At 40.4% G+C, this 71,336-nt stretch overlaps 5 protein-coding genes and 1 long non-coding RNA gene across 10 annotated transcripts in view; 2 read left to right on the top strand and 4 right to left on the bottom strand.

Moving 5' to 3' along the window:
- The window catches only part of sypa (synaptophysin a), a 16,382-nt gene extending 856 nt beyond the window's left edge, over positions 1–15,526 (top strand). Inside the window, exons 2-7 of the mRNA XM_063207611.1 lie at positions 1,098–1,163; positions 5,042–5,169; positions 5,336–5,531; positions 9,190–9,384; positions 14,016–14,354; positions 15,434–15,526. Of these exons, the coding sequence (XP_063063681.1) occupies positions 1,098–1,163; positions 5,042–5,169; positions 5,336–5,531; positions 9,190–9,384; positions 14,016–14,309 (879 nt within the window). The 3' untranslated portion in view covers positions 14,310–14,354; positions 15,434–15,526. The remainder of the gene's footprint in view (positions 1–1,097; positions 1,164–5,041; positions 5,170–5,335; positions 5,532–9,189; positions 9,385–14,015; positions 14,355–15,433) is intronic.
- LOC134456223 (uncharacterized) lies at positions 7,889–8,546 on the bottom strand. The gene is made up of 3 exons (XR_010036265.1): positions 8,347–8,546; positions 8,177–8,257; positions 7,889–8,088 (listed from the first exon to the last, which is right to left on the bottom strand). It is a non-coding gene; the product is annotated as an uncharacterized LOC134456223 (long non-coding RNA).
- An 18,751-nt stretch (positions 15,527–34,277) lies between the features above and the next one.
- Positions 34,278–38,465, bottom strand: LOC134456220 (uncharacterized). 4 transcript variants are annotated; one of them, XM_063207607.1, is made up of 8 exons: positions 38,368–38,465; positions 37,777–37,824; positions 37,651–37,668; positions 36,545–36,571; positions 36,368–36,412; positions 35,932–36,204; positions 35,400–35,522; positions 34,278–35,307 (listed from the first exon to the last, which is right to left on the bottom strand). In XM_063207607.1, the coding sequence occupies exons 1-8, from the start codon at positions 38,426–38,428 to the stop codon at positions 35,255–35,257; spliced, it is 648 nt and encodes a 215-aa protein (XP_063063677.1). In that variant the 5' UTR covers positions 38,429–38,465; the 3' UTR covers positions 34,278–35,254. The 4 variants fall into 4 exon arrangements, with proteins under 4 accessions (XP_063063677.1, XP_063063678.1, XP_063063679.1 ...); XM_063207608.1 differs by having other exon boundaries at positions 34,278–35,304; XM_063207609.1 differs by having other exon boundaries at positions 36,557–36,571.
- Positions 38,466–42,544: 4,079 nt separating this feature from the next.
- On the top strand, positions 42,545–45,036 carry LOC134456219 (proteolipid protein 2-like). Its single transcript, XM_063207606.1, has 4 exons — positions 42,545–42,819; positions 43,353–43,505; positions 44,251–44,343; positions 44,628–45,036. Exons 1-4 carry the CDS (start codon positions 42,745–42,747, stop codon positions 44,736–44,738), a joined length of 432 nt encoding a protein of 143 aa, XP_063063676.1. The 5' UTR covers positions 42,545–42,744; the 3' UTR covers positions 44,739–45,036.
- Positions 45,037–47,787: 2,751 nt separating this feature from the next.
- On the bottom strand, positions 47,788–52,594 carry LOC134456218 (proteolipid protein 2-like). Its single transcript, XM_063207605.1, has 5 exons — positions 52,440–52,594; positions 51,348–51,506; positions 49,235–49,336; positions 48,188–48,291; positions 47,788–48,030 (listed from the first exon to the last, which is right to left on the bottom strand). Exons 1-4 carry the CDS (start codon positions 52,551–52,553, stop codon positions 48,205–48,207), a joined length of 462 nt encoding a protein of 153 aa, XP_063063675.1. The 5' UTR covers positions 52,554–52,594; the 3' UTR covers positions 47,788–48,030; positions 48,188–48,204.
- Positions 52,595–53,768: 1,174 nt separating this feature from the next.
- On the bottom strand, positions 53,769–62,688 carry LOC134456216 (proteolipid protein 2-like). 2 transcript variants are annotated; one of them, XM_063207604.1, is made up of 6 exons: positions 62,644–62,688; positions 61,082–61,221; positions 59,989–60,147; positions 57,719–57,820; positions 56,604–56,707; positions 53,769–54,318 (listed from the first exon to the last, which is right to left on the bottom strand). In XM_063207604.1, the coding sequence occupies exons 2-5, from the start codon at positions 61,193–61,195 to the stop codon at positions 56,621–56,623; spliced, it is 462 nt and encodes a 153-aa protein (XP_063063674.1). In that variant the 5' UTR covers positions 61,196–61,221; positions 62,644–62,688; the 3' UTR covers positions 53,769–54,318; positions 56,604–56,620. The 2 variants fall into 2 exon arrangements, with proteins under 2 accessions (XP_063063674.1, XP_063063673.1); XM_063207603.1 differs by having other exon boundaries at positions 62,640–62,685.
- Between the last annotated feature and the right edge of the window lie 8,648 nt (positions 62,689–71,336).

The raw sequence follows: 71,336 nt of genomic DNA, 5'->3' as shown, positions 1-71,336 counted from the left end.
CCCGTGCTTCCTATCCTTTGTTGTTATTTGGGCTGTATTGGTGCGTTTCCATTTTAATTACGCGGATGCTCAAAATCACACAGACCTACCTCCAGAGCAGAGTAAAAGCTAGTGTCGTGTTAAACCGCACCTTGCTACGTCACACTCCGTGAACGCATAGGGTACCATATTTTAATGTCGGCGCATCTCATCACATAGAGCTTTCTCCTGAAGAGGATGCTGCGAAATAACTGTCGTTTTATCGACTGCATGATGATACTGACTGTCACCCTGTGCAGCAATTTTGTCCCCCATCCTTGTGGCATATTTTTGTTATCTTCCTGCAGGGCCAAATGTAGGGCCTATTAGCTGGATATGGCGGAGCAATTTGGAAACAGCATCAAATGGTCGTGCATTCTAATTGATTTGAAAATAAATGGTAAAAAGCGTCCGTCGACTGTGGGTTCACTTGCTCAAATTATCTTCTTCCAAAGCACATGCCATGTTCCATTAAAAAAGCATAGACCTATGATATGTCATGGAAGACAGGTTAATGTTACACCCTTATCTCCGACGTTATCCTATAGAACTAGCCTAGAGGGAATGACATGAACACTTTAGGTGTACAGTACCTGTCCACAGGTGCATATAACAAGGAGTGTCTTCATAGAGAATATAAGCATCAGAGGCCTGTTTTCCTAATAGCCTTAGTGGGACATAGCCTATCTTACTTTAGCATATATTACAGCTTTATCAGAGGCTTTTATCCAAAGTGACTTTTAATCAGGCAAACTGTGCTCAAGGGCATTGGTTGAAGTCCCTGGAATAGTGTGTTACTAGATTAGGATGTAGAGTAGGGAAGACCCCCGTGTTACCCCTGCTGATACCAGTATTCGAACCCGCAACCTTCCGATTCTAAGACTAACTCTCTGCCACTGCTGATGAGGCTACAACATAGCTTTAACATACCAATAGAGCAATCACCCCAGTTGCCCTAACAGTGATAGTTGTGTATCCAATAAAAATGTGAACGTTTCTGTGGGGTTTCCTTTACGTGTATATTTTGTGGGATGCAGTCTCTTTTGCTGATTTGCTTCATAAAACTTTTCTCCTAACAGTTGGTTGCCAACGGGCAGTTCAGAGTTCTCAAAGTACCCCTGGGATTCATCAAAGCCCTAGAATGGGTAAGTCAATTCATTCAGAAACCATTTTACTCAGGTCAGTCCATAGCCCTTTCATTCAGATGCATTCACTATTTGCAGAAAAAGCTTTTTAACGTTATACCCTAACAGCATTCCCACAACATTCCCAAGCGTCTTCATTAAGACATGGTCATTACCTTTTCTTTTTTTTTCGATAAGGTTATAACTGAGCCTCTGCATGAAAGGGTTACAGGTAATGTGTGTTGCTGCCTGTGAAGATTCTCATTTGTGTTCATGTATTCACTTTGCATTTCGCAGTGTGTTAATTCTCACAGTGAGAAAATGTGTCGTTTCTATACTAAATTGGGTTGGACATGTTCAAAATAGGCTTCTTGTCCTTGCTAAAAAACTGTTTCATTACAGAACTCCCAAGAGATATTCTGGGGCAAGTTGATACATTTATCTTATGTGCAATTCGCCTACAACTTTCAACATCTTTCATTGAGTAATTGACTTTTCAATTATTTTCAGAGGGACCACAGTGTACTAAGGAGGTTTTGCAAGAGAGCCTATCTCACATCTCTGCATCGTACAAAGAGCCAACTAACAATCAGTCTTGTCCCCATTTTAATTTATAGTCTTTGACAGTCAGTTGGCAGTCAGTCATTCCAATAGTCTTTTCTGCTGGCTAGTTAAACTGTGTTGGCGGGGTGTGTCCTTCATGTTATGGGAAATGAAGGAAGCATCATATTTTACTGTAAAAGAACAAGAATAAGCAGAGTGACTCTGCACAAACAAAAGTAGCATCCTCACCATAGAGGAGTCGATTTGATACACAAGCGTACACTCACTCAATGGAGTTATTTATTACCATAATAATTCTCTATAGATCGGCATACTGCAATTTAGTGCATTTATGGGGCCTGAGAAAGAGTGAGATGATCAATCCTGTGAGTGCATCTCTCTGACTGTGTGTGTGTGTGTGTGTGTGTGTGTGTGTGTGTGTGTGTGTGTGTGTGTGTGTGTGTGTGTGTGTGTGTGTGTGTGTGTGTGTGTGTGTGTGTGTGTGTGTGTGTGTGTTCGCGCGCAAGTGAGTGTGTGTCTTTGCATATCTGTGTCTGTTTCTGTGTAAGAGAGGCTGTCTTCATTTATACAATGCTACTCATATTCCATTTACTCAGCCTGTGAAACCTAAACCGAATGGAGAATTCTATTATACGTCAGTTTTATAGATCCGGTGCACAACCCAAAGTAAACTGTAGGCCATTAGGATGTACCCTGGGGGTATCCCCCGGTCATGCCCTTGCTATGCAATTCATCACTCATCCTGGCTTACCTGTAGGCCCTCAGAGGTCGCATAGTATTGAAAGTACTGCAAAGACGATCAAATCAGTCGCTGAAACAGACAGTGACCTCGTGTGGTGAAAAGATAACATTACAACAGGTGATGCTAAATTGACCCCTCATGTTGCCAATGTGTCACATTAAATCAAATCTGGCTGCGGCTATTTTTACTCGGAGCGCGCTACATACAAACACAGTTCAGCTGTGAACACGTGAATGGGGATGCTACAATAGAACGTTTTTTTTCTCTCTCTCTCTTTTGAGGTCATGAGTAGTGTATTATGTAATCATGGTAATAGAGGATTCCATTTTAACACAGTGGAAATGTAGCTCTCTGTTTTCATAGCACACTTCAGTCGTTTATAAACATAACGTGAATCAGTCTTGAGTAAACTTTTCTCTGTGTCTGTCTTAAATACTACCATTCCCCAAAGAGAGGGACAGACAGAGAGAGAGAGAGAGAGAGAGAGAGAGAGAGAGAGAGAGAGAGAGAGAGAGAGAGAGAGAGAGAGAGAGAGAGAGAGTAATCACTGAAACACAGGCACATGCAAATTCCCTCTAACATGTGCAGGCATCCACATCAAACACAATAATTGGTGTCTAATTGTAGTCCTCACACTTAGACATGCTCAGCCCTCCTGGTTGGTATGCATTGGCTCTACCATTCTCTCTCTCTTTATCTCTCTCTCTCTCTCTCTCTCTCTCTCTCTCTCTCTCTCTCTCTCTCTCTCTCTCTCTCTCTCTCTCTCTCTCTCTCTCTCTCTTTCTGCTTCCCGTCACGTGAGGGCATTCCTGTCTCCACTCCAAGCAGCCCCAGCACGACAGATGGCCCGGCCATCTCTGTGAAAATTAATAGCGAGATTCGCCATTCAATCCCATCTAGGCAGTAGGCGAGCTCTAATCTGCGCGAGGGCGACCAGATTTAAACCACTGGCGGAGAGAGAGAGAGAGAGAGAGAGAGAGAGAGATAGAGAGAGAAAGAGAGAATATAGCCTACTAAGCGCTGAAACGCTCTGTTTGTGCTGCTTGACAGTGTTTTGATGTGCGGTAGCTGCTGTTGTTGTGTCGGTACACAGCAGGGCATTTGAATCTCTCCACAACGTCGCCACTACACAGGGCCATATGGGGATGGGATGCTGGTAGTATTTGCTCTGCCCTCAGTAGTGGCCTGGCCTCCACTGCCAATAGGGATCTGGCAGATGGGCTCCCCCTGCTGTGCTGGGTAGTAGTGGACGCTTCTGATGCTTCCTGTAGGATTCTTATGCTTTTCCCTTTTACTATTTGGCCATCATTAGAGTACTGTAGCCTCTTTGTGCAGATGGGACAGGCGGTGGCCCTGTACAGTCTTTGTGGGAAAGACTGCTTCATAAAAACCATTGCTGTGACATTACTGAAAGCTTTAAGGGTGCACTGTGTAGGATGGTGGCCAGAGAAGGTATTGCCACTATGCTGCTCATTGAAACTGTGCTGCCTACTGCCAAAATCTTCTCATGAATATTTACTGAATAATAAGATCATATTTTCTGGAAATTGGCAGAAATGGAATTAATGAATATTTAGAATTTGATGGTGATGGTAAGTATTCGGTACAAGTATAACATTTGTAAAGGAGCAGCATAAATTCTGTGAAGAAACTGCTAAAAATATTATACAGTGCATCTTTAAGTTTAATTAAATAAACGATTTTGGTGACAAAAAGGTTATATCATCGGCTCTGCACAAAGGGGTTAACATTGCAGCCATGAATAACTAACATTGTGCAGGTTAACACAATCAAATTATCGTCGGTGCATGTGACTAGAAAAAGGCATATTGATGGAAGGGTGCCTGGGGAGCATCTTTTTATTGAGGATCAGGCTACCTTCCCTCCTCCCATGAAGGGCACCTGCCACACATGGCTTGAGACCCATGGCAGTGGTCTCTAATGCCTTCAACAATCAAATTGTGTTTGAAATAAAATAATGCTATTGTACTATTGGACTTAACTATTACTGTTGGTGTTACAGTAATAGGCCATTCTATTCTTATTCCTATCATTATTCAATAGCACTTTATGCTGGGGTCCACATGGTAGCCAGTCACTAATACTTACTTACTTTGTCTGTGTAAGTGACTTATTTGACTTGTTAAAGGTGCACTGTGTAATATTTTTCTTAGTTTATTTTCAAAATGCATGCTGCCCATTCACAAATGTTACCTTTTTCACCAATACCTGCCACCATCAAATTCTAAGTAGGCTTATTCATTATGACCAGGAAAATTGCACTTTTCCTACATTAAAGGGATCATCTCCATGTCTGCATTTTTTCAGCAAATCTTCCTGTACTTTAGTCATACCAAGCAAAATAAATCAGCTCCTTTCATCATCATTTGATATGGGTGTATTCATCATATTGTTGTTCTTTCATTATTGATATACGGTAATCATAGTAAAGACTCGATTGATTTTGCGTAGGTGTTACATATAGTTAGGCATGTATTAGTGACTAACATCTGAACCCTGCAATAAACTATAACACGTTATTTTGATTTTATTCCTATTTTATCACTAAATATTTGTCTTGTTCTCTCTTAAGGTGTTTGCTATTTTTGCTTTCTCGACGTGTGGGAGCTACGACGGCTCATTCAGGATGAGTGTCTCGTGCAAAGAGAACGTAGAAGAAAGTGACTTAAAAATAGACGTCGATTTTGAATACCCATTCAGGTTTGTATAATTTGCTTAACCCCCCACTAATCAAAGTTTCGTATTTGTCATTTGAGACTTAAATTGAATATATTTAACTAACTTCATGTCAAGCTTCCACAATGCTGTGGAGAGAGAGTCAAAAACAGTGCCAGTTATGAACTGATCTGCATTCCTCTCACCACAGGCTTCACCAAGTATACTTCGATGCCCCGTCCTGCAAAGGGAGGACTGAGAGGTTCTTCCTAATTGGTGACTACTCTTCCTCTGCCGAGTTCTTTGTGACCATCGCTGTCTTCGCGTTCCTCTACTCCATGGCCGCCCTCAGCATCTACATATTCGCCTTTGAGAAGTACCGCGAGAACAACAAGGGCCCGCTGATTGTGAGTTGGTTGTTGATTGTGTTGAGACAGGATAGCCTAGCTCAGAGTCCCCCGTGCATCAATCAGAGAGAGAGAGAGAGAGAGAGAGACAGAGAGAGAGAGAGAGAGAGAGATGGAAACAGGCTTACAGGATAGAATCTTTTGTAGTGGCAGTGCAAAGAAAGGGTGCTTCAAATAGGCCTACTCTTTTAATGTCTGTTCAGGACTCCATTTCACTCAGCATTCACACAAGGATGTTTAGAGACTGTCCTTGGATTCTAGATAGAAATGTTAAAATAGTCATATACAACATTTATGATCCAATGCCTCATGTATTTAACAAAAAGTAATGGCTATAGGTTTAAGGTGTTAGAATTGTATATGCAGTCAGAGATAAATGAGAACAAAGCTCATGTTGTTAGTCAGTCTTTTACACTCCGACTATAAATACAGCAGCATGAGTGTTCCAGCTAGGTCTTATTGGCAAGAGCAGAAGTTGTGCACTTTATAGAAAGTGCTTTTCACGGCAGTGGGAGGAATGAGACTGTTGGCAGGATGCAAGCGGCCAGATGGATTGGACTGGAAGAGAACGATCCCTATCTAGTATCTTTAGAATGGTTTTTAGGATGGATTTCCATGCAGTTTGTGAAATTTGTATTCTGCTTTTTAAACAGCAAAGCATGTATATTTGGTTATAGGTGGTGGTGGGAAAATAGATGTGATAAAAGTCCAACATTTGCAAAAAAGAGCTTTTTAACCATATTGTAAGGGACACTTAAGTATACATGCAGTTTGTACAAATTGTTAATTTTGCTTTTTAAACAGCAAAGATGTATATGGTTATTGGTTGTGACGGAAAAATAGATGAGATAAGAAGAGTCCAACAGTTCCAAAAAAGAGCGTTTCAGCTGCACACGCCCATGTATCTTTAAGAATGTGAATAGTTTGTACAATTTGCATTTTGCTATTTAAACAGTGAAGCTGTTTAAGTTAGTTATGGCATTACAAATGAGCTAAGAGTCGCTACAATTGCAAAATTAGCGTTTTACCCACAAGCCAGTATGTCAAGACTGGTCCCCATGTCCTGCCAGCCCTCCAAGACACTGGCACAGCCCCAGGTGAATCTGAAAATAACATGGCCTAGTTATGGCTGAACAGTATACACCATGACTCATTTCCATGGAGCCAACATTTCATACAATCAGGGTTGCCAGATGAGGCTGTTTTCCAGACCAAAAAATGCTCAACACCCGCCTAGAAGTACAAAATCCCCCCCAATTCTAATGATTTCTGTGGCAAAAATTGGGCAGGTTTTTCTGCTAAATGCCAATTTTACCCGTACACAGCCATCCTAAGCAGCCCAATTGGGCAGGAAACAGCCCAATCTGGCAACATTTCATACAATGGCTATTAATGGAACGGGAACATGGCATCATGGCAGTGTGCAGTAATCATGGTGTAGAAAAATACATGTGAGGTTATTGTTCTTTCTTTCATGATTTAATTTTTTTTTTTTTTTTAAAGCATGTTAATATTCTGTTCACTGTAGTTTTCGGACTATAAGATGCACTTGAAAGTCTTACATTTTTCAAAAAAAATGTCACTGCGCATCATAGTGTGAAAAATTCAGTATTTATCGATGTCAGTAGTGACATATAAAATGCCATAATAATAATAACACTACAAATACTAATACTACTTGTAGTAGTCAACCCAATAACTGTTAATATGGTTTTATGATGATAATTTGTTATAATTTCTGGGTGGCCTTTGTGCCTTATGTCAGTGTAGCATGACCAGGTGAACTGACAAAAATATTATTGAATCAATGAACCGACTACGCCACCAGAGGGCGCTAAAGTCCCTCTGGAAATTGAATTACACACTAGTGCATCAAAGCACACAGGTTCGTAAGGAACGACAGAGACAGGATTACAGGGAACAATTACTTTCTCTTTTTAATAAGTCAAGAGGTATAAAATACAATGTTATGTAGGACCACAAAATAAACAAAACGTACATTGGCGCGGGACAGGCAAGCACACAATGAGTTGGCTTAGGTTTCCCCTATTAAGTAGCTTCAGAACAAGTTAACACGATGTACCACACAATTAGCACAGCAAGCACATCTAGTTGAATAAGCATGCATGGAAATAAATCATTAACACAGCACACGAAGTTACACTCGGCATAAGGCCTGAGCACTGCACGTGAGAAACTACTGTAGGGTGGTCCTACTGACCAGTTAGGCCTACAGGTGTGTGGTGTACCCGACACGGCCAACACACAATACCTCAACAATAAGAAACAAAACAGAAATCAAACGTAAATTAATCAAACAAAAGAAAGAGCTTAGTCCCACACATCACATTCACACACACACACACACTCCACTGAGTGTCAGCGCGCAACCACGCGCGTCACCAAACACTCTCTCCACACGAGAGTTCCAAGCGCGCACCGCGCGTCACTTAACACACTCTTCACACGCACGCACTCGTCCACAATATTTGTCAGGAGAACAAAAACAGCAGCGCGTCAAGGGCCGTCGGCCCTACATATGTTGATCCCAGGCTACCTGCAGACAAAAGGCATCGGGGGGAAGTATGACTAGGCAGCCTACATATTTAATAATTTGAAGGCAAATGGTGGAGAGTGTAACATACCCGATGGGCGAGGCACATCGCCTACGCCGACAGCAGCAAGGGCAACAGCAGTAAAACGGACAGGCTAGGTACAGCAGTTGCCTGGAACAAGATGAGGGCATGCAGCGAGTGAGAGGAATGTTTACAATTAAAATATAATCAGTGGTAGGGACTACGGGGGCATAGCCTACCGGGAGAAGTTGAGAGAATGCCCACGCCAGCACTTCAGCAGAAACTCAAACGGTTACGCTCTTGGTCAGAAGACGCACCGCAGGACCAAACAACCCCACGAGGGCTTCCACATCCCCGGGGAATACATATGCCTACGGGTGCGGGCTCTCCCAGTGACAACAGAACCCAGAGCCAAATGATGATCGACCAGCCGCCCCCCAAATGAAGCAGGTGTAGCGCTTTTAAAAGAAACTAAAATCTTAGCAATTGGTGCTCCTCACTCACATGACACACCGCGCCACAGCCAATTGCCGCTGTGGCTTAAAGGCACAAGCACCAATATGCTACACAGTATTACGGTGCTTACACATCGCAAGCGTGAGACCACTTAACGTGTCCGGTATCAGTCCGAAACGGTTAGAATACATGAAAACAGACACACAGGAGCGCGGTGTAAGCGTGGCGCATGTCCGGCCCCGCAAGCGGCAGGCCGGACATGTCCGCAATGCTCCTTGGAAATAGAACTCGAGTCTATTTTCCTGCGTGGATGTCCTGCGTGGATGTCCGCGTGCAAATTCCATTGAAAATGAATGGCTGCTGCTCGCGGAATCGCGGATAGAACGTGGACGCTGACTGTGCAGTGTGAAAGGCAGCCCTCAAACCTGTCGAACGTGCGATGCTCCCGGACACGTTAAGCGAACGCGAATATCTCGTTGTGTATCCACCGTTACTGGGTGACCTCTGTGTTTTTGTTTGTGCAGCCTTGACAGTACGGCTGGTTGACCTGCATGTTTTTGTTTGTGTTATCTTTCAGGACTTTGGGGTGACCTGACCTGTGTGTTTTTGTTTGTGTTATCTTTCAGGACTTTGGGGTGACCTGTGTGTTTGCGTTCATGTGGCTGGTGAGCTCATGCGCCTGGGCTAAGGGCCTGTCCGACGTGAAGACAGCCACGGACCCAGACAAGGTTCTAGAACAGGTCCCTGCCTGCGACGAGGATGCTGGCAACAAGTGCAAGGAGGTGTACGACCCTAGAATGTCTGGCCTCAACACATCTGTGGTGAGTGTGTGTCCAGAAAGCTGACTGAATTGAGGGCTTACCAGATAGGCTACTGTGAGCATTTTTGTAAAGTGACCAAATGACTTGTGGGACAGCTTTGAGAACCAGATTCAAACTTTGCATATCGTCTCTTCGAAGACCCATTATTCTGATCTCTCAATTTTACGATGATTTCCCATTGGCAAGCCAATTCACCTCTATTCTAGGCCCTATTCTAAGGATGAAGCAGGGGCCGAGACTACACAAAGCATTCCAGCTAGTGTGACGGAGGCTAACTAGCAGAGTTGGCGTGGAACGTTGGTAAAAACCTCCCTCCCAAAGCCTCATACTGTGTCGATGCCGTTGGGCTGGGGGACTGGTCCTTTAGTCCAGCGGTATCGTACTGTGCCTGCCATTGCTGAACCAATGTAGTTGACGAAGTCGCACGTTCGCACCCCGAGGGGGACGAACAGGTGCAAGATTTCCTCCGTCACACTAACAAATATCATGAGAATATTATGGTGCAAATCACACATCATTTGTAGCAATAAAATATCCACATTTTTTTTAGCAAAACAATGCAGAAATGTGCAGTCCCCGGTTCAAACCTCCAACATCCTTCGGACATGGACATCTGTAGGAAGGTTTCGATCAAATGCTTTAACGTGTTAGCAGGCATTCATCACATGCACCCTCTTCTCACTCCATTAAACCTCACTACCATTTCTAGGCGATGGCATCACTGCTAACAGGTTGCCTGATTTTCATAGACTTCAGATCACGTACCGCGATTCTGGTCTGACCAGGACTATAACGATTAGTGTTTCCAAATGGCCTGGTTAACCCGCCTCCCTCGGCTTGCTACTGGTTGAGGGCTGTGCCGAAGTTTAAACCAAACATTTCTTAGTCCCAATAGAACGTCTCTGCTTAAACCACGTCACTGCCTTGAACATGCCTCTACCCAGGACGGTTGGGAATGCTCAGTTGATTGGTTCCAGACAAAGTGGGTGGAGTCAGAGAGAGTAGAGAGATATACTTAAAGAATCTCTGGTGGAGTTTCCCACTGTGGAGGGAACGGAATCCTCATACACAAGCTCCTGGCCCTAGTGTGTGTAGCTGAGCCAAAGGTGTTGCGTCACCGCTAGGGCGGAGCCCGGGTAGTTAACAGAGCATTTCTGACTCAGAATGAAGTTCATGACTTCATAGCAACTCTAATTTGTGGAGATAGGCATGCTACCCATTGAGCTAAAAGCTAGTCTATCAGTCAGCAGTGGTCAGTAATGCATTATTTTGAAGTGTCAGTAAAGAGGTATCTGACATCCCTTACATAAAGTGTACAGTAGGCTTGTCCACAAAATTAATTAGATGCATTCAGATGAAACATTTATATTACACAACACATCTATACTACCTTGTTTACACTGAGAGTTGGATGGATTTCAATGGCATTGTCAGTTTAGAGCAGGGGTACTCAATTAAAAGTCCCCGAGGGCCAGTTTTTCAAAATTCCTCCCAATAAAGGGCCGGGCCGGGCTGACACGACACGACCCCCACCAAAAAAAAATATTAAAAAAAAAAAAAAAAATGATAAGGCCTTTTTAATCACAAAACACACGCACTCACACCCACAGCAGATATTTAGTTTCCAGTGACAGGATGGGAGAACATTTCTCTCATAAAGGGCCTGCATTTTTCTGGAGCACTGTGGGGTGAGGTGCCTGCCTTGCTGTCATTGCCACCCACCCTTCAGTATTTTTTTTTAAATGACATAAGATTATCTTTTTTAAATGACATAAGATTAGCCTATATTTGCAGACTACATTCATAAACATTTATTTCTTAGTGAGAAAACCAATAAGCCTGAAAATAACACTTTTCAAACAAATGTTGCTTATTATGACTTTGTTTATGCAGCTCTCACATGCATAATGAGAATCAGATGCAATAATGGACCCAACAAAGAGGACACATAGATAGGAGGACACCAGGTTTTGCCAACAAGAAAATGGCACATTGATGCAATGTTGATTAAATGCAACAGCCAATAATAAATCATCAAGTTGCTCATAACTTTGTTTGAAATCTTATGAGGGGCTTAGCTTTCCAAACAAACTATTTGGGGACTGTTTAAAAGTGTGAAAAGTTTATCAAGCAATTCGTTTTTAAGTAGGCTACCCCTAGTTAGCTGCCAGCAGAGCTCAAACACAATTTGCCTTCATTTGTGTTAGCAACTAGCTACAGCTAGTGCTAAACCAATTCGAAGTCCTAACACACTGTATGCAATGAAATGTGGACCATTACTTTCAAAAACGAGGCAAAGAGAACTTTGTAAATAATTGATTTACAAGTTCTACCGTACTTCCCTTCAGTAGTCTACCTCACAACAGCCTCTGCCACCCTCATAGTCACTTCTGTTTGGAGCCTGCAGGGAGAAACTGATTGAGGGGGCGGAGACACGGCACGCATCTTCCTAGCGTCTGTGGCGCGATTTCAAAATAAGAGCCAGCAGCGCGATCGGACCAAAAAAAAATAAAAAAAATAAAAATTTTTTTTTTTAAATTTTTCAAAATTATTCGAGGGCCACAAATAGATGCCCCGCGGGCCACAAGTGGCCCGCGGGCCGCTATTTGAGTATGGGGGGTTTAGAGTGACAGGGAGGCAGGGAGTTTTCTATCCTGCCCTATACCAGAGAGAGTGAGGCTGAATCTACTCTATTCTATTCTATTCAATTCTACTCTGTGCAATGCCACTCTACTCTATTCTGCTGCTATTCTCAAGTCAAGTCAAGTCAAGTCAAGTAGGTTTTATTGTCAATTTCTTTACATGCACTGGTCATACAAAGAATTTGAAATTACATTTCTTGCTTTCCCATACAGACATAGACTAATCTAGGTAAGGACATAGACAGTATAGACATAGACAGTACTTATACATGGACTTAAGACAGTATGGACATAGACAGTGCTCATACAGACATTTAAAGTGCAAGACTGGACAACAGAAGACTTGTAGAGGACATACATTAAGAGGTATTTGTTGTGCTTTTGTGCTTTTCCCTAAAAAAGAGTCCTTTATAGCGTTCTGACATGGTAATAGTAGCATTTTGAAGAAAATAAATATTAAAAAAGGTCTGTCAAGTACACCAGCAGCAGTGTGTGTGTGTGTGTGTGTGTGTGTGTGTGTGTGTGTGTGTGTGTGTATGTGTGTGTATGTGTTTAGTGCAGGTAGAAGGTGCGGTGTGCGTCTTGTGTGTGTGTTCGTGTGTGTGTGTGTGTGTGTGTGTGTGTGTGTGTGTGTGTCAGTGTGTGTATGTTTGGGTATAGTGCAGAAAGTGCAGTGTGCTTGTGTGTGTGTGTGTGTGTGTGTGTGTGTGTGTGTGTGTGTGTGTGTGTGTGTGTGTGTGTGTGTGTGTGTGTGTGTGTGTGTGTGTGTGTGTGTGTGTGTGTGTGTGTGTGTGTGTGCATGTTTTGAGTTAGTGCAGGTTGAAAGTTCAGTCACAAGTATAGTAGTGCAGGTGGAATGTTCAGTCGCAGATATGGTGGTGGGGGATGGGGGGGGGGGTTGTCAGTGGCCTTGCTGGCTAGAGGCTGACAGTCGAGGGAGAGTGGGTTGAGTGTTCAGCATCTTGATCGCTTGGTGCATTGTGCTGCTCGCCAGCCTGGTGGTACGGGAACGGAGGCGCCTGTACCTCTTTCCAGAGGGCAGGAGGCTGAACAGTTTGTGTGCAGGGTGGCTTGTGTCTTTGATGATCATCAGTGCTTTCCGGGTGAGGCGTGTGGTGTAAATGTCCTGCAGGGAGGGGAGTGGTACTCCAATGATCTTCTTCTTCTGCTCTACCGTAGTCAATTATATGCTACTCCTTATCCTATCCTACCTCTTTCTTCTGTAGTCAACCTTGTCTTCCTGAACTTGATCCTATGTTTATGTAGCATCTGTAACCCCTGCCTATTGTATTCCATTCTTAATTATATTCTGTTCCAGTAAGCTACAGAATTGATTTTAAGGCTATGCTACTTGTGTTTAAATCACTAAATGGAATGGGACCCACATATCTACTGGATATGTTTCAGCTGTATGCACCAACTAGGTCACTAAGGTCAACGGAGAAGAATTTGCTGGTGATTCCAAAAGTCAAAACAAAGTGTGGAGAGGCAGCCTTTAGCTTCTATGCTTCAAAGCTTTGGAACCAGCTTCCAGATGACATAAAAAATGCACCCACTATTGATAGCTTTAAATCTAGACTCAAGACAAAGCTGTTCTCAGATGCTTTCCCCTAGCTTAAATAACTTATTATTATTATTTTTATTTTTATGTTTATTTAATTTGTTTTATTTTATTTTATTATTATTTTTACCTTATGTTTTATCTTAATGTTTTAAATGTTTTTTGACTCTAATTAATTTCCTTCTTTCTTCCCTGTTTCCTTTCATTTACATTTGTTAACTTTGTGAAGCACATTGAGTTGCACCTGTGTATGAAATGCGCTATATAAATAAACTTGCCTTGCCTTGCCTTGTTCTCATTCAAATATTTTCTGCCCAGTCTTTCGGCTTTAACTTTATCATGTGCTTAGGCAACATCTGGAACTAACGGCCAGCCTGTTGTATTCCATTCTAATTCTATTCTATCCCATTGAAATCTATTCTTTCCAGGCTTTCGGCTTCCTGAACCTGATCCTGTGGTTAGGGAACATCTGGTTCGTCTTCAAGGAGACAGGCATCGCCGCCCCCTTCATGCGCGCCCCCCCTGCCCAGGAGAAGCAGCCAGCCCCCGATACCTTCGGCCAGCCGGGCTACGGCCAGGAGCAGCAGTACAGCCAGCAGCAGCAGGGCTACCAGCCCGAGTATGGCCAGCAGGGTGGAGGCTACAACCAGGGCGGCGAGTACGGCCAGCAGGCAGGCTACGCCCAGCAGGGGGCGCCCACCTCCTTCTCCAACCAGATGTGATCTAACCCAGCCCCAGCCAGCCAATGAGGAGGGAGCTGGAGGATGGTGAGTCATACAGTACAGTCAGGGCCGCTGCTACACATAAGCAGAGTGCCTAGGGCAACAACCAGTACTTGGGACACCAACCACTTCGCCCCCAAAATTGAGTCCTCTTAAATTGAGATTGACTAATTAATGAACTAAGCTAAAATATTGAATTACATTACAAAACATCTATTAGTTAGTAGAATATTATGATTATTATTATTATTGTTATTGTTATTATTATGATTTTTATTAATAATAAAAATAATATTTCATTATGAGGGGGCCTCATGACCAGTTATGCTTAGGGCCTCCAAAACCTAACCGTGGCCCTGCATACAGTAAATGTCTATGAGGGGTTGGGGGGAGGGGAGGGCTGTGTACATCCCAGGTTAGTACGCTGCAGGACAAAATGCTGATTAAAGCTTTAGAGCGAGTAAGAGTGAGGAGCCGTGTTTGTAGAGAATCTGGAGAAGACCTCAATGGTCAAAACGTAGCTCTGCCCATGGCTCAGTCACTTCTTTCACTCTATGGATTGTCATGTAGTGGGGTTAAAAGGTCACAAGGTTTGTTACATAACTGGTAAGCACTAGCTGTTCTGATGGTAAATAGACAGTATACTTAATATGCTATGGTGTAGCTATGCGTAATATGCTATTCCATCAATCAATATCTATCTATCTATCTATCTATCTATCTATCTATCTATCTATCTATCTATCTATCTATCTATCTATCTATCTATCTATCTATCTATCTATCTATCTTACTATCATATTAAAGTATTAAGTTAATGTATAAAATCATAGTTTAAACCTTTTTACCAATACTATTATGGAGATTGCATTGTGTAGCTACTGTATATATTGTGTTTTGCCATTTCATCACTGTGTACTGCAACAGTATCTTGCAAATTACATTCATTTTATGTGGGTGAGAGAACTGTCATCGCAGCTGTTTATTATCCCTATTTGCTTCGACTTAAAGAGGACTTGTAGGCCTGCATGTTTTTGCAAGACGTTAAGATATGTATCTCATCAGCTGCCCTGATCTCCCATTTACCATCCTTAATGTGCTTATCTTGCCTTGTCTCTCCACAGAAAAGAGGGTGAATCGTGTGATTCTGGGAGTGTGGTGCCTGAACCCTACCCACAATACCACACTCTTCCCTGTCTGTCTATTTGTGCTTCTGTCTGTGGACAACAAGAGGGGGATAGGGGCGGGGCGGGGCGGGATTGGGGGAGGAATCCATTATCAAAGGGAAGGGGGGGTATGAGAGGGTGAAATTCATGTGCTGTTCATTATTGTGGTGTAAACAGAAAAGAGAGTTAGGACTGATCAAATGAAGACAAACTTGAATACAGTACCAAAATATGAAAAAAGATTAAAAAAACATGATGCTATATAAATTTAAAATTGATAATGTTGACAATAGTAATACTAAACTTGAGAGAATGTATTTGTCTGTGTTGTATAAATATCCTTATGAACAAATAGTATATACAAAATTTCCTAAAGATGTGTATGTATGTATGGGGTTATTCCACTGTAGTTTAGTTCTGTTGAACGCTCACTAAATACAGTTGTCTTTTAGCCCACAACAATGAGACCCTTGGTCATTTTTACCCTCTGTGGTTTGGTACAGGCTACCTTAAAGAAAACTGTATCAGATTTTATACTTTCGCTCTTTTATCTTTTAATTTGAATATTGTTTTGTTTCTTCTTCTTTATTTTTTTGTTTTCAGTTTTGAGTTTTCTGCTCTGGTGGGATAGAGCATAGTACTGATAGAGTAGGAGGCAAAGCTGGAGAAAAGAACAAACTTTTTGTCATACTAGCTGTCACAGGATACAAACAAGGACATCATGAAAACGGACAAAAAAAACAAAAACGAAAAAAAAAGAGCCATGGTCTAGGTGTTCACATGTTTTTGTTTTAAGTTATGTTTCTTTTAGGATGGACCTTTTTTGCCAGTGTGATTCTCCAAGTGTTACTCTGTGAGAAAAAGTAAGCACAAAACATTCTGACCAGTAAAAATTAGCATGGATTGAGAACTTCCTTCTTCTGCGCTCCGTATGGCTAATGTAGTGTATTGATAGTGTTTTATGCAAGTGGATGACAACAAAAAAACTACAGGAATTTGCTTGTTTTTATGTGTGGGGACCTGACCGAGATAATCAAACAGACGTGTTGAGATGGTGTTGATAGTTTAGATAGCTGTGCCTGATTTAGTTTTCAACACTTTACCCTTCTTGCATCACCTCTGCATCATTCCTTCCCTACTGTCTCGCAGTGACAATGGAAAAATGACCAGCTCACTTACAGAAGCTCTGTTGACGTTATTGTACTTGTAAATTTGCAGTGACATTCCATGAAGATGTACATGTGAAAGTGACGCCAACGTTTTAGGATCGTGCCAGCTACTATATGCAAATGGCGAGCTGGGCAGTCCAAGAATTAAAAAAAAAAAAATCTGTACTGTAGATGTCAGCGAAGATTGTTTGCTTTCCTGGTTTTCTATGGAGATGTGAGTTGCTATACTGTATGCTGATGCTGTATCACTTACCAAAGTCATCAATCAGTGCTGTTATGTTGTAGATACTATGCTATCTGGGTTTCCCATGACATGCATTCATATTATTATGATGAGGTTTTAGAAGCCAAACTATTGTCATCATCACTCGATACCAAAATATATAGAGATAGAAAGACTAATACTCCTTAACATGGAACTAAAATGAGTTTGCATGATCACAGACTAATTGCCAGTGAATAACGATGTACACTATTTTTGTCTACAAAAATATATTATATTATATATATACAGTATATATAGATAGATATATACAACAATACACATTTCCCACATTCAAAATGATAGTCCTCAATGAGGGTCTTGCCAGCAGGTTGCTGCTGTTAGGCCTCCCCAGACTGATATTACGTAGCATTGGCAAACAACATGACTGGGCATCAGCAAGCTTCACGTGGCCCTGGTACTCCGAGGAAAGGAAGTCAAGGTTTAACTTTGGATCTTTTTATTTTGATTTAGGCAATAGAGCCAACTTCTTCTCTTTCCTAAGCCACTATCTCTATCTCTCTCACTCTCTCTTTTCTCTCGTCCTCCCGTCTCTCTCAATCTCTGCTCTGTCCCACTCCCTCCCCCCTTATAAATATGCTATTCAACTACTCTGTTGTTAGTGGTGTTCAGTATGTCTTGTGATACTCTCAATGCCTTTGGGTTGTGCTGTATTTCTTGTGTATGATATATTATTAGCGTTAACAACGATGTTGATGACAGTGGTCACAACCATGCAGAAAAACCAGTTCACTGAAAAACTATCCAGAATTCTGTTGTATTCTTGCTCTGTGGGATCCACAAAGGAAATTCAATAAAGAAGAACTTATCCTGTTGAAAATGTGCAGCCTGTGCTCATTTCCTGTTATTAGTGTGGCTGGGGGAGATTGCAATGAGTATAGTGTGGGAAATTATGGCTGTTTACAAATCCAAGATCAGTTTCAACCTCCATGAATCAGAAAGCACATTTCCATTTATTTTCAGTCATTTGGCATTTTTGTTCTTCATGTGTGGGTCATGTGATAGGATTCAGCTACTGGTATCACAAATTGACTGACTGACTACAAAACAAAAGGTTTTGGAAATAACTATGTTATGAGGCCTAGACTGGTTATTTGTCATACAGGTCATGTCCCTGTGTGTCAGCAGTTCTCAGGGGCCAATTGCTAGGTTAGGTTATTTTTTTGTATTTTCTTAGAGACTGGTCCACAAATAGAGGGAACAGCGCAAAAATGCCTTTATTCCAACCTCAATAATCATATGGTGAAACTAACCAGAAGCCAAGCGTGTGGCCACAGCACACTGCAACCAAAGTAGTCATAGTAGTAGGGCTACATTAGAAAGTATTCATCACATTGTATTTTCTTAGAGACTGGTCCACAAATAGAGGGAACAGCGCAAAAATGCCTTTATTCCAACCTCAATAATCATATGGTGAAACTAACCAGAAGCCAAGCGTGTGGCCACAGCACACTGCAACCAAAGTAGTCATAGTAGTAGGGCTACATTAGAAAGTATTCATCACATTGAACACCATGTCCCTTTGCTTTACTTTCTGCCCGGTAACAGGGTACTCTAGCTATGAAATGCTGATATACTGTATGGGTACTCTGAATGAGGAAGAACCACCTCTCATAGTTCACAGATCTGTTCTTCCCTGCTCGCTATTTCAACCACAGACAATTTCAACCACAGACATTATACAGCGTCAACAAAACAAGCACCCGTGCACACACACACACATGCACACACGTCTGAACAGTGTTCAGTGAACACATTGACAAAATGTATTTCATAGGATAATAGGAAATCAGTTTTACCTGTTTATTACTATTTTACTTTTTTACAACACTAGCAACATTCACATATCCACGTTTGGAAATATAAATTGATTGTGAAGATAAATCAACATTCACAATGTCAAACTGAATAAGACTACAGGCAATAACAGAAAGATCAGGACACAAGTAATGGTGAATGCTCAGTGAAGTGGCCAAAGTCACTCATATAGGTTATACCTGTACATTCTAATGACTCTCATAGACTTTAGCAACACCATAACACTAATGAAATGAAAGAGTATTCGTGTGTAACCATTTACACAATCATGAACAGGGAAAAATAACTGTATTTTGCCTACTGTATATCGTAATGTAATGCCAGTCATTAACACACCCTTGTGTCAGCAAAACCTTTATAATCAACCTTTACATAACTTATAATTATCCCATGGAGCATTTTTTTCATTTTTCTGCAGAGCACCTCTCAATGTAAAGTACAGCCTACAAACAAATCAACAGCAACAACAATGAATTATGGCTACTATTTTCTAATACCCACTACAGTATGTGTAGACTATTCAACTACTGTACACAAAGAAATTAGATTCTATACAGAAACAAAATGTATGATGCCAGAAATGGGTTAAAATGGGAAGTGAAGAGGCCCAAAACACTCAAAAACCATTTATCTCTATTAACGAGCAAAGCAATCCTGTTACCAGCTTCTGGCAAAAAAAGAACTGAGAAGTGCAGAATATTTCTGTGTTCTTTCTTCTACTGTATGTTGTTGAGGACGTCTTTGGGAGGACAACATTCCCAATTTGGCATTCCAAACGCTCAACATTCCCAACAACACTTTCCTCATATTTGTTGATTTCTGTTGTTTTGTCTGGCCCTGCTTAAAACAACAAAACATAAGGATGTAACAAAACTCTAAGTTGCCTAAAACAAAAAATAAAGAATGATTTGAAGTCAGTCTACCTGTCACCTGTCTGTTTCCCTCTGAAGGTCATTGTGATGACCACCAAGGTCATGGCAATGAGAACAACGCCAATGGATCCTGAAAACACCTTGTAGGAGAAAGACACTGAGGGCATCTCCAGCTCTGAACCTGCATGGAGATTACAGACTGTTACTGGACCATGTTACTCCTTACTGCATCACTAGTTGTATAAAGTAGAAGTACTCTTACATATGTAATTACAACATGTGATACTACATTGAAACTATGTAATACAGTATACTGGTGTTGTAATTTCATTTGTAACTTTAAACAGCTCTGACCGCTATATGCAGTAGGCTATTGTGTACAAAGACAGCATAGTAAATTGGAATGCTGTGTGTCTGTGCAGTGTATAGCTTACCAACTTGTGAGACAGTGTAGTTTTGAGAGGAAATATTGACAAGATGAAATATGTTGAGCACACAGGTAAAGGTCACAGGCAGGGTAACATTCACACTGAAGATGACACCTTCCTCTGTGGTGAGATCTGGGTCAAATGTGGTGTGCTCTGTAGCTGTATCTACTCCCAGAGAGAATTTGCCGACATGGTGAAGGTTATAGCGACATACAACCATGAAGTCGTCATCACTGTCCATCCATTTCCCCACTCTAATTTCAAGGTGTTCTGAGGCTGAAATGTACAAAAAAACTGTGTTGATATTAACTGTAAATTCGTTCCGAACATAGTTGACAAGTTTAATCTGATTTTAAAAAAGATTCTGAAAGTCTGAACAGGGCGAAGAAGCACGCTGATTTTGATTTATTAACGGTCACCTTCACTTCCATGTATTAAGTTGTCCTTGATTGATTGATCTGTCAAAATATATCTGTGTGTGTTATATATTGGTGCCATATACGGCAGCCTCCAGAGCTTCGTGTGTGAATATGGGAATGTGTATGCGTATGTGCATTTGAAAGCACTTTGAGTCAACTGTATAAAAAAAACGAAGACGTTTATCAAGGATCATGACTATTATTTGAGCTCATTTGAAGCTATTGACCATAGGTTATAGGAAAAGGCTACAATAGTGAAAATCTTAGGCATAATTATTTTTAAAAACGTGAATATGTGCGGAGGAAATGGAAACATTATTGCTCCATGATCTTTCTCTTTGTGCACATATAGTGTACAATGTAACACTCAGTGGACCATAGTTTGGGTGAAAAGACAACAAAACACCACACAGACAACAATCATGAAATCAAAATACACTGCATTGTTATATAGAATTGCATTTATACACATTTGCCTGAGAAATTCACGAAATTATAGCCTAATCTGTGTGGCCCCACCACCAACCTCACCATCCACACCACCCCATCTGCAAGGGATTTGTTTCATTTCATTATGGCAAAGCAATGGCAACGACTTGAATTAAATGATGGTACTAAACACCTAGGAAATGCAATACTTTACTCACTGTATTCTTCAACAGTATGGGGCCACAGGAAAAAAAACTAAGATGTTAGTCAAGGATCATGACAATTATTTGAGCCCAATAATTTGAATCCAGTATACCCCATCTCCAAGGAATCTGTTTCATTTCATTAAGGCAAAGCAATGGCAAGGACAAAAAATTAAATGATCATCTAAAATACGACAATACGCCGAGGAAAACTCACCCGGAGTGGGTTCAGGGGCCACTGTTGGGTGAAGAGAAAACAAAGCACCACACAGACACAACAATCATCATGAAATCAAAATATACTGCATTGCTACAGCATGTAGAGTTGCATTTATGCACTTAGCACTTATACACTGCATTTACTTGAAAAATGTATGAAATAAAGACTAATCTGTGTGGCCCTCTCTCCAATCTCACTATCCCACAAATCACACCACCCCATCTGCAAGGGATTTGTTTAATGTCATTATGGCAAAGCAATGGCAATGACAAAAAATAAATGATCGTCTAAAACAGTGGTTCTTAACCTTTTTACTTAACGCACCCCCTTTCCTGTGCCGAAGACAGGCCGCGCACCCCGAACACAAACTTCCGCACGCGTATATGCACTAAAAAATGTGATCAATTACAATGATTATTGCTTGAGACATTAATCAATACCTTAATGATTTAAAAGAGGCCATAGCACGTTATAATTTGGTCTTTATTTGCCCTAACTCTAATGTTTGCAAGCATAATTTTGGTCACAACCTCAACACAAACAAAATTCTGTGCACCCCTAGAATCTCTGGCGCACCCCAGGTTAAGAACCACTAGTCTAAAATACTACATTACACCTACAGTAGGAAATGCAATACTTAACTCACCTTCTTCAAAATCAACATACAAGTCTTTATGTGGAAAGTCTGGAAGTTTGTCAAGGATTAGGACAATTATTTGAGCCCAATAATGTGAAACTATTGACTGTGGGTGATAGGAAAATGCCATCTCCATATAAGGCCTGATTAGTCAAGACAGCAATAGTGAAAATCTCAGATATAATAACATAAAAACAGGAAAATGTAGGGAAAATGGAAACATTATTTATTGCTCCATGACCTTTCTGTTCATGCAAATTATGCATGCAATGGCAATGGCAATGGCAATGACAAAAACTAAATAATTGTCTAAAATACTGCAATACGCCTGCAGTAGAAAATGTAATACTTAACTCACCTTCAACTGCATATTCATATTCATATTCATAAGCGAAGGCGTCTGAAAGAAAGCAAAGATGTATTGAGCCCAATAATTTTAAGCTATTGACAACAGGTGATAGGAAAATGCCATCTCCATATTGGGCCTGAATGGCCAAGACAGCAATTGTGAAAATCTCTGGCATATGTGTGGGGAAAATGGGTCGAACTTAAAATAATTTATCAATTTATCAATGCAATCAGGGTGCTGCTGAACACTCAACCCAACCTCCCATGACTGACACCCCTCCCACCTGCCAGCCAGCCAGAACCCCCCCCCCCAACTACTGTACTGTTACAGAACATTCTACCTGCATTAACTCAAACACACACACACACTCTGACTAAGATATTTCGTCTCACTTTTAGGATTGCCGACACAGAGGGAGATAAGAGATGAAGGGTTACAGATACAGAGATCCATACTATGTTTCAAATGTTTGCGCAATTTTATTTTCCCAACATAAACGGTGCACGAGGGCAACCAAACAAAAATGATCAAACTGAAACAAACTTGACAATAAACATAAAGTTGGTAGTACATCAGAATTACAAACTAACACGTTCACTGCTCACAGTCTCTGCTACATCCAATTAACAGCAGGACTACATAATACTACACATTTTCAGAGCACAGCTTTTCACCTGTTACAGCTGCTTCTGATTTTCTCGAGCACAAACATTAGGACATATATAGGCCTACCGGTATGTCCCCGGTCCTTAGAGTGAGATGAGTGAGTCATCTCTATGGGAGAAAGCTCATTGGCTGTCGACCTGACTAAGATTCAGTAAAATCACTCCTGAAAGGTGGAATTTGTGCTGTAGCCGAGACCTAGGGCTGAGTACCGATCAGAATTTTTCGGTTCCGGTTCCAGCACCTATACGTTTCGATTCTGGTTCCTGACGGTGCCATTTTCGGTTCCTAATTTATGAACACTGGACTGGGGATGAGGAAATGTTTAAAATCTTAACCGACCACCGAGTCTCCCTCATTATCCAGTTGAAGTCTCCGGGAATTTATTTTAAATTGAGAACTACAATCTAAATCCAACACTATCCATTTCGTGCTGCACGTCTTTGTCTCCAGTGAAAGATGTTCTCCCAGCGATGGGAAGCTAGTGAGAAATCAGAATAATGTGCTAGGCAGTCTGAATCTCTGCCTAACAGAACTGGCAGATAGAACAAGAGTCAGAAAGCTAATAGAGGTGACGTGAAATATTTTTCATTAGTTCCAGAGATCGCGTTAACCGACATTTTTTTTTTTTTTTAAAGGATGACGGAAAATTCTGAAGCCTGTCCGTCATTTTGACGGATCATATCGAGGGGATGATAATAAATAAATCGCACATTTGCTCTACTCGATAGGGGTGTACATAACCGTGTATTTCAATTTGGCGTAGTTATCAGAGCAGAGACAATTCTGGCTACTATCCTTCCCTTTCTCCCTCTCCCTGCTTCTCATGCCATGCGCAGCAGCAGAGCGCGCGCCTCTGCACTTGCTCCAAATAATGAATCACAATAACGACAATGTTGCCACCATACCCGTGTGACTTTGATTAATTTAAGATTCAGAACTATTTGTAGAAAGCCTACTACATTTACCGACTATCTGATTTTGTCCCAATTACGAAGTTGTCCTCATATCGCCCTTCATAAAAGCATGGTTTCATATCAATATAGCCTCAGCCGTCCCTTAACTCCTCGCTTGAAACATAAAAAATATGCCAATAGTTTGCTAGCCAGAACCTTCACTGAAATGCAATGCTGGTGGCTGCTGGACATTAATCAGGAAAAATGAATAGGCCTATTCAAGATCCTAAACATTATCAGGCAACTTTTTACAGCTTGACAAAAGTTGCCAGAAACCGACGGCTACCCTCATTTCGGTCATAGCTTGGCTCAATATATTTTGTCTTTATTTCAGTGAGCTTTACCACGCCCCCAGAGCCAACATAAGCCAGTAGGGCTATGTGTGTGTTAAGAAATTCTCTGTATGTATTATTGAAAATATAAGCTTTCTGTTCTGTGAGCTCTTGCTGTGAGTTATGTGACATCTGTACAAGGAGGAGACTTCTCTCCCAGGGTTGTCTCAGACAAGTTAGCACTTAGCTGAACTATGACCTTGGATGTTTAGGCTACGTGGAAGCTATACATCACAGAACGACGCCATTAGGGACCATATATGTCTCTCATATATAGTTCTACATATGCATGACAGGAAAGATGACGTTAGTTTTTATTTTCCTTAGGAGACAATAAAGGCTTGTCCCCGCTGTCAGCAGACTCGGGCTTGCAAGGAATCTGTAAACATCTCTGTGAGTGCAAGACTCCCGAGCTGCTCGCAGATTTTAAATGCTACCTCTGTTTCTGTGTGTGTTCTTTCAGGTCAATTTGATAAGGTAATACAGTGAAATTGTTAAGGTGATATAGTGAATTTATTCACAGTGTGGCAAGTCTCCCTTTACTACCGTCGCTGGCATTTTTCAACAAAATTTTGACGAAATCTGGTCATCTTCCTGGTGTAGGCTTCCGTGCTCTTGTCGCTTGCCTGAGCTAAATCTTTCTGCTGCAAGACACTTTCCTTTCCATCGTGCACGCGTGTGAAGCCCAACGCGAATGTTATTTAACAATGCCTTTACAATCGGTGCATTTATCATGTAGGCCTATGTAGAGCAAGAATAGTGAGTGAGAGCTGTTGGATAAAGCCTAGCACGCGTCTTTTAACCCTTTCATGCAGACACCATGAAAAAAATGTGCAAGATTTTTTATATATTGATTTTCTCACTCATAATGGAGCTAATATGAAGAATCTTTTGGAATTTTTCAAAAATCTCTTTTGATGTGGAAGTTATTTTACTGTCCACATATGTGGACACTGCGCATCAAAGGAGTGAAAAGTTATATAGGCCTATACTGTATTTCAAGTTCAAATTAAGCTGTTTTATTCATTTTTATGGTGTTTTATGCTATATAACAACACAATATAACACTTTAACACCATATATCACTGTAATTAACCAACAACAAAAACATATATATAAAAATAGCATTGTTTATATAGGCGGTCATAGAAAAATATGTGGGAAATTCTTATTGCATGCAAGAAGACAGCCAATGCTGGTGAACAAAAAGCTCAGTTTGATTCAGCATGTACTCTAGCTCAATCTTACATCATTTATGTTGTCCCTGTATAAAAGGTAATGTGAAATTTGCCTCCAGACACATGCGTTCTGTAGTCATTCATCAGCATTTTCAAGTATTTTCTGTAAAAAAAATAGTGTTAAATAGACCCCCTATTATAGATGTAAGTTAATTTACTTACTTTCCATGTTACCTTGTGTCATATTACAACATTATATGACACTTATGCATTATACATTACACTATTTAAGGAACAAAGATGAAACAAAGAGGAAAAAAACCTGTCAATTTAGCAATATTTACATACACAGCTATGGCAAGATTTGTGGGGAAACCTTGTTGCATGTGGAAAAAACCTTAAATTCTGATGAAGACACATCTGTATTTGATTCAGCATGGATTCTAGCTCAATCCTACATCATTTATGTTGTCCCTATATGAAAGGTAATATGAAATTTGCCTCCAGACACATGCGTTCTGTAGTCATTCATCAGCATTTTCAAGTATTTTCTGTAAAAAATAGTGTTAAATAGACCCCCTATTATAAATGTAAGTTAATTTACTTACTTTCCATGTTACCTTGTGTCATATTACAACATTATATGACACTTACACATTATATATTACAGTATTTAACGAACAAAGATGAAAAAAGAGAAAAAAAAACTGTCAATTTAGCAATATTTACATACACAGCTATGGCAACATTTGTGGGGAAACCTTGTTGCATGTGGAAAAAAACTTCAATTCTGATGAAGACAGATCTGTATTTGATTCAGCATGTATTCTAGCTCATTCCTACATCATTTGTGTCATTTTGTGGTGAAAGAAACCCGAAATATGCCTATAGACACGTGCGTGAAACACTAATTTTAGGTAGTTTTTCTTGAATTTATTAAATTAAAAGTGTTAAAATGTGTTAAATATGTTAAAAATAATTTATTTTCACACTATAATCATTATAAATGCTCATAACATTAAGTATTTGCCCAAAATGAGCAGAATATTCTCACGGTAATCATAAATAATATGTTTATCATTAGACTCCCTTGATGCGCAACGTCCACATACGTGGACAGTAGCTTTATATTGTATAAAAACCTACCTTTATTGTAAATTTGGATTTTAACAACATAGACTTCTCAAGTGAACTGTACTAAACATCATAATATTTTTTAAAACCTGAAATTGCCCTTTGGTGTGGTTGATTTTCAGATATAAACATGCTTGTTATGGTCATAATTCACATCGGTGGATTTCTTAGATTGATGATGTCATCAAACACTTAATATTTAGTGCAAAAAGTTATAACTGCTGTTAAAGTATTGTAATGAACCTCATGGTACTTCCCATATACAATTTGGAAAAAAATAACCACTATTTACCTATCTAAAGTGGGGTTAGAATTACTGTCCACGTATGTGGACACCGTGCATGAAAGGGTTAAAAAAGTGCTTGTGTGGTGACGATAGCGCTGAACACTGAAACAGACGTATGACAGAAGTGACTGAGCTCACCTGATGCTTCTGATGTGAGTTTCCGTTTTATTGACATGAAGTTTAAACTTTGTAATGATTCACAGTGTAGCCTAATCCAAAAAGTCAGAGAATGTGCGCGCCCATCAGGGAAAGGGAAAAGGTCCCCAACAATGTTTGATGATTCATGGTGGAGCGAACAGTGTTGCCGACTTTTACTTTCCTCATACGCCGATGTAACCATCTGCGTGAGAATGATGCAATGCTTCGTTTGCACACCTTCTCTTGCTGTTTCTTGGCTCGCAGTGGCTGTGTCGAAGACAGACTTTGAATTCTTTGCCGTCTACAAACGCTAGAAATAGGCTACTCTTCTCGGTTAGCCTACGCAAATTAAAGATGGGCTGATGGTAGTTTCTCACAGCGTTAGTATCCACAGATCATTTGACCACCTTTTTAAAAGGGGCTAGTAGTCTACCAGCAGTCTCTGCAAGCCGAATATGATCACAATTAATGTTGCCAGATTTTGTGCCAGAAGCGCCTGCCGTTCTGACTGCGTTAACGTTCTGGGGTTAAATGCGAAATGATAACTGACGTGATGAACATCTAGGAACCGAAACGTGGAACCGACAGCCAAGGCACGTTTCGATGTCAAGTAGAACCTTAGCCTTTCATTCGGTTCCATTAAGGAACCGAATATCGGTACCCAGTACCCGTCACCTTTATAATGCGCCACTGAAGGCGCGAACCCCTATCTTATGAGTCACGCTCTCTTCGGCTGTGGCGAGTCGGGTAAAGTAGAGAGATGACTCACTCATCTCACTCTAATAAACGGGGACATATACAGTATATGTCCTAATGTTCCTATTCGTAAGAATCGTTCGTCATCTCTATGGGAGCGTTCCATCTCTCCCGGATCGCATGCTGACTGACCATATGAGTAGGAAATTCCCAAAAAGGTCCACTGTATGGCCAGTGCTCCCATCACCCAAGGCCTGTGGCGGGTGATCCCAAAACCCTGTGTCCCAGACAGTGGTGGACAGTAACGAGGTAAATGTAATTCGTCACTGTACTTAAGTAACATTTCCATCTATCTGTGCTTTACAGCGATTTACAGCTAAATTTTGTACTTTTCTCTTCTTTACATTTACGGACACACTCGTTCCTTACTTGTTCCTTTTTTATCTTTAAGGCGATACACGGCAGGTGAATTCATCAGTTTTTAATGCCCTGGTCAAATGAAATCTGAGATTTTACGCTGGTGTGAAGAATGTGAAACAGAATCCGATTGGCAGGGCTCAGAGATTCGCCATTGTGATTTGTTGTGATGTGACACGTGACAAGCTCTACTGTACTGCTACGGAATTTGTTTGTTTAGAAGGGGAGCAGCAGAGTCAGACCACTGATGTGTCCACAGTTGCGAGACGAATTGAAATGAGAAGAGACGGTACTTACTAGTAATATGCAGAAAGCACAGCAAAACAATAAAAGCAGGCGACAATATCTGTTGTCAAAGTTTATTATTACAGTATGCACGTCATATTCGTTGTGTGAGGGGGGAGGTTTAGCTCGCTAGGCTACACTCACCTGACACCAAGATGAAATTTGTAAGCTAGGTTCCGCGTTTGAATTGAATAATCAACAAATTGATACTTAATGTACTGCTTATTTGACATACTGTGCTACTGTATATCTGTGTTGTAGCTTACAATAGACTCACATAATTGCCACTTTTGTAGCGTGTTGGTTTCTCGAGTCAAGTGCACAGGTAAACATGCTGCGGTTATTCCAATTACCCCCGTCCGTGACGACATCTCTATCGCTGCCATGGCTCGTTTCCCAAACAGTCCGGTCTGGAGAGGGACAGCAGCATATCCATGATGGTTGTCTTCTCACATTCCTGGAGGGAGGTGTGGTGTAACCACAGCCCCCTCGATCCAGCGACCGCCAGGCTCATGGTCCTTCCAGCGGCCTGGGCGGTCCCCGTCGTGCATTGGAGGATCCAATCCGTTGCCAGGCGGAGTTCCTCCAAGATGTCGCCCGTTGGCTCTCCGTTAGCCATGCGGTCGGCCATGTCGCTGTGAAGATCGGCCGAATAGGTGGACAGCTAGCGGCAGCGTTGACCACCCTGCAGACCTGAGCGGCAGAGCGATAGGATTTTTCCCAGAGTGTGAGGGTGAACCAGCTCATCTTCCCCAGGAGCCTCAGCTGCGTGGAGGACGGCCCCAGGCTTCCTGGCTGGGGCGCGAAGTATTGGGCGAAGTGTGCTTCGAGTACAGGCATCCTGTCCCATCCCTGATCCATGTTGTCCATGTCAAGCATGGAAAATCCCGGCGTGGGCGAGCGTGCAGAGTACGGTCGGTCCCACGTTTTTGCCACTTGTGTTGCCACCTCCTCGAAGAAGGGGAGCACTGTTCAGGCTGCGGTGGGACACGGGAAACGCCGCTCGTCAAGCCACGACCTAGGTTCTGAGTTAAGCGACTCCACGTCGTCCTTTTCCTCCTGTTCCACCGTGTTCTCCTCTTCAGAGTCGGAACATTCCTCGTTGCTAGTCGCTAGCATATGGTTAAGCGCAGCTAGGCGTAGCTCCAAGGTGTCCGGACTCATTCGACGGCTCCTCTTACATTTCATCCTGGTAAGCGCCACTCGGGCGTGAGGGAAGCTGAGAAGTAGAGATGCAGGTCTATCAACAAGATGGGGTAGCCACAGCTGGAGATGCACGACTGTGTCTCCTCTTCCCCCGTCCTCCCATCATCAGACGCTGTAGCCATGTTAGCTAGGCGGCGTGGCCGGTTTAGCTAAGAGTCGTAGCACGCTAGTCAGACAGAAAATCTCGTAGGCCTAGAGTAATTTCCTTCACTCTGTCTTCGGTAGAAGCCCTTTGTCGTGACTGAGCGCTTTCGCGGCACACTTTTGTAGAGGACAGTTAAACTCAGTTGGTCGAGCAGAACGCAGTTGGGCAGCAGTTCACAGCCGAAAAGAGTGATAAGATGCCATGTTATAATGGCGGCTGGCGGTCCCGCCCACAGCGCGAAAAAAAGAGGTATTGTTGTGCATTTTCAATAATGTCCTATTGTGACATAAAGGCTACACAGTTTACGCACATTCACAACTGCCAGGTACCACCAAAATAACATCAAAACAAAAACACATGACCATAGAAAAGTGACAAAATAATGCTGTTGTCCCCATCACATGTCCCACATTCTAAACATGTGAAAGTGAAAGCCCATTGGGAAACTCCAACTCCCATTGTCATTGTGACACAGCACTCCACAGCACACAAGTGAACACTGCACACTGCACACAACGAAATTGCATTTATGCCTCACCCGTGCAAGGGGGCAGCCCTCAGTGGCGCCCCATGGAGAGCAGTGCGGTGGGACGGTACCATGCTCAGGGTACCTCAGTCATGGAGGAGGATGGGGGAGAGCACTGGTTGATTACTCCCCCCACCAACCTGGCGGGTCGGGAGTCGAACCGGCAACCTCTGGGATGCAAGTCTGACGCCCTAACCGCTCACCCATGACTGCCCTCCGCTCACCCATGACTGCCACACATGACCCCATTTGCACATATTTAACAACGGACACAGACAATGAATTCAGAGTCCACGTGTTGAAGCATCCCCCCATTGTCCCAAAGTCATGTTTGATGGAGCATCTTGTCAAACCGGCATGTGCTTCTGATCAAACAGGGATGATGACACGGGATGGAGTAAAATAAAGTGTTCAAATGGAATGTGGCACGAGAAGGTACCTCACCCTGCCAACTTGGTCAGAAATAAATGTTCAATTGCTGAATCTGAATTGTGCTGTGTGGGTGTGTGCATATGTCAAGACAATAATCAGTGATAAGACAAGACAAGACAATAATCAGTGATAAGCTCAGGCATGATAACATAAAAATGTTCTGGAATGGACAAACATTTTTACAATCAATTATTTGAAGCTATTGATAGATTCTTAAGTGATGTGGTGCAGAAACTAACCGGCCAGGTCAAAGCTATCCTCGCAATCTGTTTAGAAAGAAAAGCAAAGCAATAAGTTCAGCACAATGGTAATCCTCTGAAGCATAGAATCCTCTGAAGCATAGCATAGCCTGAGGACTAAACAATATCTTATGCATCACATGAGGCGATGGTCAATGGAAATGACAGTGAAGTGGAAGTTAACAATTCCATACAATTTGTTGATCAAGTTAATTGGTGAATTAACTGTATGTCCATGTATAGTGCTTAAAAAGTCATGAAATCAGTACTTACTTGTAGTAGGTGACCAAAATGTCCATATGAAAATAATTATCAAACAACCATTCATACACATTCTCAAAACCCTTTTAAAGGTTTAGGATCCTGTTATAAATGTGTATTACAGATGTCCAAGGTGCAATCACCAAACCCTGTTGTATTACTAAACCCTCTGTAATGTTGCAACCTCTTTTCAATGACTACAGTGTTCCACTGGCAGAATTGTACACATTGTGATGCAGCAATATATTTCACAGTTCAACTCGAAAGACTTATTTGTTGAGGAGAACCGTCTACACTTTTGCATGAAACTGCAACTCAATTTCCTTCCTCTTTTACATTATTAGCACAGCACAAGGCATGCCATGGTGGGTAGCAAGAGCAAAACTGGGTTCCTGGAAGAATATTAAGGCTTTTAACGTGTCAGAAATGTGTTAGAAAAATGTGCTAAAATGTGCTAGACTGAACTGCAAAAAGTGAACTACAACTAGGAGAAAACTCCATGTATTGTTTCAGTCTCTGTGCTCAGCCAGACAGAACTGCATGAAGTACATTACACCCAACAACCAACAATAGAATGTGTACAATGACAAAATTTACGCTTTAGCTTTTTTAAGCACTGTTCTACACACTGTTGTAATGTATGATTATGTTAAGTTTTTGTCACAACATTTTGTGATGCATTCAAAGTTGTCAAATCAATGACAGCTTTCTCTAAATTCTGAAAAGTGCAATGGCACTCTTATTGAAGTTCCCTTCGAGGGGCAGTCCTCCACAATAGTTTGAAGAGAAGAAAAACCAAAGGCAGTCATAATTGCATTGCATTACACTGCATTGCACTTAGCTGACCCCTCTATCTAAAAGTGACCTCCAGTTATTTACAGGGTATGTTAGAGTCCCTGGGGAAATATGAGGTAAGGTGCCTTGCTCAAAGACAGTTCAGCATTGGATGGATGTGTAGGGAGAGGTAAGGGTGGGATTCAAACCTACAACCTCCAATCTTCCCCCTTTAACCATTAGCCCTAAATAAATGATAAATGGATTTTTTTAGAAGATACTGTGTGCAGCCAGTTAGACATTACAGTTAGGTGTCTGTACGAGTATTCAATTCTACTTTCTACCCAGAATCGCATCTTGTCACCAGGCTAGGCAGGCAGCCACTAGGGGCCCCCAAGGTTGGTAGCTCACACTTTGCAACAGAAGTGGCAAATTTCGTTCAAATGTTCACTCCTCTGTCATTTCACTTGGGGCCCCAGCTGAACCTGGAGTCGCCTCTTCTACTTGTATTCCCACTGGCAGGTGAATGTCCCCTTTGCCTAGGGCCCCCAAATACCTTGAAATGACCCTATTCACATATGCAGAAAATGCTTGAGTCACTGGTCTGAGATCGCTTAAATGTGTGAAAGGGACCAAGTGTGAAAACGCCCTTAGTGTGGATGTTTCAAAATAAATCAATACAAAATAAAATATAAACAAACTGTGCAATTTGCTGTCAAGCCTTTGAAAGGCGGGAACTTTATTAAGAACTTGTCTTCTAAGACTCAAGTACAAGAATATTTCTCCATCCAGTGGTCATGTTGAATATCGCAATCAACATGCAGGCTGTCTTGGCTTTCTAGTATTATTGTTATTGTCTTTTATTCTTCTCCTACATGTTAAATGTTCAATGTTCAATGCTAAATGTTAAATTGTTATTTATTACTCTATCACTTATTGTACTGGTTATCACTGGTCCATCACTGTCACTCACCAATGTTAAATACTCAGTATTTGAAGAGCTCTTTTCCAAAACGCTATATACACCATTTTTGACTTTTTGCATTTTATTATTGGAATTGAATGGTAAGAGGTCCTATCATCTATGTGTGAATTCTTGCCATTGAAATGTTTTGAGAACATACTTTAAAACTTCTATAAAAATGTATTTTGCGATGCATTTCAATGGAATGCCCAATACAAAAATGTCAATTTCCCAGCATTCTATAAAATGGATATATCCCATTTTGGAAAAGAGCTATTTTGTGTGTGTGTGTGTGTGTGTGTGTGTGTGTGTGTGTGTGTGTGTGTGTGTGTGTGTGTGTGTGCATGTGTGTGTGTGTGTGTGTGTGTGTGTGTGTGTGTGTGTGTGTGTGTGTGTGTGACAGAGTAGAACCATATCGTCGGCAAAATCCTGATCATCCAGTTCCTCCCACAACGTCCACTGTATTTTCTTCCTTTCTGTTGTTTCCCTCATTACCCAATCAATGGTGAGGAGGAAGAGGAAGACATCCTTGCTTGACATGACGCCCGTCTTGACGTCAAAAATCTGGGACAGTTGACCTGCATGCATGACTCTTCAGTAGATGCCGTTATATGAATTGTTGATTATGTTCATGATCTTGGTGGGGATTCCATAGTGTTCAATAAGCTACCATAATTGTCCGGTCTAAGCAGTGAAATGCTTTCTGAAATTCAATGAAGTTCATATACAGGGATGTGTTCCATTCAATAAACTGTTCAATGATGATATGATTGTGAAGTGTTGTCTGTGCATGAGTGATCTTTCCTGAAACCTGTGTGATCTGATGAAACGCATGGTTCTTAAGAGAATTAATTTGCCACATTTGGCTCTTTTGTGGCAATGAGATGTTACCATGACTGGGCATCAGCAACCTTCACATGCCCCTGGTACAATCTACTCTTTCCCATTCCTCTCCATTATAAATGTGCTATTCAGTTACTCTGTTGTTGTTAGTGGTATTCTGTATCTTGTGGTACCCTCAATGCTATATTTCTTGTGTACAATACATCATTGGCATTAACATGTAGCCACAGAACCCTGGAATTACCTTTTATGAAATGGCAAGTATTCATTCCATTATACACATCGACCATGGTGTCATTGTTCCTCATATCTGGTAAAACGTTAATTATTTTTAAGGTACACTGTGCAGGAAATGGTCAAAAAAGGTACTGCAACTATGCTGCTCATTGACACTGGGCTGCCTAGGCTATTGCCAAATTTGATCTTTTCATGAAAGTTTACTAAGTAATAAACTAACATTTTCTAGTATGGCCCAAGTACAGTCATTTTTGCAGCTAAAAATTGATATTTCTGGAAATTCCAAATGGCGGACCATGGAGAAGATCTACCTTTTCATGTATGAAAAGTGAAATTTTTCTAGTCATAATGAATACTTAGAATTTGATGGTGGTGGTAAGTATTCATGAAAAAGGTAACATTAGTGAATGGGTAGCATGAATTCTGGAAATACTGTAAACAGCTAAAAATCACACAGTGTACCTTTAAGGTATAAAAGAGAAGTCACTTCTGGGCACTGTGAGTCTGGAAAAACCACTTCTGAAAATGTTCACCTCATGCCTGTGCCTTTCTTGCCAAGTAAGCAACTAAACCACAAACATTGTATAAAAAAACAACTTCTGCAACAACAAAAATCTCTGTTTCAGTTTCTGCTCACTTTCAGGGTGCACTGTTGGTGTGCATTTGCTTGCTCATTGGAACAGTGTTCAGCTAACGCACAAGATTTCATTTATGAAACAATGTTATCTGTTTATTATTATTATTATTATTTTACATTTCATATTTTTAGTAATATGCACGTACAATGCAGTCAAACAATGCACTGAAATCTCTTATTCCTGTACTGAGGAGCTAAAATTGTCTGTTCCCTGTTTCTCAGTGTCTAAACGCGGCCCGCAAAGTCATTTTATGTCGCCCTTGAAATCATTTCAAATGTGAAGTTGACCCACATACGTTGACATAAGTTGACCCAAGATTGTGTGCATCACAAGAATTATAAGTTTCCCCAGGTAGCACCACATAGGCCTACACATATACATATAGGATGGGAAGGAGTATTTGTGTTATTTGCGATAACCTTTAACCTATTAAATGTGTTTGTGTATGCACGAATTCTGTGCGTTTTTGAGTAAAGATTGAATTCAGCCCGCGACTTCATCTCAGATTTTGATTTTGATTAATTTTGAAAATCTGTGAATTTGAGTTTGACACCCCTGCCATGAATTGAAGAGGGTCTTCTGGGAATGTTCTCCATCCAGGATTATACTGCGGTATTCTCATAGACGTTGGTTTCTGATGTTTTGTCCGTCCCTGCTTAAAACAACAAAACATTTGACATGCTACATACCATAACTAATTTAAGGCTGATTCGGAAAAAGCATAAACCTTGATTTGTAGCCAATCACCTGTTGGTTTGCCTTTGAAGGTCATTGCTATGACCACCAAGGTCATGCCGATGAGAACAACTCCAATGAATCCTGAAAACACCTTGTAATAGAGAGACACTGAGGGCATCTCCAGCTCTGAACCTGTGGATGGAGATTAAAAACATCAACTAGGCCACTTAAGTGGTTCCCAAACTATTTTACGTGGTGACCCTCGTAACCCTCTGATTGTCATTCCAAAAGGCAGACAGTTTTTGTCCATTAATATTGCTAAATTTGAATTTGGAATACAGGAAAAGTATATATCTATTAACCATACACAAGTCAATATTGTTGTTTTTCATGCTTTTATCATAGATATGTACTATACATGTGTATGGGTTTTATCCAAGCCCTCCCTTCTCTCTGTGAACCTCCCGCAGTTCCCCCACAACCTCCCACTTAGGATTTCCGACCCCCGGTTTGGAAACCACAGCATAACTCTATCCCTACATGATGCACTGTGTATAAACTGCACATCATCACGATGTGACACTGCTCTGTATTAACTCACCATATTGTGAGATACTGTGATGGTCACTTAAATGATCTCCGTAAAGATGTGGCATGATGAGGGAACAAGTGAAAGTAACAGGCGGGGTAACGGAGACATTGAAGATGATGCCTGCCTCCACCGTGACGCCTGAGCGATACACAGTGGATTCTGCCTCGGTATCTACATGCAATAGGAAATGTCCGTCTTGATGACGATCATGGAAACATCCAACCAGGATGTCCTCATCGCTATCCATCCATCTTGCCACTCTGATTTTGGGCTTTAGGATACCTGAAATGCACAAGAAAAGTGTGTTGATATTTCGTATTGGTTTAAATTGATTCAGAATTGATTCCTTTTATTAAGTGGGTCAATTGAGTAAGGAACATACTAAGTGTGGCTGTGAAGGAAATTATTTGAACAAGAAGTTGTGTAAATCACATAGTCTACAGACCTTCATCCTCTTGATGATTGTAAGGAGCCTCGTCTCCACTGGAACCTAGAAGGATGATATTTGACATTTGGCTTTCATTTCTAGAAGCAAACTTGATTATTTTTATTTTGATTACTTAGTATGAGCTGCATCTCTCAGCTCTCTTCTACATTACATACAGTAGTTGTGTCTACATACACGCATAATCACCTGAAGCATCATCATCTGAAATAAAATAAAATGAGCAAAAACACACAAAATATGAAATGATGAGGAAAATTATTCAAACTGAACAAACTAAAACAAAAAACCCCAACTTATTCATTTGCTCTTACACAGAGCTGAAATGGGACCAAAAAAAGGCAGGCTTTTTTGGCATAGGCCAAAGGCCCCTCATAACCCTAAACACCAGACCACCAATGGGACGGCCCATCTAAATAGTGAACTGGGGTCCGTTTCTCGATTCTTGTCGTTGCTAACCGTCTTAAGACCGTCTTAAGACCGTCTTACCGTTCCCTTGGATTTAGTGGTGAGCGTCGCTGTCGAGAGAGAGTTGAGTCACTCTTACGAAGGACTTTGCTAACGACGATAGCAAAGACTATATCAAGATACGGACCCCTGGTCTCTAAAGGACAAAACAAAACAAATCTAGACCTACGCCAAGGAAGCTGTTTGATAGAACATTTGTCTATGTTACACCCTCATTTTTTTCAAGCCTTTCTGTCTTGTTTTTTATGGAGTTAGAAACTGGAATGTCAAAATTCGCCCTATCCTGCAATGGTAAAGATTCTTTTTAAATAATTCCTGGACCCGGATTGTGACCCCGATCACCTGTTATCACTTGTTCCTTTTTGAATTATCCTGCTGACAGACAGACAGACAGACAGACAGACAGACAGACCAGCGCGAACAAAAACATAACCACCATGGCGGAGGTTACAAAATCACTGACCCCTGAGGACTGTCTGCCCACCGAAAAAAATGCCCCATATGCCAGATGACCAGGCCAGCCCTGAATACACGTAGCTGGCATTGTACAGTAGCAACCGTCACTGAAGCCTATACAGTATGTGGGCTTGATTAGTGATTGACTGTTCATTTTTCCTGATCTTTCTTTTAGTGATATACACAGTAATAATCATACATTTCAATGACCCCTGCAGGATGAGGAGAAAACAAAACACCACACACAGCAACAACCATGAATTATTCGAAATCTCCTTTGGAGAGTATAATGAGAAAATAACTTAGTGGTCTGTGTGGCCTTCTAAATGCTACGCAGAGGAAATGCAATACTGACTCACCTGCATCGAAAATGTCATCTGGAAATAAACACAAACATTAAAAGGTTTATCATTGATCTTGACAATTATTTGAGCCTATTTGAAACTAATGACAATTGACATAAGGGTAAAGAGGCAGACACAGACCAAAATTATCGTAATAGCCTTCCGTGGGAAAGATCTCCTCCTGACAATCTATTTGAATGAAAAGCCAATATGTTAATATCTATCACAGTATAGCCTACATTTCAGTGAACTATGAAATTGCAAGGTGATGTACTACTTCAGATGTGGAAAACTATGGATATGCCATTTCAGATGTATCACTTTTAAACAGAGGTGTCAAGAGTAAAAGTAGAAGTACTGTACATTCATGGTGTAAATACTACAGGACAGCACCAGTACATGATAATACATGGCTGTTACACCAGTTATTCCACTGTACCTATTAAGGTAGATACAGTAGACTGTGTTGTGACTAAACTAAAACCTTAAAAAGAAAAAAAGAAAAAAATATGCATGCACCCTGCAGAGAATCAGATGATGAACAGTACTTGTAGATCAGTTATGTTTCCTGTGCTAAGGAGAGTGGACGTTTTTGTTTTTTACTTTTATTTTTACTTTTGACATCTCTCACTTTTAAACCCTGAGGAGTGAACAGTACCTATCGGTCTATGAGACTACACTAGATTAGATTATGCGAAGTGGAGGCTTAAAAATCATGAGATCAGCACTTACTCGTAGAAGATGACCAAAGTGTCCACATCAAAACAATTGTAAAACAACCATTTGTACACATTTTCAACGTCTTTCTACAATATATTCATGTAGTTACGCAATTAATCATACAGTGAGTCAAAAGAGCTAAGGAGGAGGGAAAAATGATAAACGTTGACAAGAAACTGTCATCATAGGTCCACTTCCTCTTTTGCTTATTTTGCTTTAGTTGCACAAGCCATGCCACAGTGGGCAGTCTTGGTAGACAGATTGGTGAAACTTCAGGCTTTGAATGTGACAGAACTGTTTGAAGTGTCGTCTCATGGTCTCTCATCAGTGGTCTCATCAGTCTAACTGGGGTTGCACACGCACTGAAAAGCAGCACCCATTACCACAAACACAAACACACTAGCTCTACAATCGGCTGTAGGGCACAAACACAGGGTTGTGATTGAAGAAAGGTCCACAAAGTAGAACAAAACTGAACAGAGCAAACAGTGCAGCTTTACACAGCTTTCGATTATGACAGTTGTTTCCATAAATTCAATTTTGAGCCAGAAAATTGTGAATTAGGCCTACTGATTAATCAGGGAGAGGGGGTTAAGTTTGTTATAATATCATGATGGCAAGCATGCCACAACTTTACCAGCACTCAAATGTTATGTTCACATCATGGCCTATAACATGCAATCATTGTAAATCAACTTAAGGAATTAGTGCAGTCAGTCATTTGTCAAATCATGGCCATTTCAAAAATAAGGTAGGGCCTAAGCTTTGAAAACTTTGCCATTTCTCCATCCCGTGGTGATTTTGAATATCGCAGCCAGCTTCTGCAGATAGACCTCTTCTTCTCAGGTTACCTAGGGAAAGTGGTAATTGATTGTAACGCATGTTTAACCCTTGTGTTGTGTTCATAAGCTGCATACACTGTGGTGTTCGGGTCATTTTTGACCCGTGATAACAAAACTCAGCTATAAAATACCTAAAAACACTAGTTATCATCAAATATTGTTTTTCATCTCATGGCTAACTTGGTATGTATTCATATTCATGGAAATATTACTTGATGTATTCATCTTTTTGACTTTAAAGATCTTTTATCTTACATTATGCAAATCGTTTTTGATGACCAAAACTATCAAAATCTGCATAAATTCACTATTAATACCTCCCAAAGTGATACAATTAGTGATTATGTTGTCCATGTATTACAGCTGATATGAGAGTACAACAATCCCCAAATTTATTTTATTAGTTTTTCTCTAATATTAAAAAATATCATCAAGAGTGGCATTTGTGGTGTTCGGGTCCAAACCAACCCAAAGAGATTTATAGCAGGATAAAGACCAAATGTCAACTAAATTAGTTTTACAGTGCATAAAATTAATGTTTAAATATGTTGACTTGGTGTTTTTCAATATTTATATGATTTTAGTGTGGTAAATATACAAAATAACAATTCTGTCAGAGTCACAGCTATTCCGCCAATCTAATGCAAAGGTATTGGAAATGAACACCTCAATGAACATGAAAAAAATCACACTATTCATCTGAATCCCCTATGCCATGAACATGGACCATTATGTCATTGCCACATCAACTTTATGGAAAGTATAAGACCAGTTCTACAGGTTTGGGTGCCATTTTGAATTTTTGATACGTTTTTTGGAAAAAATAATGTGCAAAAATGTATTTTGCAAACAAATGTGCACAAAATCTCATTATATAATGCAGAAATGGATTCCCTGACCATGAAAACATATGAGTAGACACCAGAAATACATCTGTACTCCTTTCACAACAGGAGATATGACATATTGTAGTGTATGGGACTGTCCGGCGGCCATATTGGATTTGTAATATCAAAAAGCTGGCAAAAAAAAAGTTCAGGCAAGAAATATATTTTCCTCACCATAAATCACCAAACTGAAGACAAAGGGCAACCAACAGCTTTTCAGAAATGCATAAAACAACCAAAAATCTATACCGGGTCAATTTTGACCCCCGAAAACCACAGATGTAACTTTTTTTTTTTTGGACCTTTAAAATTTACTAAAATGATAAAACATATTTTTTTTGTGTTGAAATGATTGCGACTGAGGATTTTTGATGAGGATTTTTGATGGGTTTTTTTCACACTAAAACTTGAAAACGGGTCAAAAATGACCCGAACACAACATAAGGGTTAACAGGGGTTGGTCAAATGTAGATTACTTGCAAAAAAGAAGGATTTACAGGTGGCAGTGACAGCGTTGAATTCGAACAGTGTACAAAGCGGATTCCAAAAAAGTTGGGACACTTGGTATTTTGTGAATAAAATAAAAATGCTGGCATTTTCAAAACATTCAATATGTCAATAAGGTAGAGCATTGTGTATAGACAACATATCAGTTGTTAAAGTCAAGCAGAATGATTGTTTTGGGGTAATTATGTGATCATTTAAAATTTCACCCTTGCAACAAATTCCAAAAAAGTTGGGACAGGGCCAATAAAATGCTTTTTATGTTGGATAAGACTAAACACAACACAAGGGAGGAGACTTAACATTTAAATACTTTGACTGATGGCATGATTTTATTTAAAAAATAGATATTTTGATATGCGAGACATGGTTTCAGCAGCTCAACTGATAGGTGTGTTCTTCGACTTGTTTACCTTCTTGTTATGCTTAATATGTGGCATATCCTGACTGCAAGAAAACAATTTTGTCACCTGTTTACTCTTATGATGAAACCACACTGTTGGAACATAGTAGAGATTGAAATTTGCCATCATTGTGGGGCAATATCTTAAGGCTGTACTCCAAAATATCATGCCTTGGTAGCTATGTATGCTGTTTAAAGTCTGAATATTTCATTCAGCCCTCATTTTAATGCTCTACATGAGTAAAAAAGACCATAACCAAGGCATCTCTGCACTCCTTTACCATCATATATGCTGTCTTTCAGACTGACCACTAAATCAAGCTGAAGTATTCATTTTCTTCATAACCTGGAGGGTGCATGACTCCATGATTTTAAAAAAGAATGAAATATTTTCCATTCTGTAATAAGAGGACAGTTTCACATGTCTCCTATGTCCATCTAGAATGAGCTTTGCCACTTGCAACACTGTTTAATGTCTGTATCATGTGCCTTAATCAAGTGTTGTGTTTATGGTCATTTTTTCAACAGCTGTCATTGTTGGAGTGTCATAGTTTGCTTATCGACGATGGGTATGTCATGATCTCATAACTCGTGCAATGATTTTACAGAACTCTACATTACAGAAATAGGCCTTATATGCCTGCAATTTTGATAATTCAATCTTTCTGTGTAATAGATCAGTAATTAGTCCCTCAAAATCTTCGCTACTGAGTGCCACAACCTCTCTGTGGTGGTATTTTATTTGTGCATTCATGTTGGCAGTCAATATAGTTCCTTTCAAAATATTCCTCCTTGTGTTATTTTTAGAATTATTCAACTATTACATCAGTTTTTGGCCATGTCCCAACTTTTTTGAGATTTGTTGCATGGGTCAAATTTTAAATGACCACATATTTCCCTCAAAACAATGCTTTTCCCTCATTTTAACTGTTCCTATGTTGACCTTGTGCCATTTTGCATCTTATGCATGGATTGAATGTTTTGAAAATGCCAGCATTTTGATTTTATTCACAAAATACCAAGTGTCCCAACTTTTTTGGAATCCGCTTTGTAGTATGAGATCTGTTCTATCAAACCAGGCAAGATTCAGCTAGGTTCAGCAGGTCATTCGTTCTCTCTGCAATCAGAATGGTAAATGAAAGACACAGTTCTCAGCAAAGACTTGACAGTGTGTGTGTGTGTGTGTGTGTGTGTGTGTGTGTGTGTGTGTGTGTGTGTGTGTGTGTGTGTGTGTGTGTGTGTGTGTGTGTGCACGCGCGTGCACGCTGGTATGGCGCTGTGTCTGGTATGCAGCAGTTGTGTGTAAAAGAACCAGAGAGGCATGGAGGAGGTAGGCTACTTGATTTCATCTTCATCGTCTTTTATTTATGTTTTATTTCATCTGTTTCTTAGGTTTTGTCTACATGGTCTTAAATGTTGTCTGCATAAACACAACTTCACCACTTAAATTTTCCCTCTGAGATAACTTAATAAAGTTTACTTTGACTTTGACTTTGACTTTGCTTCACCTCGTATCATTTCCAGTCTCTACGTGCGCATGTTTGCACATGTTGCAACATCCTATCCTGTGCCTCACATCCTTTCCAGGCTTATTTCCGTTGCTCATGAGAGCACCTGAAGTAGACGTACAGTACCCCTAGTTTCATTTTCATTCTCGCCTTTATTTCAATTGTTACATTTTTTGGGAGGGAAGCTGATTAGATTGGGGGCTATTTAACTGCAGGTTGTCTTTTTGAGGAAAAGAGAGTTAAGAATGGCTGACTCAGAGATAGCACAAGGATCAGGGTACTTAATGACAAGAAAAGGAATGGTCATGGCAGGTGAAATAGTAAGTGCAACTTTCTTTCTCCACACAATCGCATACAATAAATATGAAATACTAGCCTACTGGTATAATTCATTTCGCAGTGTTGTTGCTGATACAGTCATAAGCTGTGTCGAATGTAGGCATTACAATAAAACAACTTTGGTAACACTTTATTTTAGGGATACATCTATTAGCACTAATACATAGCCTACAATGTTCTTTTATAAGTAACTTGTAAGGCATGTACAAAGCAAAATCAAACATTTGTTAGGCATGTATTCGCAAATGTCTTATTCATACACAATAAGGGATTTATTACCAATTTAACCTTAGTAAGGACCTAGTATGCCTTAGCATTTGCTTAGTACATGCCTTACAAGTTATTTATGCAGGCATTAACATTGTATGTATTAGTGCTAATAGATGTATCCCTAAAATAAAGTGTTACCACAACTTTTTGTCTTTTGAATGTCTGTGGGAAAACATTATCCATTTTATGACAATAACCTCATGGTTGAAATGAATGTGTTCTTGTTTCTGCATATTTGCATTAGGTCATTTGCTTAATTGCTCTGATCTGCAAAGTCGCAACTACAGGATGTTATATTGGAGTTCCGATTTGTGAGATGGTCTTGGCAATATTCTATTTGGTTTTATTTGCGACGGGGATGGACAAGAATTTTGGAGGAGTTCACTGGCCTTGGTCTGTAAGTATAGCCTAGCCTACTCTGTATATTCTCTCTCTTGTGTGGATGTGCGTTACTCTTTATAACCCTGACTTGTATCAAGAGAAAAATTCTATCATTTATTTTCATCTTTGCTGGATGGGGCACATCCACATCTCTGACTTTTCCACATTAGCATCAATTGTCAGGGTGTTTCTACTCAGACCAGTAACTGTGTTCTCTCGGCACATTGAATCTCCCATCCTGCTGCCATACTGTAGACCAATGAGCACGACAGTGAGTTCAGTGCACCCCGTTTCTGTTGCAGGAAACATGTTGCAAGCGCTCCATGCATCTTGAGCATGGCCTAAAACTTTTTTCAAACGTTCCATGCGGCTTGAGCATAGATGGTGTGAACAAAAAAATAGAACTGAGGTGCATGTTTCACATCTTTGCTTTCTTGATAACTCGCAGTGTGAACAAAAACGGAACTGAGTTCTTTTGCTGTCAGATTAGATGTGAAAATACCCTCAACAACCAGACTTCTTTTTCTAAAATGTTCAATGTTTTGGAAATGGTCATCTGCCTCGACAACACTCCGGTTCAAGCCTTGTCCATTATGTTCTCAGATGCATTCATGCCCTGATGAAGCCAATATGACCACAACACGTATAGCTGATGTGATTTTAAACAGATCTGCCATGTTGCATTAGAGGCTTTTTTTATATTTGCTCAAATCTCTGGGCCTCTGTTATTTCCTCTTTTTAATCAGTCTTGTGCATTTTAGGATTTCTTACGAAGTTTGACTGCATGCCCATTTGTCCTGATCACAGCCATGGTGTGCTTGATACACTCACACGGTGCTTCTGTGTTGGCAGAGGTAAGCAAAGGCCTCAGCTTGTCCTTACCTGCAGACACCAAACCAAATGCTCAACTTGCTGAACTCAAAACACTATTTAAGTCGCCTATGGGCCTAAATGTTGATTGCCCATTTCTGTGAAGATTTTTAATCTTGAATTAATCTCAATACCTGTAATAATCTACATAGGTATGCTCTATTAAAAAACAACATCGTCAAGAAGAGAGTGCATTTGTTATTTCTGGAAAATTGAGGAAAATCTAAAAAAAATACTCATTACAGTATGCCTGTCCTTTTCCCCTCAGATCCTTATAATTCCTGCTGGAGTCCTGTTTGGTTATGATGCTTGGCTAGTCTTTACCACTATAAGGCCAAGAAATAACTCAGAACAAAATGGCGGACAAATCATTGCCTAGAACTTCTTCAACATTTAGGCTATTCCACAGCTTTCACTTTGTCTGACATTGTTTCTTTTTTTGCATAATGAGAATACTATTTAGTTAAGATGTAAATATAGGGCTACTTGTGAACTTGTGTGTTTGCTGTATGTTTGGCAGGCTTTCAGTTGGTGTGGGTGAGTCTAATGTGATGTATGACATATTTTTTATTAATTAAGTGTTTTTGTATTTTCCCTTGTCTGTGTGTGTTAACTTAAAGGTTAAGTGTGCGTACTTGTGTTACACACACACACACACACACACACACACACACACACACACACACACACACACACACACACACTCTCTCTCTCTCTCTCTCTCTCTCTCTCTCTCTCTCTCACACACACACACACGGTCTAAAGGACAGAGGAAATGTGTACACTGAATGGAAAAATCTCTAAAATAAATTCTTCCATTCTTCTTGGTCATTTGTTACACTTTATTTATTTTATTTTACTCATTTGTGATTTTCATGTGGCATTGTTTTGAAGCTGTCGGAGTAATCTCATCTCTTAATCAGCCACTCATGAACCAGATGGGGGCCAGCAGCGTATGCTGTCATTTACTGTACTCTGCACAGCCCTGGCAACGTTAGACCACAGGATTTAAACAGCTGTGTCTCTGTCACAGGCCTACCTTGCTAAAGTTATTGAAAATGTCCCTGTAGTTTCACCTCCAACCCACCCCGCTTTTGTGGTGTGTGGCTGTTCATTTGTTTTCGAGCAGGAGTGGAACATTCTGGTTGTAGGATGTGGCACAGGCCTTCTTCAAATAAACCACCTTGTCAGGCGCTGCATGCCCTAGATTCTGTTCCTCTCAACACAACCGACCACGACCAGATATAATGTTGGAAAAAGTTTCTTAACAAAGAAGAAAGGAGTTGTGTTAAGGGCAGACACAATTACTGCATTACCACTACATTGAAATTGTTACACACAGTTAAAATGTAAACACCAAATACCGTTTATGAGGGCCTCACTGTGGTAACAACATACTGACAGAAGCAGAGGCCATGTTAGGGGTTGTAAGATATGCATGAACTTTTAGTGGAGCAGATAAAGCCAAAAATAATTCACTTTGGTATGCAAGCATGAATGTTCATTAGAATGCACTCTTTCAAAAAAAAGGGGAGGGGGGATTGGCAAAGGGTGTTGTCATGGCCAACAATCTTTTTGAAAGAGCGGATTCTAATGAATATTTGTGACAAATGTTATGTTCGAATCATAAAGTGAACTGACCTTTGCCTTATCTACAAGTGGAGATGGTGGCCATCTTGGAAACGGCAGCCATCTTGGATTTTACTGAGGCCAATGCCACTCTTAAAAAAAAATGGATTCTAATCGACATTTGTGCTACATTACATATGCATTAAGTAAACTATTGTTTGGCCTTATTTACAAGTGGATATGGTGGTTATCTTGAAAAATGACGGCCATCTTAGATATTTGTGTGGCCAACACACCATATCTGAAAGAGTGAACATGTTTGCCAAATTTCTGGCTCGCATACCAAAGTCAATGAGTATGTTGACACTTATCTGTTGCGCTATTTAGTTAGCTGTTCACAATGATATTTCACATAATGTAATAATTTCATGTTTAATAGTTAGTAGTTCATTTGTTTTTGGCAGCAAGTCTGACAACTTTCTTTCAGCATTGATCAAAACAAGACTATAACTGTACTGTATGAATGTAAGTATGACTGAAGTAAAACCATCTAAAGTGATAGCATGATAGCAAGACAGCGAGGTTATCTACTCTTGGGCCACCAACAGACGTACACCTCCTACAGACGTATTTGTTTATTGTAGTTGTACTGTAAGTAATGATTGCTGTACTGTATGGTGATATATCTTGTTAAGAACTGAACTCAACTGGAGACTAAGACACAAGGAGCAGGCACCAACACAGGTTTTGGGGTGAAATGAGCAGAGATTCTTTATTATTGTCAGGTGAGGCTTAAGTAGAGGTCACATGACCTGGCCTCAATCACAGTTGTCAATTGAGAGCACTCCCTTAGTGAAGGCCCTCAACGAGCATCAATTAACATATCATATACAGTACTTTGTCTTCTATTAAAGTGTCAAAACGGTGGAAATTGTTCAATAATCTTTTGACAGACACATTCTTATTTGTGGTGGTGAGAAAAGACAGTGTTCTAATTCTAACTGGAACAAGAGACAGACTCAAAGGAAAACTGAAAACTAAATAACAGTGGGAAATAAAATACAGGTATAGGGAAACCCATTGTGAACTATTTCACAGTTATGTGCATGTTTCCAAACACAGTTAACACTTTTTTCAACTAGTATGTTTTTCAACTAGTATGAGATACCATTCGACTTTCAGTTCTACAATGGCTCGTTCTTTTAGTTCCATGAGGGTTTTTTCTCTTCTTCTTTCTATGGAGATTGTCGTGTCATATTAGGTATGCTCTGCAAAAGAAACGCATATCATTAGAGGGTATTATTTGTGCCGAGATTACGTTTTACATTATGGTTATTACGAATTATCTTGCTCTCAAAATGTCTGTTTTGAACTTTAAATTCTCATGCATCCAGCTCATGTTATCTGAAGAGTTTAGCTTGGGCATCCTCTTTGAGCCTGAGCTTTCTTTCAAGCTCAAAGAAGACATTCAGCTGAGCTCTCTGAATCACTTAATGCAACTAATATTATTACTATTACCACTATTATTGTTATTGTTACAATTTACTTGTAAATACACAACCAATGTGAGTAATAATCAGAAGACAAGGGATATGTTCACTATTTAACACATTTATCCCTTTTTCTGAGTTGTCTGCAATGGAATAGAGTGGTCCTCACCAACTGTCTGATGTTCGCTGCTGTTTCCATTATTTGGTTAATATGGATTTTGTCTCAACCAATTGTAGAGTGGCCGTCTATGGGCATGTCCATATCTATTCTTAAAACCACCCCAAAAATTTGTTTTCAAGAATGTGCAACCCTCCAAGTGGTGTTCATTGGTAGACTATGGCTTCTGTTGTGTTTTATTTAGCATTTTACGAGTATTTTATCTTTCATTCACAAAATGCCAAATAATACATGACAATACATATTTCGCTGGGAATGCCGGTTAACACATCCAGGGCCGCTGATAGCTTTGGCTGGACCCGGGACAAAGACATCTGAAAGGGCCCCAAGCCCTATACATATGTAATGAGGATCCACTTCTGGGGCCCTCTCTCCCTGGGCCCGGGACAAGTGCCCCCTTTGTCCCCGATCTGTCAGCTTCCCTGAACACACAACTTGGTGAGTGCAGCAAACATCAAAAATTTGGTTAGGACTACTTCAATGCATAACTCAAAAAGGGGCTAAATCTGCTACTGTAAATACTGGACATGTCCTTTTTTTAAAGAAGCTTCTAGCATATGTAATGGACAATTACTATTCAGTAATGCTTACCTCTCGTTAGCTCTGGGTCAGGGGTGGGCAGGTGTACTCTTTATCATAGAGAACACTAAGAAAGTATCATAAGCAAATAAGCCACCCGCACACAATCCCAATATCTGAAAGACAGAAAGAAAGATTGGAATGCTTCCAACAGCATGTGCTTAGTGACTACTGTTAATTGATCAGTACTGTATTCCTACACCAGTTTTTAGGGAATTTGGAAGGGGTGGAACTGGGCTACAAATTCCTGGGGCTACCCAGTTCCTTTTGGGTGATAAGAAAAAGAAAACGTACTAGCCGCTTTGACTGGTGATATAAAGTTGTCCTATAGGCCTATTTAGCTATGTCTGTCCTTACAGCTTGTAATTCTGCTTAGTCGTAAGCTTGTGGTCACTTAAATGTATATAAAATAACAGGTAGCAGATAGTCGATAGGCCTATGGCTTGTTTAGGTTAGGACGAGAGTTGGCCCCTGCTCTTCTGAATCATATGCCACATACGCGACATGACAACAGCATTCGATGTAAATGTGAAGTGTGATTATTAATACTCTGTTTTGGTCCCAAAAATGGCTCGCTGAATTTTTTAATTGGTTCGTTTTTTTTTATCTTCACATTTATGAGAAAAGGTAGCATGATGATGTGCACCGTTCCACCTGCGGGTTGATGCACTATGAGTACACCTTACTGCCAAGCCTACTACAACATTACACAGAGTCTGGTCATTGCCCTGAAAATAAGATAATTTTACATCTCCTTTTGAGTTAAATAATTTACTTTTCTCTTGCTCTTCCAGCCATTCTCTGGTCGTGCTACTGCTAGTTCCAAGTTAGCTATTATCCCTGGGTCTTATGGGACCAGCTCCAAATTTTTGCGAGCTTGGAGGTAGAAGTTGCATTGCCAGACTCAGAGAACGGCTGAAAATACAGGAGAATGGTGAAACTCATTTAGCTCAAGGGGAGGTGTGAAATTAGCAGAATTGGTGAAGCATCTCTTTACTAAGAGTTCAATTAATGATTACAGCAAATAGTGTAAGCATGCATGTGCACACCAGTTCTTACCTCCCCTGCTAGGAGTGAGGGAACCGTGCTAGCGATCGCAACAAAGCATTGGCCTGAAGTCACCAGGAGCATGACTGACCCATTCACAACCCTGATGAGGTCCTGAAAGCACAAAAGAGACCATGAGACTGACCCTTTCACAGCCCTGAGGAGGTCCTGAAAGGACAGTAGAGGGTAAGGTTTTGATCAAGGAAAGAAGGAACCAAAATACCCTGTGTTGTTATTAAAGTAGGCTAGTGAATCTAAATGAACAGCCAATTATGTTGCAAAACCTATTCATAACCTTCATAACCTTTTTTAAGTCCCATTAGGCTTCATACAAGGTCACTGTGTATAACCTCTTTCACATGAGTTGTGCTAGCAGATACAGTTGAGGACGATATTATTAGCCCCCCTCCTGAAATTAGACATATCTCTTCATTGATCATTGAGAATGATCATTATTAATAAATGTATGTTATTCTGGAAACAAATACACCATGGAGATAGTTTCCAATAAGTTAAATTTGGACTTTTCCATTTTGCACTTTTCCACAATTAGTTTAAACAACTTTTCCATTTTTCACTTTTCCACAATGAGTTTAAACAAAAAAGTGTAAAAATGGCAAGGACAAAATTATTAGCCCCCTTATCATTAATAGTCAATACAGTGCCATTTATGAACAGAAATTGACAACAGGCACTTTAATTAGTTGTTAACTATGTTGGCACATGTCCTACCAGGGTTTTTTTTACCCAGTTTTTTCATTGCAAATAGTTAAGCTGGTCCAAATTGCATGGATGTTGAGGATGGACATTCATTTTCAGCACTCTTCAAATACTATCTGAAGGATTGAGGTCTGAACCACTCCATGACCATGGTTTTAGTATCCTTGAAGAACATTTGAACTATTTTGGATGCAAGTTTTGGGTTATTATCGTATTGAAAGATCCAGTGAAGATCTTAGCTCCCTCTATGAGCATAGTTTTGCAAGGTCACTTTCCACATTCTATCATAATTTTCAGTTTTTATGGTGCCGTACACCCAAACAAGGTTTCCTGTGGCCGAGGCTGCCTTAGAATGATGCATCCACCATGTTTAATTGTGGAAACCATCTTATAACAATTCAAGGCCTATCCCTTTCTTCACCTGACAGAAGCAGAATTCATGCATCAAAGCAGGTGCAATTGAATATCATCAGATGAAAGCAGAGACGTTCAAAACTCATTTTTGACTTTCAAATGTTCACAGGCAAAGCTCAATAACACTCTGATATGCACTGCCTTTAGTAAAGGGGTTCTTCTGTGATGATGGCCCCATAGCCCAATTATGATGACAAGCAACAACTGTCTTTCTTGGGGGGGGGGGGGGGGGGCCTCCAGGTGAGGCCAGGTCAATAACAATCATCTAGGCAGGAGTCCAATGCTTCTTTGGTCTAACGAGGCTAAGCAGTTTCCACAGTTACACATAGTGGAAGGGCATCACGTTTAGTCTGTTATTCAGCCTCAGACACAGGGAGTCTGCTGAATCTGGATTGCTGGGTCTTCCAACAACATTATAACCCAAAGCATACATTTAGATTAGTTCAGAGGTTCTTCAAGGACATTAACACCATGATATTGGAATCACCCGCTCATAGTCCAGTCCTCAATCCCACTGACAGTCTGTGGTTAATGTCTATGCTCAGCATCCATGCGATTTGGACCAGCTAGAACACTTTGCAGTGAAGAAATGGGCCAAAATCCCTAGTGGGGCATGTGCCAACCTAGGTAGCAACTTATCAGAGCCTGTTGTCAGTTTTGGTTCATAAATGGCGCCATATTGACTATTAATGATCAGGGGGCTAATAATTTTGTCCATGTCATTTTTGCCCTTTTTTGTTTAAACTCATCGTAACAATAGAAAAATCCAAATTCAACTCATTGAACATTATCTCCATCAGTGTATTTGTTTCCAGAATAACAGAAACGGTTAATAATGGTCATTATTACTGAGAAATCAAGAGAAATGTCTAATTTCAGGAGGGGGGCTAATAATATCGTCCTCAACTGTAAGTTATGTTTCAAAAGCACATCAATACACTGTACGCGTTCAATTAATACAGATGCAGCATTTGTATTAAAACATACTCACACAAAACAGCCAGTGGGCCTGAAAGGATGTCTTGTCCAAGCCTTTAGCAAAGCCACTTAGCATCAAAGTGCCAAACACAATCTGTGCAATAGGCACATGGATGTTGCAACTCACATTGACTGGAACAGTCTTGCCAATGATAGACAACATGCAGAGAAGCTAAAGACAAATCAGACAAGTTATAGTATGTCGCATACCATCAGTGTGATGTTTCACTACATGTAGCCTACAGGTACACAGTAGTAAAAATGCAGTGTTATTTCAGTACTATTTTGACGATATATGATCCCAGTTGATTTAGCATTCAACTCTTTGTTAAATGAACACTGAGAGTGTTGAATACAACGCCTGTTTTAGAGTATGAATGGTTTCACAGTGTACAGTGTAGCCCCGTAATGCACGCCGTACCTCCAGTGACACAATAGACATTGAAAAGTTAACTACCATAGTACTACAATACTATGACATCACACAGGGCCTTTAGTAATGCACTGTGACTTGGTCATTGTCATTCTGGAAACCGCAAATGTATAACGCTGTGTCTTAAAGGGGTATGCCAGTATTTTGGGGCTTAATACAGTTAAAATCGTTGGCCAGAGTTTATAAGGGTGTTAAAATGTCTTATTTTTCATGTAAGCCGTTGTCTTGCTTTAAGACAAGTCAAAAGATGGAATATGTCGCTAAGCTAGTGGAAGTCAATGGATCCATTGACTTTCACTAGCTTAGCGACATATTCCCTCTTTTAACTTGTCTTAAAGCAAGACAACGCTTAACATGAAAAATAAGACACTTTATCACCTTTATAAACCCCGGCCAACAACTTTAACTGTATTAAGCACCAAAATAGTGGCATACCCCTTTAACAGGTCAACAATAATACCAAATGATTCTCAGAATAGTTTAGATAAGCAATACAATACAGCACAATACAGCAAGTTTTACTGTAAGTGAGGATATGTGGACTATGTGGTCCAATAAGTTAGGATGTGTAACATTAACAACCTATATAGGTCAGTGGTAACAACCCCACATGAGCCCATCCTTTCCTCTCTGACAGGTACTTTGTATAATGTTACGTTTTGTTGGCCTTACCATTTCTCCTGCCATTACCATGCCTTTGCGCGTCTGTAAGTAATTGGTGGCTGTGGTCATGCTAGAGGCCATATCCACAGTTGCTGCTGTTGTTGTTTCCTCTGCGTCTGACATTTCTAGTCAGTAGTAGTTACAGTTGGCTGTAAAGAAAATGTCCCTGTAGTTTCACCTCCAACCCACCCCGCTTCTATGGTGGCTGTTCGTTTGTTTTCGAGCAGGAGTGGAACATTCTGGTGGTAGGATGTGGCACAGGCCTTCTTCAAATAAACCACCTTGTCAGGCGCTGCATGCCCTAGATTCTGTTCCTCTCAACACAACCGACCACGACCAGATATAATGCTGGAAAAAGTTTCTTAACAAAGAAGAAAGGAGTTGTGTTAAGGGCAGACACAATTACTGCATTACCACTACATTGAAATTGTTACACACAGTTAAAATGTAAACACCAAATACCGTTTATGAGGGCCTCACTGTGGTAACAACATACTGACAGAAGCAGAGGCCATGTTAGGGGTTGTAAGATATGCATGAACTTTTAGTGGAGCAGATAAAGCCAAAAATAATTCACTTTGGTATGCAAGCACACCATATCTGAAAGAGTGAACATGTTTGCCAAATTTCTGGCTCGCATACCAAAGTCAATGAGTATGTTGACACTTATCTGTTGCGCTATTACAGCAAGTCTGACAACTTTCTTTCAGCATTGATCAAAACAAGACTATAACTGTACTGTATGAATGTAAGTATGACTGAAGTAAAACCATCTAAAGTGATAGCATGATAGCAAGACAGCGAGGTTATCTACTCTTGGGCCACCAACAGACGTACACCTCCTACAGACGTATTTGTTTATTGTAGTTGTACTGTAAGTAATGATTGCTGTACTGTATGGTGATATCCAGTAGCGTGACGTGCATTATTTTTCCGAGGAAGCCAGGGAGAAAAATAAATAATATAATATAATATAATATAATTAATATAATATAATATAATATAATAAGGTATAATTTACGAGATGAGTTGCATGTTTGCGAACCAGGAAGGCATGGGCGCAGATAGCGGGGGGGACGGGGGGGACATGACGTACCCAGATTTTCATTCACCTGGATCCGTCCCCCTCACCTTTTAGAGAACATATCTGATTTCTGCCTTTGCATTTTGCAATGTGTGAAATAGCGCCTCCCTGGACCGTTCATATGTGGCAAAAAAACGGTATTACACTCTAATATACTTTTTGATTGGCTGACAGCCACTGAAGTCCCAGATTTGAAGCACCACAAGCAGAGCTGGCTTAGAGTGGAGTTAAGAGTAGACGTCATATTTACATTAAATTTTTGGCTCAGATCAGTTGCTTACTTTTATAATTAAAGTTAATCTCGAAGATAGTCCCTTTCGAGCTATGATGTGGATTACAAAAACTGTGGAACATGAATGATGGTGGTGGATACGCATGGATTAAAAGTGGGGATAAATACTGCGGTCAAGACAACTTTTAAGGTAAGGTCAATATATATCATATACAGTACTTTGTCTTCTATTAAAGTGTCAAAACGGTGGAAATTGTTCAATAATCTTTTGACAGACACATTCTTATTTGTGGTGGTGAGAAAAGACAGTGTTCTAATTCTAACTGGAACAAGAGACAGACTCAAAGGAAAACTGAAAACTAAATAACAGTGGGAAATAAAATACAGGTATAGGGAAACCCATTGTGAACTATTTCACAGTTATGTGCATGTTTCCAAACACAGTTAACACTTTTTTCAACTAGTATGTTTTTATTAGAGATACCATTTGACTTTCAGTCCTTCTTTTAGTTCCATGAGGGTTTTTTCTCTTCTTCTGTCTTCAGAGGTTGTCATGTCATATTCAGTATGCTCTGCAAAAGAAACATACTATTAGAGGGTATGATTTGTGCCGAGATTAAGTTTTACATTATGGTTATTACGAATTATCTTGCTCTCAAAATGTCTGTTTAGAACTTTAGATTCTCATGCATCCAGAATGTTATCTGAAGAGTTTAGGTTAGGCATCCTCTTTGAGCCTGAGCTTTCTTTCAAGCTCAAAGAAGACATTCAGCTGAGCTCTCTGAATCACTTAATGCAACTAATATTATTACTATTACCACTATTATTGTCAGGGTGCGATTTGTAGGGGGGTGGGGTAATTGTCCCACCTTCTGGTCTTGATATGGCCACTTTTTCTACATGATTTTATCACAGTTCAATGTAATTCCATTGATATTGCTTGAAATCTGAAACATATCCCCCCTTCTGGTTTTCCGACAAATCGCACCCTGATTATTATTATTATTACAATTTACTTGTAATTACACAACCAATGTGAGTAAGAATCAGAGGACAAGGGATATGTTCACTATTTAACACATTTATCCCTTTTTCTGAGTTGTCTGCAATGGAATAGAGTGGTCCTCACCAACTGTCTGATGTTCGCTGCTGTTTCCATTATTTGGTTAATATGGATTTTGTCTCAACCAATTGTAGAGTGGCTGTCTATGGGCATGGCCATATCTGTCCGCAACTCTCCAAGTGGTGTTCATTGGTAGGCTATTCCTGAATAAGTTTCGCAGCAAAACATGGCTTCTGTTGTGTTTTATTTAGCATTTTATCTTTTATTCACATCTTCACAGGGTACATGCTCACTTGGATAAGGGTGGCTGTGCTGTGAGAATCATGTTTTTTGACTTCTCCAGCGCATTCAACACCATACAACCACTGCTGCTGAGAGAGAAATTGGTGCGGATTGGAGTGCAGCCTGGCCTGGTAACCTGGATCACTGATTACCTCACAGAGCGGCCTCAGTTTGTAAGGATGGGTGACATTAGTGATTAGCAGCACAGGAGCGCCACAGGGAACGGTGCTCTCCCCTGTGCTCTTCACCCTGTATACAACTGACTTCAGCTACAATTCTGGGACATGCCACATGCAGAAGTTCTCAGACGACACTGCAATTGTGGGGTGTATAAGAGACGGTCAGGAAGAGGAGTACAGGGGATTGGTGGATGACTTTGTAGGATGGTGCCAAAACAATCAGCTGCACCTGAACACCACCAAAACCAAGGAAATGGTGATCGATTTCAGGCGCTCCACCCCGCCCTTGGTGCCTGTTTCTATTGGGGGAGAGAATGTGGAGACTGTCTGTACTTACAAGTACTTAGGAGTGCACCTTGACAATAAGCTGGACTGGTCCACAAATTCTGAAGCACTTTACAGGAAAGGCCAAAGCAGGCTCTATTTCCTAAGAAGGCTGAGGTCCTTCAATGTCTGCAGCCAACTTCTGCTTATGTTCTACCAGTCTGCTCTTCTACGCTGTGACTTGCTGGGGTGGAAGCATTAGGAAGAGATGCTGCACGCCTTGACAGACTGGTGAGGAGGCGGGGTCAGTGGTGGGCATGGAGCTGCAGTCACTCACCTCAACAGCTGAGAGCAGAACACTGAGCAGACTGGACTCTATTATGGACAATCAGCATCACCCCCTTAACGCCACCTTCACTAAACAACTGAGTCTGTTCAGTCACAGACTCTGTGCTTTCACCTGCAGGACAGACAGGCTAAGGAGGTCCTTTGTCCCTTGGGCCATTCAACTGTTTAACAGTATACAGAAGGACACTAAGAAGGACATCATTATTGGGGATTGGACTGCCTGAGATGCCAGAGCTGGCCCAGATCTGGAACCTCTTGATATGTGTGTGTGTCTGTGTGTCTGTGTGTGTCTGTGTTTGTTTTTATGTAGCTACTTGACACCTGAATTTCCCCCTGGGGATCAATAAAGTTTCTCTACTCTACTCTACTCTCTAAATAATACATGACAGAAGCCATATTTCACTGAGAATGCCGGTTAACACACCCTGGGCTGGTGACAGCTTTGGCTGGGCCCGGGACAAAGACATCTGAATGGTACCCAAACCCTATACATATAACCCAAACCCTGGGCCTGGGAGAAGTGCCCCCTTTGTCCCCGATCTGTCAGCTTCCCTGAACACACAACTTGGTGAGTGCAGCAAACATCAAAAATTTGGTTAGGACTACTTCAATGCATAACTCAAAAAGGGGCTAAATCTGCTACTGTAAATACTGGACATGTCCTTTTTTTAAAGAAGCTTCTAGCATATGTAATGGACAATTACTATTCAGTAATGCTTACCTCTCGTTAGCTCTGGGTCAGGGGTGGGCAGGTGTACTCTTTATCATAGAGAACACTAAGAAAGTATCATAAGCAAATAAGCCACCCGCACACAATCCCAATATCTGAAAGACAGAAAGAAAGATTGGAATGCTTCCAACAGCATGTGCTTAGTGACTACTGTTAATTGATCAGTACTGTATTCCTACACCAGTTTTTAGGGAATTTGGAAGGGGTGGAACTGGGCTACAAATTCCTGGGGCTACCCAGTTCCTTTTGGGTGATAAGAAAAAGAAAACGTACTAGCCGCTTTGACTGGTGATATAAAGTTGTCCTATAGGCCTATTTAGCTATGTCTGTCCTTACAGCTTGTAATTCTGCTTAGTCGTAAGCTTGTGGTCACTTAAATGTATATAAAATAACAGGTAGCAGATAGTCGATAGGCCTATGGCTTGTTTAGGTTAGGACGAGAGTTGGCCCCTGCTCTTCTGAATCATATGCCACATACGCGACATGACAACAGCATTCGATGTAAATGTGAAGTGTGATTATTAATACTCTGTTTTGGTCCCAAAAATGGCTCGCTGAATTTTTTAATTGGTTCGTTTTTTTTTATCTTCTTCACATTTGGCTGGTTATGAGAAAAGGTAGCATGATGATGTGCACCGTTCCACCTGCGGGTTGATGCACTATGAGTACACCTTACTGCCAAGCCTACTACAACATTACACAGAGTCTGGTCATTGCCTTTCTGGTATAGGGCAACTTATAACAGGGTCGGTGTTAGCAATACAGTATAGCATTTCTGAAAATAAGATAATTTTACATCTCCTTTTGAGTTAAATAATTTACTTTTCTCTTGCTCTTCCAGCCATTCTCTGGTCGTGCTACTGCTAGTTCCAAGTTAGCTATTATCCCTGGGTCTTATGGGACCAGCTCCAAATTTTTGCGAGCTTGGAGGTAGAAGTTGCATTGCCAGACTCAGAGAACGGCTGAAAATACAGGAGAATGGTGAAACTCATTTAGCTCAAGGGGAGGTGTGAAATTAGCAGAATTGGTGAAGCATCTCTTTACTAAGAGTTCAATTAATGATTACAGCAAATAGTGTAAGCATGCATGTGCACACCAGTTCTTACCTCCCCTGCTAGGAGTGAGGGAACCGTGCTAGCGATCGCAACAAAGCATTGGCCTGAAGTCACCAGGAGCATGACTGACCCATTCACAACCCTGATGAGGTCCTGAAAGCACAAAAGAGACCATGAGACTGACCCTTTCACAGCCCTGAGGAGGTCCTGAAAGGACAGTAGAGGGCAAGGTTTTGATCAAGGAAAGAAGGAACCAAAATACCCTGTGTTGTTATTAAAGTAGGCTAGTGAATCTAAATGAACAGCCAATTATGTTGCAAAACCTATTCATAACCTTCATAACCTTTTTTAAGTCCCATTAGGCTTCATACAAGGTCACTGTGTATAACCTCTTTCACATGAGTTGTGCTAGCAGAGAAGTTATGTTTCAAAAGCACATCAATACACTGTACGCGTTCAATTAATACAGATGGGTCAAAGACGAAACAGGGTTTTCAGGACTCTAAAAAATAAAACTGTTCCCTGACACCGTTCTTAAACTTTTTTGGGTACATTGGAGTGTAGAGTGATTAAGTTTATTATTTTCTGTTCAGAAAATAGAAGGAACATGCATTTTTACCCCATTTTTACACATAAAATGTCATTCAGTGTAATACGGTGTTAAACAGTTGATAATGCAAAAAACATATAGATGACGTTAAAAAACTGAAATAAGCTACATAACATAGTAAAGGGCTATATTTAAGGTCTTCATCAAACCTAAACATTTCTAGTAAAAGGCATTTGCAAATAGTTTTTGCAGTGTTTGTAGTCTTTCACCAAGTGCATTTCACCCATTTGGCTTTAAGAAGTTTTTCCACAGAAGAGAAAATCAGTTTAAAATACACAATTATTCATTTGTTGTATGCCCCCGCATGTGTTGTGCTAAACAAATAAGTTTTGTAAGAATTTGACTTTATTTTCACATAAAAATGTGCATTTCACTGAATGACCACAACTATTACACTGAATGATGCCTTGGCAAAAAACCTATATAAACAGCTACTTTTCATTGCTATCATATTGTTACCATCATACTACAGTACTCAACGTCCTGAATGAGTGACAACAGAAATAGATGCTGTCAAATAATTGGTATTTTACTTAATATTGGGGCATTAAAACGTGTTTTGAAGAACTTCCAAGATCACAAGCTTAGAGATAGGCTACTACTTAGGCCTAAAACAATAAAAAAGAAAATGTTGTCTGTTGACCTGCATATTTCGGGGATCTCGATTAGGGTGTTCTGATAATTCATGTACAACTTCCAAAATCCCAGAATCTACCCAGTAATATGGTTGCTGCATGGTAATAACAAGGTTGTAATGGAAATAACAATAAAAGTCATAATTTCAAGTAGTATCATCATATTATTGTATCTTATAGTAATATTGCAACTTATATTGCCGTTTTGATTCTTAATATACAACTATGAACTGATTACACTGAATGAAATGGCCCGTACACTGCATGTCACTGAATGACATCTCTTACACTGAAGGACGACCAAATACTTTTCACCTTATTTTTACCTTTTTACAAGCACACAGTTAGTCACCTACATGAAACAATGACTTTGATCCACAATGTTTACTATGTCTATTTAGAAAATATGCTTGTTTGGATGAATATCTGAGTATAAAAGTATTTTTTGACATTTCACTGAATGACATCTGTTTTTGTGGACGCTGTTACCACAAGATAAAAATACAGAATTTTCGACTATTGAAGAACAAGACTCTTCCTTTGCATCATCACTTAAGGGGTCCCTAGGGGTCCTTTTGATGATGTCACATATTGTTGTGTGACTATCACTTTTTATTATGATTTAAAAGCACCATGTTGATCTTATTACACTGAATGATATCTAAGGAATTGAAAATCCGGACAAAAGTCCCCAGATGATTTGAATATCAAAACAAAATGGTAATGAAACGTGCTTCTAATACAATAACTAGAACACTTGTAGAATTATGCCCAGAGAGTGAAAAAATATTTTTTTCATCATTTTGCATAATTATTCAAGGATGTATTGATGATTTTTTAAGTTCGGACCATTACACTGAATGACATTTTTGCACTTTATGAGATTATTTCACACATAAATTGACAATTATTTTTCTTTAAATGTTACTGGAATGAGAAAACAGACTATGCTGTTTATCTGCATAACATTCAAAATTCATTAATTTACTTTTTTGATAGTTAAATGAGTGCGGAACAAAAAAAATGCACGTCTCGTCTTTGACCCAGATGCAGCATTTGTATTAAAACATACTCACACAAAACAGCCAGTGGGCCTGAAAGGATGTCTTGTCCAAGCCTTTAGCAAAGCCACTTAGCATCAAAGTGCCAAACACAATCTGTGCAATAGGCACATGGATGTTGCAACTCACATTGACTGGAACAGTCTTGCCAATGATAGACAACATGCAGAGAAGCTAAAGACAAATCAGACAAGTTATAGTATGTCGCATACCATCAGTGTGATGTTTCACTACATGTAGCCTACAGGTACACAGTAGTAAAAATGCAGTGTTATTTCAGTACTATTTTGACGATATATGATCCCAGTTGATTTAGCATTCAACTCTTTGTTAAATGAACACTGAGAGTGTTGAATACAACGCCTGTTTTAGAGTATGAATGGTTTCACAGTGTACAGTGTAGCCCCGTAATGCACGCCGTACCTCCAGTGACACGCTGTAATAGTCATTGAAAAGTTAACTACCATAGTACTACAATACTATGACATCACACAGGGCCTTTAGTAATGCACTGTGACTTGGTCATTGTCATTCTGGAAACCGCAAATGTATAACGCTGTGTCTTAAAGGGGTATGCCACTATTTTCAGGCTTAATACAGTTAAAATCGTTGGCCAGAGTTTATAAAGGTGGTAAAATGTTTCATATAAGCCGTTGTCTTGCTTTAAGACAAGTTAAAAGAGGGAGCATGTCGCTAAGCTAGTGAAAGTCAATGGATCGATCCATTGACTTTCACTAGCTTAGCGACATACTCCCTCTTTTAACTTGTCTTGTAGCAAGACAACGCTTAACATGAAAAATAAGACACTTTATCACCTTTATAAACCCTGGCCAACAATTTTAATGTATTAAGCCCCAAAATAGTGGCATACCCCTTTAACAGGTCAACAATAATACCAAATGATTCTCAGAATAGTTTAGATAAGCAATACAATACAGCACAATACAGCAAGTTTTACTGTAAGTGAGGATATGTGGACTATGTGGTCCAATAAGTTAGGATGTGTAACATTAACAACCTATATAGGTCAGTGGTAACAACCCCACATGAGCCCATCCTTTCCTCTCTGACAGGTACTTTGTATAATGTTACGTTTTGTTGGCCTTACCATTTCTCCTGCCATTACCATGCCTTTGCGCGTCTGTAAGTAATTGGTGGCTGTGGTCATGCTAGAGGCCATATCCACAGTTGCTGCTGTTGTTGTTTCCTCTGCGTCTGACATTTCTAGTCAGTAGTAGTTACAGTTGGCTGTAAAGAAAAAAAGACCTATGGTTTTTATAGAGCCGCTTGAGAGGAAGAATGTGTTATATTTCAACAAGTGTGTGTCAAAAAGGTTGATCAATTGGTGCGCTACACAAAAAATGGAAGTACTTGTGTGTACCTAAGGTTTGGGGCTGGTGGCGTGGGGGCCCTAAGCCATCGCATAGCTCACATATGCCTCGGGGCCGGCCCTGTTAAGGCCCCTAGATCTGGTATCCTTTATAGGTACAAATATCTGGAGGACAAAAAAAAAAAATTGTGGGGATCCTGTAACGCACTGTGAATAAGGACCCAGGTGTGAGTCCAGTCGGATGGTTCATATCCCAACCCTACTACCTCATATCTCCCTCCCACTTACCTCCTGTCAATTCTTCACTGACCTGTCAAAAAAGGCAAAAGCTCAAAAATATACTGGGCTCTAAATTGGCAAAACGGCTAGTGGGTGTTATTCTTACAAGCCAAACACACACATAGTAATGGGTCAAAGTGGCTAGTAAGTTTTATTTTATTTTTTTACCAGCCAAACAATTGGCCAGTTGGCTGGTGTTAATAGAGCCCTGTAAATACGGTATACATTTTTTAAACGTTTTTTAACGTTTTGGACCTGGAGGTATTATATTGTACCGCACAGAACACCACATTGAATAGATGGTGCTGCAAACAGTATCAAAAAGGAGGCATGTTCTGTATAAGATAGTCTTACTGCCCCTGCTACTAACTTAAGGTACACAGTGGTACTTCCAGTTTTCTGTGTGAAAACTGTGCATTCCCTCAACCAACTGGTGTGCTATACATTTTAATATCATGCATATCAGATGGGAAATAGCTTTTCAATTGGAATGTGTGACAATAATATCTGCCAATAATATTTCTACTGCAAACAATCAGTGTCCTCAATCAATATACAGTGGTGCTATCAAAGTCCAAGTCAGCTTTGTTACCTCCACCAAGGAGGTTATGTTTTAGGTCGCCTTGGTTTGTTTGTCTGTAACTCAAAAAGTTATGATTTTTAATCAAATTTTAATCAAATTTTGTTGGTTGGAAGAGTTGTTTGAAATGACAAAAGGAACTCGTACATTTCGGTGGTGATCCGGATAATGATCCGAATCCAGACATTTTTTTTTACAAGATTCTTCACCATTGCAAGGCAGAAAGATTTAAAATTAGAGTGTAACATAGTCAAATGTTCTATCAAACAACTTCCTTGGCGGAGGTCTGCACTCTCTGAGTGCATTTCCAGTTGTCCATTTTTTCAATTGTACTAGACATAATAATTGAAAAATAATTGGAAAAAATGAATTTAAATTACTTTTTTCACTGTGTCAAGCACTAGGTGATTGCTCCTGAATATATGTAAAAAATACAGTCTGACAACATTGTTAAACACAGTTGAATGGCATACTCACTCACACACAGCAAAAATCCAGTGCAGATGACACCTTCAGGCAAAACCTTTCAGGGACTGACTTGGGAGGACATTGTGGTAAGATTTCACTCTTGTTTTTTACGCAAACGACAAGATGAAGTAAGGTGTTGAGCAAAAAACAGAAGGAAAGACACAGGCTGCTTGCTGAACCTCCTGTTTGACTTGCCCATCTTTATTTCACTTTGACAACTTACACTTTACTTTCCTCTTTCACCACTTCTTTCATCACATTTGATCAAGAGAAGGCATTTTCTATCTCTGTGATTCTTAACCAGAGGGCCCCCAATCGCAAACATGAGGGCCGCAAACAACGTTCAGTTTTGCACCAGTGGGCTGCAAAGGCAGTGTGACTGCATATCAATAGCCTACAATACAATACAATACAATACAATACAATACAATACAATACAATACAATACAATACAATGCAATACAATACAATACAATAGAACACCTTTATTGTCATTATACTCAGGACAATGATAATTTTAAGCCTACAAACTGTATAGAGCATAATGTAAATAATATACAAATAGAGCTACTATGCTACAAGGACACATATAATAGACCTACTGTATTATATTCCTTCGGAGATACTATAGCGTGCATCTTTTCCCCCCAAAGCAGTTCTGCCGTGGTGTAATATGACTCTACTCCAGTGTTTTCTTAATGGTGAGGGAGAAGAAAACGGCTAAACAAACCAGTAAATTAATATAGAATGAAAACTTGCTAGCTTGTCATTTGCCAATTTCTTGACTCTACTGTCCTAACACATTAGTATAATTCAAGACAATATCAAAATATGAATAAAACCCATAATGTTAGCAGTCACCAACTCCTGGTCCAAATACACCCACATACCTATTTCTTAATGATGTTAATGGTTTTCATGTAGTACAGCCAAACATTCTTTAATTCTAACTTCACAATGGACTCCAGATGAATGAGTTGCGTCCTTGCTCCATGAACATTCATCTAGAAATATGATTAGGTCTGCGAAGGTGTAGCCTGGTCCGGACCCACAATACCACCATTTCATTTCGAAAGTACGGCGCCAATCTTTTGGCGGAAGTACGTAGGATGGCACGCAAGCCTAGCGAAGGCGTGGTTTTAATCAAAAGAAATTACTTGTCTGACATTTTTAACTCACAGATAATGCAGTTGAGATAATGATTAAATCGATGAGTGAGACCATGCAAGACGACATTGTTGTCTGAAACAACTGTCATGTCCCTTCTTTACTACATTTAAACTTTGACTCCTACTGGAGACTGGACTAGCTCCGAAACGTCTGTCTCTCCAGTTAGACTTCTGTTGTATATTTTCGGCTTCAATACACTTTTTCACACAAGTCTTGTGTGCGCCTCCTTTTTTCCATTATCTTGAGTGATTACTAATTTTTTGGGAGTGCTCGCACCAAGCAATACACGAGCATTAAGTTCAAGGCGCAGACGCCGACCTTTGTTGGTCTTTTTGTCATCAACTTTGACTACATCACATCTCTGAAAATCAGGCAATCCAGGGGTGCGCTTCTCGACACCATTGTTGCTAAATTAAATCAGCAACTTACTTGGTTGCAATGCAATTTCCCATTGGAAACCTAGTAAGTTGCTAACTGGTTAGCAACAATGCTTTCGAGAAACGGGGTCCTGATTGGTTCAGCAGCATAGGGTGAATCTGAAGGTACTCCAGACCCTTGTGTCAGCTGAGCGGAAATACACAATGGTCTGGCGAGAGTCAGGCAATACATGCTTTATCTTCTATACTGTTTACAACAGTTTCCAGAATTAACAATCATTTTTGTTTGACGCAGTACATCAGGCAGGCACTCCTGTTTTATTTCTGATTAACTATTTCTGAAACTTCCAACTTCCTCTTCACTATAAGAACTAGACACAGACACAAAGGGAAACGGTTTAAGTGACAGAGTGGGAAGTAAACCACAGTTGAAGAGGGGGAACCCATTGTAAATTGTTTTCACAGTTATGTGCATGTTTCCAAACACAGTTAACACTTGTTCCTTTTTCTGTTGACTACAGTGTGTTTTATTAGAGAGCCATTAGGCCTAAGTTTAAGATGTTCAAACGCAGTTCTTTAGCGTGGAAAGGGGAAGTCACTTGCGCTCTAACCTTCTTGGTGCTCGAAGTCCATGGGTGAATTTCTCGAAACCAAAGTTGCTTAATACATTAGCTACTTCGTTGCTTTCAATGCATTTTCCCATTGGCAACTACCGAAGTTGCTAACAGGCTAACAACTTCCGTTTTGAGAAACTCACCCCAGGACAGCAGACAATGAAAAGCAAACTGGTCCACTTCAGAAAGACTAGGCCAGGGACGACTGGAGCATTCAGATACTTGTATATACTTTTTTTTATTATGGTGCATGTACTATAATGACTGACGTTTCGACGCAGTGTACAGCTTCTTCAGAGTCAAACCATACTGACATCACTGACCAGAAAATAAAGACATTGTTCCCTCCCTCTTTTACAGCCGTTCCTTCTTTTAAGTCCATGAGGCGTCTTCCCCTTGTTGTGTCTTGTCATGTCATATTCATGTACTCTATGAAAACAATATTATAAGGTATGATTTGTGCCTAGATTATTTAGTAAGTGAGGAATTCTTGCACACCTCCTTGGTCAGGTGCGTAGGAGTGGAACCCCTAGGTCACCAACGTTAAAGCAAAGAAAGCTCCCGCACACTGTTCACATTTGCATGGTTTAATGCAACGTTTCGGTCTACTGACCAAATGCTGTTGAATTGCTTGAAGAAGGTCAGTAGACCGAAACGTTGCATTAAACCATGCAAATGTGAACAGTGTGCGGGAGCTTTCTTTGCTTTGTGCCTAGATTATAACTAGGGGTGGGCATAGATTAATTTTTTTAATCTAGATTAATCTCACTGTAATTATGAAATTAATCTAGATTAATCTAGATTAATCTATATCAAAATGGCTCATTCAGAATAGGCACGATAGCGAAATAATGCCGAAAAAAACCTTGGGGTTTCTTAAGACAGATGGCGCATTAGACCAGAGCTCATCTTTTTTCCCAAAATGCATCTCATCTTCAAAAAATGGTCATGTTGATACTTGGAGATGAAAAAATCACAGCAATATGTGTAAAGTGTGTCCAATATGTTAGGAAGCATTTACAGTTATAAGATACTGAAATTTCAAAATGAACAGCGCTATAAGTTGTAGAGGCAAATACAGATAAATCTATCAAACATTTAGGCTATTTAAACAATATTGTGTAGTGGAAAGTGTGCACATCCAGCAAAAAAGCATCAGCAGGTGCCAGATCAAAAAACTGTCACATGTAGGAGCGGGAAAGGATCTGCACACTGCTTTAAGGCGAGACACGGCAGGTGAAATATCGATTTTTTTCATGCACTGGTCAAATTTGAGATTTTGGGCTAATTTGCATCTTTAACTTGTTATCTTTCATATTACCATAGAGAAAACGTTAAAATTACACATTTAAGTGTCTGTTTCAGCACATTTTGTTCAACCGCGGCATCCATTTTCGCCTAAATTTACCAAGAATTCTGCCTTTGGCCGCGTTCCGCGTCTTGTCTTTTTGCACATCTGTCATGTCTGGTATGGTTTTAAAGCACTGAGTTTCGGCCAGAAGGCTGCGTTATCCAAATATGGGCATTTCCTTATTTTCAGCAACCAATCCTGACTCTCTGAAGGGGGGTTTAGATGACTAAAGTAGATTCATTGGCTGGCGGTGCTTCTCTGCTAACGTGATTCGCCCAGTGCCTCACGTGTTGTCTTTTTGACATTTCTGTCTTAGCTTGCTGCGGGAACTTCAAAATATCTTTGCTGTACGAAACAGTTTACAAAAAGAAAGACACAATTGTGTTTAGCAAGGTCCGTGATAATATATCAGCCGGCCGCATTGGCACATAATCGTCCAGGGAACAGCACGTGCGGTCGTAAGTTGTTTGCAAACTGTGAGGAGTGCGAGACCCAGCAGGTCCGTCTCTCATCTAAATGAGATGATAATGATCATCTGTGTCCTAACTATGCCGAATCGGATCGGTCAATAAACAGTCATCCAAACAACCAGGGCTAACATTCTCGAAACCTTCGTTGCTAACTAAGGTAGCAACTAACGACCCAGCTGCGACAAAACTGTTTCTGGATCACTTCGTTAAGACTTACAAAGTACCAATGTTTACAAGTAATGTAGTTAGTCGTTCGTCCGATGTTGGTGCGAACGACTCAGGTGTTCCTGCAAAACGAAGTAGGGGCTGTTCGTTAGTACTACTGTCGGAATTGGAACGAATAGCATGGTTAGCTAGTTCACCTTTGTTTTGGGAAGCACGTCACTCTTGCTCGTGGTTTGGGGCGGGTTCAGGCAGAGTTCAAGCAACATCGATCGATTACTGCCACCAAGTGCACAAGCCTCCGACCCACACTACACCAAATGTCTAGTCATGTTACGAACAGGGCTGAAAAAAAACCCACCAACACAATATTCAAACAGGGGACAAAAATATTGTCCAAATATAGTAGGAAATTATATGTTTCACTATCGTGCTTCACGAGCTCCGATCAATCAAAGCTGCGCCAAAAAAAGAACCGTTTGATTACCATCGGGATTTCAACACACACCAAAAGCAGCATCTCGCATGAATGTAGATTATTTAATTGCTCACATATCTCCACACATAACAAAGCCAATAGCACATTTTGATTAAACACCAACAAGCATAGGCTACATGGAAATATGTGTAGCCTATAAGTTGCCATTGCGAAATGCGCTGTTCACTATTATTTTTAAAAGGCACCAGTGTGCGGTGATCCTTCTTGTAGGCCTATTCCTGGCATTGTAGGTTATGCCTTAGTCCACAAGAACTCCAAACTACATCGTAGGCTACAACAAGTTCAAAAAATGGACATTATGCAACTGCCCTAGTATGTTGAAATAGTGCGTAATGGGAAGGCACTCGGAAAGGCGAGCGTGATGACAAGAATAGGACACTTCTTCGCGTTACTAGGTCTTATAGTATTCATATTCTTCTTTTCATTTCAATTCTACTATTGTAATACAAGTCTGTCACAAGTAGCCGGCCAATAGGCTACTGTTAAAGCAAATGTTGTTTCAGCAGTGAGCACACTCCAAATAGCGCCATGACCCATGGCGCACGAAGTGCAGTGCAGTCAGGGGGATCAGAAAACAACACAGCGCATCGTGTCATTCTTTCTCTGTGTGAATTGGGCCATCGTTTTGTGTTTTTGTAAAATACAGGTGAAAAGCAATTTGACTTGGCCTTAATGTGCCTGCGTGCGTGGCTACGAGGCAAAGACTCTCGGATGCCAGAGCTCCACAAGCGCGCCCAACAGCACGCGTGGATCGGCCACTTTACGCACACACACAGAGATTGGATAAACAGTTGCGCAGAGGAATAGGCACCTGCGTTTAATGTAGGCCTATCTTACTGAGGGAATCGAAATCTTGTCACACTGAAAATGCCTTCGCGCTTACCATTCACCGCCCATTGCTCTTCATTGATGGTGATGTGTAGACCGACATTTGGTTATTGCATTTAATGGGGTGGATTTTGGGGATATGATTGTGTTAACAGGTCTTTTCCGACGTTGAAGGACTTTGAATGTGCCATGTTTACAGACATTAACGGCCCCTTCCATAGGTCCCTTCCTGCGGGTCTTTATGTACAACGGCAATAATGGCAGTTCCACCCGCTTACGTTGCGCGTAAAGACGCGTGCAGACTGGAAAATTAAAGAAACATTCTGATATGTTTTATTAATTCTCAAGCGTAATTTCAGTTATCATTTCAAGCAGCATTTAACTGCAATCTGCCTGGCCATGACCTGTTGAAAGTGTTGCGTTGCCCATGAGCGTGAGAATGACTTCGCTTGCCGTTCTGGAAAAAAGATGTGATGGGTGGTTATTATATTCACCGGGGATTGAACTCACGCCTCCGATAAGGAAACGGCAAACGTGTATGAAATTCCGACATTCTAACCACTCACCCACCAACCGTGCTTCCATATTAGTGGTAGGCTATAGCGTACAATATTAAACATTATATGCAAAACCTACAAATAATACATGATGGATTGTAATGTCGCATTTGAAGAGGGGTGAAGTCGGGGACATGATTGTGTTGACAAAGATTTGTGGACTTTGATAGATGTATAGCCTGAATTTGACAGGCACTGTGTGGTACAGCGTCACTGCTTTGCGACAAATGCACCCGAGCTGAGGCGAGACACTCCGAGCATTTCCGACAACTTCATTGTGCGTCTGAACTTACTTGGTTGGAATTTCATCGGACTTACTTCGTACCTACATCGGACCACTGAGGCTTTCGAGAAATCATCGTTGTTGGTTAGTTGTTGTGTCGGACTTCGTTCGTACTTACTTGGTCCGAAGGCTAATTTTGGTCGGATTCGAGAAATCCACCCCTGGGCTTTTGCAGTAGTCTGCTTCTGAGTGCAACAGTTGTAAAGCAAAGGGTGGTTACAGGCGACATGCGTCCACACGACTGCAGACCTGTGGAGATGTCGCCTTCGATGTAAAAGTGCGCACAGCGCTTTTGGCACACGATTTGGGCATGAGTTATGCTGCGCTGAATAAGATCAGCAAGGTTTTGGGGATCCCTTCCCTTCATTTGAAGATGTACCAGCGACATGACAAAAGAGTCTACAAAAGGCTACAGGTATCCTAGGTTACAGAAAGATGAATGATTACAGAGTTGATGATAATAATGTAGGCCTAGTAATAATAATATGTAGCCTACAAGATACAAGATACAAGATACAAGATACAAGATACAAGATATTTTATTTGTCATGTGTATATATATATGAAACATATATATATACAATGAAAAGCTTCGGTGCTCTGGGACTCCCAAAAAAAGGTTAAAAAGAATGTTAAAAAAGAATGTTAAAATAGAAAAAATATATATTTAAAAAGTTGAAAAAATGGCAGGTTGGAGAAAGGGGAGATGTGATGAGTGGATTTCTTCCTATGTTGGTGATTTTGTATTCAACAGTCTGATACATTGAGGGAAGAAGCTGTCCCTGAGTCGGCTGGTGTGAGCACGTAAGCACCTGTATCTCCGGGCAGATGGTAGAAGGGTGAAGTGTGTGTAGCTGGGGTGGTATGGATCAGCTATGATTCGTTTTGCCCTCCTCAGACACCGCTGGTTGTAAAGATCCTGGATGTTAGGTAGATCTGATTGGATTGTCCTTTGAGCAGATTTGATGACTCGCCTACAGTATTAGGTAGGATGTAGACCTACACATTATTATGACAGGTAGGCCTAAGTAGGCTATGTTACACCACTAGTAGTAAACATAACAAAATATAATATTAGATTAGGCTAAAATAAGTAATTTGACAATAGCCTACAATTTCATGAATGCAAAAAAACATTCAGAGTAACAACATGGCATAACAAAAAAAAAGATCTGTTTTCAATTCAGTGGCAAAAAAAAATCATAGACACAATCCTAAAAGCAGCAGAATTGGAGGACAGGATTGCCTGTCAGGGGTCTCTCCAGTTCCTTCACCCTAAAAAAAGCGCATTATAGGCCTAATAGGCCTATATCTGGTGTGCACTTCATCTGAGAACATGCAATGATATCTCTGACTTCATACCCTCAATGTTACCATGTGAGGTTGTACAAAACAAACAAACAAAACAAAAAAATAAAAATAGACCTTGACTATTTATTGGCCCGGTGATGTGCACAGGCTTTTCCATGAGACAGAAGTATCCCAATTTGGTTTTATCATGTAGGCTGTTGCAAAACACTGGCATCTAGCAAATAAAGACCATTACAAGTCATAGAGAGTACATAACAAGTTACAAGTATATTAAAATGTTCCTATTTCTAAAGGCAGCCTAGCAGCAAGCATTCGGTTTGTCCATAAGCCTAAGCCAACCTTGTCATGTCATTGGGTAAGCGGTTAAGGTGTCAGACTTGTAGCCCAAAGGTTGCCGGTTCGACTCACGACCCGCCAGGTTGGTGGGGGGAGTAATTAACCAGTGCTCTCCCCCATCCTCCTCCATGAGCTACCATGAGCATGATACTGTCCCACCGCACTGCTCCCTTGGGGCGCCATTCATGGCTGCCCCCTTGCACGGGTGAGGCATGAATGCAATTTCGTTGTGTGCAGTGATCACTTGTGTGCTGTGGAGTGCTGTGTCACAATGACAATGGGTAAATCAATGATAATTATAGGCCTACTTAAACCATAATAGATATAAAAAAATAAACATACTTTATATAACTGCAGTCACAAATGAGTAGGCCTATACTGGACGGTACGTTGTAACAATAGTTGTTCTGTCAAATAGGCCTAGATAGGCCTATAATCAATTTCAGCCTAATCATTCAAGGCCCTTTCATGTGTTCTTTAGGGGATTTTATGGTCAGTAATAAATGTTTAGAGAGCGTAAAATGAACTTCTGATGCTATAACATCCATGGACCTACTCCATAGTTTGTGTGATTTTTAATCGGGCCGTTTCAGAGGTCTGTTACGGCCTATACTAACACATTGGTATACCCAAATTAGAGTGTTTTTAATAAGATATGGCTAAACTACAACAGTTAAATATTAAAAATGCACTAAATGCTACATCCAAAGTATTTTCAACATGAGTACTATATCAATAATATGAGTAA

Source organism: Engraulis encrasicolus, chromosome 10 (assembly GCF_034702125.1).
Source record: "Engraulis encrasicolus isolate BLACKSEA-1 chromosome 10, IST_EnEncr_1.0, whole genome shotgun sequence".
NCBI lineage: Eukaryota > Metazoa > Chordata > Actinopteri > Clupeiformes > Engraulidae > Engraulis > Engraulis encrasicolus.
Note: the sequence above shows the minus strand (reverse complement) of the source record. Positions and strands in the feature narration are given on the sequence as shown.

Coding starts and splice junctions, on each gene's coding strand:
- LOC134456218 (XM_063207605.1), bottom strand. CDS start 52,553: ATGTCAGACGCAGAGGAAACAACAACAGCAGCAACTGTGGATATGGCC. Junction 49,337..51,347: donor AGGCCCACTGGCTGTTTTGT/GTGAGTATGTTT, acceptor TTGTGCTTTCAG/GACCTCATCAGGGTTGTGAA. Junction 48,292..49,234: donor CCTCACTCCTAGCAGGGGAG/GTAAGAACTGGT, acceptor TCTGTCTTTCAG/ATATTGGGATTGTGTGCGGG.
- LOC134456219 (XM_063207606.1), top strand. CDS start 42,745: ATGGCTGACTCAGAGATAGCACAAGGATCAGGGTACTTAATGACAAGA. Junction 42,820..43,352: donor TGGTCATGGCAGGTGAAATA/GTAAGTGCAACT, acceptor TATTTGCATTAG/GTCATTTGCTTAATTGCTCT. Junction 43,506..44,250: donor GAGTTCACTGGCCTTGGTCT/GTAAGTATAGCC, acceptor TGTGCATTTTAG/GATTTCTTACGAAGTTTGAC.
- LOC134456216 (XM_063207604.1), bottom strand. CDS start 61,195: ATGTCAGACGCAGAGGAAACAACAACAGCAGCAACTGTGGATATGGCC. Junction 57,821..59,988: donor AGGCCCACTGGCTGTTTTGT/GTGAGTATGTTT, acceptor TTGTGCTTTCAG/GACCTCATCAGGGTTGTGAA. Junction 56,708..57,718: donor CCTCACTCCTAGCAGGGGAG/GTAAGAACTGGT, acceptor TCTGTCTTTCAG/ATATTGGGATTGTGTGCGGG.
- LOC134456220 (XM_063207607.1), bottom strand. CDS start 38,428: ATGTGTACAAATGGTTGTTTTACAATTGTTTTGATGTGGACACTTTGG. Junction 37,825..38,367: donor ACTTTGGTCATCTTCTACGA/GTAAGTGCTGAT, acceptor TCATTCAAATAG/ATTGTCAGGAGGAGATCTTT. Junction 36,413..36,544: donor TGCTTCAGGTGATTATGCGT/GTATGTAGACAC, acceptor TCATCCTTCTAG/GTTCCAGTGGAGACGAGGCT.